The 71,228-nt window shown below is 39.1% G+C and overlaps 6 protein-coding genes across 9 annotated transcripts in view; 4 read left to right on the top strand and 2 right to left on the bottom strand.

Annotated features, from left to right (window-relative positions):
• Positions 1 to 6,226, top strand: part of EMB2769 (Cwf15 / Cwc15 cell cycle control family protein) — an 11,472-nt gene extending 5,246 nt beyond the window's left edge. For both annotated transcript variants that reach the window (XM_077392049.1, XM_077392050.1), the window contains exons 6-8: positions 873 to 966; positions 5,627 to 5,727; positions 5,826 to 6,226. In XM_077392049.1, the coding sequence (XP_077248164.1) occupies positions 873 to 966; positions 5,627 to 5,727; positions 5,826 to 5,949 (319 nt within the window). In that variant the 3' untranslated portion in view covers positions 5,950 to 6,226. The remainder of the gene's footprint in view (positions 1 to 872; positions 967 to 5,626; positions 5,728 to 5,825) is intronic.
• A 1,445-nt stretch (positions 6,227 to 7,671) lies between these two features.
• MIND (septum site-determining protein (MIND)) lies at positions 7,672 to 14,499 on the top strand. 2 transcript variants are annotated; one of them, XM_077392048.1, is made up of 3 exons: positions 7,672 to 8,910; positions 9,127 to 9,224; positions 13,952 to 14,499. In XM_077392048.1, exon 1 carries the CDS (start codon positions 7,764 to 7,766, stop codon positions 8,745 to 8,747), a length of 984 nt encoding a protein of 327 aa, XP_077248163.1. In that variant the 5' UTR covers positions 7,672 to 7,763; the 3' UTR covers positions 8,748 to 8,910; positions 9,127 to 9,224; positions 13,952 to 14,499. The 2 variants fall into 2 exon arrangements, with proteins under 2 accessions (XP_077248163.1, XP_077248162.1); XM_077392047.1 differs by lacking the exon at positions 9,127 to 9,224.
• A 4,852-nt stretch (positions 14,500 to 19,351) lies between these two features.
• On the bottom strand, positions 19,352 to 33,439 carry LOC143887834 (actin-depolymerizing factor-like). Its single transcript, XM_077392046.1, has 3 exons — positions 33,221 to 33,439; positions 28,552 to 28,817; positions 19,352 to 19,956 (listed from the first exon to the last, which is right to left on the bottom strand). The coding sequence occupies exons 1-3, from the start codon at positions 33,236 to 33,238 to the stop codon at positions 19,806 to 19,808; spliced, it is 435 nt and encodes a 144-aa protein (XP_077248161.1). The 5' UTR covers positions 33,239 to 33,439; the 3' UTR covers positions 19,352 to 19,805.
• Positions 33,440 to 36,718: 3,279 nt separating this feature from the next.
• LOC143887833 (beta-carotene 3-hydroxylase 1, chloroplastic-like) lies at positions 36,719 to 42,230 on the bottom strand. 2 transcript variants are annotated; one of them, XM_077392044.1, is made up of 7 exons: positions 41,316 to 42,223; positions 41,173 to 41,232; positions 41,010 to 41,081; positions 40,767 to 40,901; positions 40,327 to 40,452; positions 39,962 to 40,018; positions 36,719 to 39,862 (listed from the first exon to the last, which is right to left on the bottom strand). In XM_077392044.1, the coding sequence occupies exons 1-7, from the start codon at positions 41,727 to 41,729 to the stop codon at positions 39,779 to 39,781; spliced, it is 948 nt and encodes a 315-aa protein (XP_077248159.1). In that variant the 5' UTR covers positions 41,730 to 42,223; the 3' UTR covers positions 36,719 to 39,778. The 2 variants fall into 2 exon arrangements, with proteins under 2 accessions (XP_077248159.1, XP_077248160.1); XM_077392045.1 differs by lacking the exon at positions 40,767 to 40,901 and having other exon boundaries at positions 41,316 to 42,230.
• Positions 42,231 to 45,587: 3,357 nt separating this feature from the next.
• On the top strand, positions 45,588 to 46,951 carry LOC143888724 (uncharacterized). Its single transcript, XM_077393146.1, has 2 exons — positions 45,588 to 46,353; positions 46,437 to 46,951. Exons 1-2 carry the CDS (start codon positions 45,588 to 45,590, stop codon positions 46,949 to 46,951), a joined length of 1,281 nt encoding a protein of 426 aa, XP_077249261.1.
• A 21,841-nt stretch (positions 46,952 to 68,792) lies between these two features.
• On the top strand, positions 68,793 to 69,587 carry LOC143888723 (uncharacterized). The gene is made up of 2 exons (XM_077393145.1): positions 68,793 to 69,190; positions 69,239 to 69,587. Exons 1-2 carry the CDS (start codon positions 68,793 to 68,795, stop codon positions 69,585 to 69,587), a joined length of 747 nt encoding a protein of 248 aa, XP_077249260.1.
• Positions 69,588 to 71,228: the final 1,641 nt, after the last annotated feature.

Raw genomic sequence — 71,228 nt, 5'->3', positions numbered from 1 at the left:
GTTAAGTAAATAAAATGGTTTAGTTTCATATAAGAATCTTACTATTAGGATGTGTAAAACTCAAAATATGCAGTAATTGTGAAGTTATGGTAGCAGTATTCAGAAAATAAATAAATAAAAGAGATCTAGATGCGTCGCTGTGAATCCTGAAGTATTGGAATCCAAGACGTGTCCGACACGGAACTTCACCCATTCAGAAGAATCCATGTAACATAGTTTTCATACCTGTCCTTGAGAATCTAGAACTCTGCTAATGATTTTATATCTTGGTAATTGGCTAGAATGCTGTAGTAAAAGATTGTCAGATGCATAATTTGAATAGACCAAAGTTGCATCTTGGGCTCAGTAAGTTGTGTTCCTCATGGTTGATTTACCATTCAAGGATCCTGAAAGGATTCACCCCCGTCCTTTAAGTTATTGTTTTCTGTTCCATGGTTTAGAAAAGATTGAAAATAGTTGTTGGATTTTTCAACCGCAAGTTTCTTCCAAATGCACGCCTTTTTCATTTGATTTTATGGTATGCATGCTTATTATCTCCGCTTCTATGTCTTGTGGTATTGAATATTCGGTATCATGACCTTTACAATAGCTGCTGTCAGTAGGTCAAATTATTATGTGGATTGGATTTCATTGGACCGTCTATGTCTCCATTGCTTCTGATTCATCTAGTTTTTGTACAATACATTACCATGTTATTACTCTTCAAAAAATTAAAAATTAAAAAAATTAAATGCATTGCCATGTTATTATATCGATAAATGATCTTAAATCAGTTTACTACATTTTTTCTATACTATTTCTAATAAAATTTTTGATGGCAATTTACAAATTGGGTTATTTATTATTTGCTGAAATTGAAAATACTGTGTTAGTGATGATGAGGATGATGATGAGGATGACACATTAGCTTTGATGGCTGAACTGGAACGGATAAGGAAAGAAAGAGCTGAGGAGAAACTTCGTAAGGTCAGCTTACTTGTTTTCTGTGAACTTTGTTAGCCTCTTCTTTTTGGTTTTTTTTTTTTTTTTTGAAAGGTCTTCTTTTTTTGTATGGGCCTTATGTTCCTTCCTATTTGATAGACAAGGAGAAACGTCAGAAGGCCAACTTGTCTTCTGTGAACTTTGATAGTCATTTTTAATTTTTATGCCTTTCTGGAGCGTCCTTATTGTCTCATCTTATGTTTGTAAATTCTGTGTGATGTTATCAGTGAAGAGTGGGACAGTGAAGGTTTTGCTTAGTAGAATTAAAACTTTAAAACTAATATAATAAAGCCAGTTCTGGTGAACTATCATATGAAGTAAAGGTAAAATGTTGCTAATATGTCGGAACTACCCCTGATTTTTTTTATTGGTCGGTCATTAAACCGGTTTCCTAGCATTACTCATATATATAATGAACAAAGACAGGTCACAAGTTGACTAATTCTACAGCTTTGAAACTAAGAACCTAAGTAGGACAGGTGTGTACTATTGGTAAAAGTTGGGGTAAGTGTAGAAGCCCGTGTCTTACTATTTGAGGCTCCTAAATGGAATGTCTAACAAGTGCTGCTAATATAAAAAAGCCAGTTGTGGTGAACCATCATATAAAGTACAGGTAGAAAGTTGCTAATATGTTCAATGTACTCACTGATTTCCTTATGATATTTAGGTACTTTTGGTAATTAGATCTACTGACCCTTTATATATTTCTTACAACATGGACCTGTATTCTCTTGGTTCTTGAACTCCTTCTCATGAGAGGGACTGTTTGATAATTCAGGATGGAGTTGTCCTGTATATGAACTTTTCTTGAATTGCTCTATACCTTGAAAACTGTATCCTGGAATTAGTTTGTCTTCTATTTAGCTGCATTTTTTTCGATCCCACATGTATACACACATGCATGTATGTATATAAACACATAATTTTGTTTATATATAGGAAAATGACAAGGTAATTGGGCATAAGACCGAGCTTGGTACCCGGAAATCAACATTTGTGTACTAAAAACTTACTTTTTGACGATTATTCTGTTTAACTTAAATTGAAGGAGGTGGTTGTTGATGCTGTGGCAAAAACTGATTTGCCCAGTTACCTGGTTGGTCGTAGAACCTGTTTCCCTATTATTACTCATTTTATGTTGAACAAGGACAGGTCACAAGTTGACTAATTCTACAGCTTTGACACTAAGAACCTAAGTAGGACAGGTGTCTACTATTGGTACAACTTTGTGAAGTGTAGAAGCATGTATCTTACCATTTAAGACTCCTAAAGGGAATGTGTGACAAGTGCAACACTGATATTCATGCACACATAGCATACTAGAACCATGAAATTTATTTAAACATGCAATTGAATATCACAAAACAATTTCAGAAGTTTAACACCAAAAATTGACACCTTAAGAGCACCAAAGGCTCCAATGGGGATTGGGTTCTTCATTGCTGTTCTATGAGTGCAGTCCCCTCTAAATAGTTATGCCAAATTAGGCTTGCTGTGCCCAACCTCAAATGAGGCTCAAACAATACCCCAATCAAGGCTTTAAATTTCCATTTCGGTCACCATGGAAGCGGAAACATTTCTGTTTCATGTGGAAATTTCTGTGAAAACTTGTAAAATCATGAAAAGTGTATGGAAACATATGCATATGATTGAATATTAACATGATACTTGGGGAAAAGAGACCACTTCGGCATCACTTTAACATGCATATCAATATTTGTACATAATGCATACACTACATTTAACATGCCATTTTTTTTTTTTGCATACACTACATTTAACATGTAATTCTTTTACATATAATTATGTAATACATACTAGGGATTTGCTATGGACAGTCGCAGAAGGCATTTCGCAGGCCAGCTGTTGCATGAGAGAGCATTCACCTCTCGAATAAGACAAAATCTGTTGAAAAGTGAGCATAGGTGGCTGCTCTCTCATGCAACAGCCAGCCCGCGAAATGCCTTCTGCGATGGTCCCTAGCAAATACCTACATAATAATACAGTATACTCTAATACGCTTTCGGTTTTGTATTCATTTCGGTGGGGATAGAAACAGAAACATTTCGGTTGTTTCTTGTGGTTTCAGTAGACCTCAATATGCAGGATTTGACCTTTCAAGTGACCTAGTTAAAATATGAGGATTTTAGAGATTTAGGCCTCAATGCAATCAATCAAAAGTAGCAATAGGATTTTAAGAAGGCCAAAAGAACAGCTTAAAATTTGAAATATGGTTTCGATTTGTGGTTGGATTTGACAAATTGGGGCACTAGAGCATTTTGGTCTTTTGCTGGTCAATTGGTCAAACAGGTTTGACCGGACCAACTTGTAGTCACGTGGGGCCGGTGGCTAAAATTTTAGCTCAATAGACCAGCCCAGAGGGAAAGGTGGGGCCAGAAAGTACAAAAAATGTCACTTGCTGCAGGGACCTTTTGATGTGTCTGCAGAGAGGGGCCTTTCCCTTTATACTTAATTTTTTTGTTTGGTTTCTTTTGGTCTTGGTTGGAGAAAAAAAGGGGCCGAGAAGATTAGAAGAAGAATTAAGGCTATGAGAATTGATTTTTATGAAGTTTGTGAGTTTTAAAACCAGAAGTTCAAGAAAAAGAGAAGGCAGATTGAAAGAAAGGAGAGAAGTGATAGAGATGTGCCTTGCTTCACGCAAAAATCACTGGTCTCACACCAAGGTGTCATTGATTTCACACCAAGGCATCTACAAAAGGTCACACCCTGAAAGAAAGTGAGGCACACGAAATTTTGGAATTCATTCTATCATTCCGAAAACTTGTACGTGGCTCTCTTTTAAGAGTTGGGAGGTTCTAGTAGTTACATAACTACATGTGGTTGTCTTTTTAAAACAGTGAATAACACGAAACCCCATAATTGTCTTAATGCAATATTTCAAATTTACAATATATTTTATTTTTATAAGGTAACGATTTCATTAAAGCCAATAAACTTATTACCATAATGGGTACTAGGCGCCCCAACAGTGCAACGGTTTACAGCAAGCCCCATAGGACAAATTTACAATATAAATAACTACAACATAAGACACATAAAATTGGACTTCTTTTTATTCTGTTGTGTTTATTTAATTTGTAATATAAATAAACACAACAGAGTAAAAAAGAGGTCCAAACTGACATATACACACAACACAATGGGGACTAGGCGCCCCAACAGTGCAACGGTTACAGCAAGGCCCATAGGACAAATTTACAATATAAACAAGCACAACATAAGACACATAAAATTGGACTTCTATTTATTCTGTTGTGTTTATTTAATTTGCAATATAAATAAACACAACAGAATAAAAAAGAAGTCCAAACTGACATATACACATAAGACATAGAAAAACATTCTACCCCCCAAAAATAAAAATAAAAAACTAAAAATCTAACGATCTCTGACATTCTGAACAATATGTGCTGGATTAGTTTATGATGAACACATCGGTGGTGTAATGTAACATCAAGCTATGCCAACAACAGGGGATCCCGCCTGGATACTGAATCTGAGTGGGTTGGATTTGCACTAGATGTAGTGGTGTGCCGTGAGATCTGTAATGGATCTGTGCTCTGGAGTCTGGATCCATCTCGATCAAAGCTAGGAAATCCATCATCGAACAAAATGGAGGTGATTGCTGTCTATTGGCGCCTCTGTCTTTGATTATATACTTGAAATCCTGTCGGGATGTATATACATGTATGCCTATGTAGATGTATATGTATAAGCGTATATGTGCTGCCACACATACACATGGACACATATATTAATATCTATAACATATATACAATATGCAAGCCCCGCTGCACACATTTATATTTAATGACCTCAAATAAGCTTATCTAAAATCGAGTATAAGTCTATCATTGGGTCGAAGTCGAATGATCTGTTGATAAAATTGGCAAACACAATATAAGAGATTGTCCTTTAACAGATCTGTATCTGGGATAAAATGATCTGTGGATAAAATTGACAAAACACAGGATAAGCTATTATTGTTTAACAAGTCTGTATTGTGGACAGACTTAGTCTCCAACCAAACAGGCCGTTAGTTTTATGTAGTCATTTGTATGGAAAGAGGCTAGAGGTAAGAAGCCTTTTCGCGAGAAAAAATAAAATAAAAAAGTAGGAGCTTCTTTGGACACCCCCTAACAATTAATTTCATATGAGCTTATATGGAGTTTTATTTGCGGAGAGTCTGATTTGCATATAATCTTACATGCAAATAGTGGTTGTAAACTTGTAATACATTTATATATTTTAGTTAATGGCTTCCAAAGTAACCTTAATGTCCCTTTTGCAAATAATATTATTTTCGATTTTGGTGGTATCCAAAGAGGCCCTTAATCATCATGACCCTTTATAACCCTGCCAAACTTATTCTTGATATTGGGTTTAGATTAACAAAGAAAGAAACAAGAACGTGACACCGGAAGTTCACTGATTGCAGTGTTTTAATGCCTAGGGGCATGCCCAATGAGGCTAACCGCTCCAACTCGAGGCATACACCTCAGGTGTTTGACGTGTACGCCTCATCGATGTGTATGATTTGACAAAACTAAACCCCCAAACAAAGGATATGGGGCACAAGCTCATTAGTGGCTATTGTTAACTAAAAGTCTCTTTTATGCTGCAGGAACGGCAACAGCAGGAAGGAGACCTGAAAGCAAAAGAAGCTGACCTCATCCGAGGCAACCCTCTACTTAACAATGCGACTTCTTTCAACGTCAAAAGAAGGTTTATAGAACTCAAAATCCCTTCTCTGGATGAATGACTCTTGCTTATTAATCAATCAAATTCCTGATTTCCGTGTTTCTACATTTCCTATGTTTCAGGTGGGATGATGATGTCGTCTTTAAGAACCAGACTCGTGGCGAAGCCAAAACTCCCAAGCGCTTCATCAACGACACCATAAGGAATGACTTTCATCGCAAATTTCTGCAGAAGTACATGAAATAATTTAGCATCGTACAAAGGAATGGCAATTGTTGTGTAATTGAAACATCCCAATTTCTCATTCTCCAATTGCTTATATATGCATGGAGATCTTGCGTTGACTTTGTTTCTTGCACTAGATCTTTCCAGTTTCCCATCAACTCTTCCCTTCTTTTGTTCATATTTTGCAGTAAGTGTTGTGTATGTGAAACATTCCAAATTATCAATCCCCAATTGCTTATGTATGCATGGAATGTATAAACCTACTTGGGATTTTGTGTTGGCTTTGTTTCTTGCTTCAGATCTTTCCTATTTCCCATGAGCTTTCCTTCTGTTCATATCTTTTTCAAGAATTTGCTTCCGGATAGAAATGGTAACTATAAGCATAAATGAAATGACAAGGTCGAAGACTAACTGTGCTTCTAATAAGGTTATATCACTTTGATTTTCTCTCAGTTTTCCTCAGTTGAGTGATATTTTTGAAATTTTTTTATGGTTGGATCCGTATGGGCATCACCTATTAGCTGAAAACAAGGACTATGGAGATGTTAATGTGATAGTCATGTTCACCGTACAGTTGACATGTTTTTTTGGTGATCATGGACTTCTACGGCTCACTTTATGGGATGATCCGAACCGTTCATTTGTTGGGCTACAACCTAAATCAGTTGTGGCTCAAAAATCATTTCGATCGGATGATCCTAACCTTCCGATCTATAGAGGCTTTCATAATGTGTGGTCCTTCAATTGGAAAACAAAAATGTAGCGTACACATTAGTGAGGAAGTGTGGAGAATGAAAGAAAATGAGAATGGGTCAGTAAATCGTCCTGCCCTATTCTCCGACTTGGAATTCTCAAGGGCCAGAATAGCTTTGATTTGCCTGAATTCTTAGTGCTGTTGAAAGCAATTCTATTCCACCGGCTTCACCTTTGGGGGGTCACAGTCGGTTGTCATAATCCCAAACGAACAGAACAGCGCGCAAGGACAATAACAATGCTATGGTAAGGGTGTTAATGGACCCAGACTGTCTGATGGATCTAAAGAATCCGAATTTTAATATATCAGATATGTTTATGCGTAGGGCTGCAACTCGAGCCGGGTTTTACCCGACCCGCATCGACCTGACCCGAAAATAGCCTAGGTTGAGTTCAGGTTTCATGGGTTTCGGGTCGAGCAGGGTTGAGCATTCAAAAGCCCGTATGAATCTCGGGTCGAGCCGGGTTTGAAGGGGCCCGACCCGACCCGACCCGAGTTACATAAGTTATAGTATGTACATTTTTTTCTATTGTTAGTTAAAAGTTAAAAGTGAAAACCCATGCACCCACTGTTATTGTATGTGAGTGTAATTTCTGCTTCTATGAATTGAGTTGATTCAAGTGTTTGATTCAGCATTGTTTGATTGTAATTACAACATTGTTTGATTACAACATTGTTTGATTCAAGTGTAATGTGAGTGTAAGTTCTGCTTCTATGAGTTGAGTTGCCTTGCCAAATAAGAATTTTCCTTAAAAAATTGCGCCAACGTGAAAAAACCCGACCCGACCCGAACCGACCCGAGATTTATCATGGGTAGGGCCGGGTTTGGGAATCGTGGGTTTTCCGAAAAAAAAACCCGACCCGACCCGAGATATTTCTCGGGTAGGGTTGGGTTCTCTAAAACCCGACCCGCCCGACCCGAGTTGCAGCCCTATTTATGCGTGCAGACATAAGCACGTACTATACTAGTAAGCACCTGCTTTCCCTTCTTCCCCCCAATCATGTTTTCTTCTCAACAGTCATAGAAACTCACTCTCTCTCTCTCTCTCTCTCTCTCTCTCTCTCTATCTGAGCATCAGCAATGGCTTCTCTGCAACTACTCCCCATAAACCCATCCTCTCTCCACACTTCCTCCCCCCTTCTCCCCATCCTCAACCCCCACAAAACCCTAACCCCCAAAAAGCTCAAAAAAACTCTCCCCCCACTCCAATCAGTCATCCAATGGAACAGAAAACCCCAACTAACCGGCGAAACCCCACGAATAATCGTCATTACCTCCGGCAAAGGCGGCGTCGGAAAAACCACAACCACCGCCAACGTCGGCCTCTCCCTCGCCCGTCTCAACTTCTCCGTCGTCGCCATCGACGCCGACGTCGGCCTCCGCAACCTCGACCTCCTTCTCGGCCTCGAAAATCGCGTCAATTACACCGCAATCGAAGTCCTCAATGGCGATTGCCGCCTAGATCAAGCCCTAGTTCGTGACAAACGTTGGTCCAATTTTGAACTCCTATGTATCTCCAAACCTAGATCTAAACTCCCTTTAGGGTTTGGTGGAAAAGCCCTAATTTGGCTTGTTGATGCCCTAAAATCTCGCCCTGAGGGCTCGCCGGATTTCATACTAATAGACTGTCCTGCTGGAATTGACGCCGGATTTATTACGGCGATTACTCCGGCGAATGAGGCGGTGCTTGTTACTACGCCGGATATTACTAGTCTTAGGGATGCTGATAGGGTTACTGGATTGCTGGAGTGTGATGGGATTAAGGATATTAAGATGATTGTGAATAGGGTTAGGACTGATTTGATTAGGGGGGAAGATATGATGTCTGTTTTGGATGTTCAGGAAATGTTGGGTTTGGCGCTTTTGGGTGTGATTCCTGAGGATTCTGAGGTGATTAGGAGTACGAATCGCGGGTACCCGCTTGTTTTGAATAAGCCGCCGACGTTGGCTGGGCTTGCGTTTGAGCAGGCGGCGTGGAGGCTTGTAGAGCAGGATAGTATGAAGGCAGTGATGGTTGAGGAGGAGCCCAAGAAGCGCGGGTTCTTCTCTTTCTTTGGTGGGTAGGAAGGCTTTTTGTGCTGGTGGGTGGTGGTGGATTTCTAAGGATTTCAATGAATTTTCAAGAATGTGGGGTTTGGGTAAGGTGGAAGTATTTTGCTTTGGTTTCTAGCAAGATGAACTGGTTTGATCAAGCAGAAGAGAGGGATCGGTTGTGTACAGTGAGGAGGTACTATTTTCTACTTTCGCGCATTTTGGGCATTCCATTGTTTTTTTTTTTTTTTACTCTTTAATTTTAGGTGGGGTGGTTTTTTGTTTAGTATTTATCCTTGCTACTTGCTTCTGAAGTTAGCACGCTATTATTTCGCTAGAAGATTTTAGCCAGTGTATGGCATTGTAGTGTAAGAGAACAGTTGACTAATAGAATTTTTTTCTTATTCCCTAGTTTGAACTCACACATGGGAGGCTTTTGCTTTCAGTTGCTTTCTTCATTTCGAATGGGTTTTAATGATATTTTGTTTGATTATTTTACTCTACACAAAGGTATGCTTATTTATTTCACTTTTAAAATAATTAACTAGCATTTTTTTAATGGCAAATAATAGCAAATGCTTGTTTTATGCATTGTGATTAAAGGCACTAAGTGCACTCCACGGTGCAAAGTTCCCTTGGATCATATGCGGCATGAGGTTCACACCTAGAATTATATTTATTTTATGCTATATCTATTGTTACATTTTCAGTTTTTTTAGCTTTAAAGCTCATTTCAACTCAATGAAATTAATTGAAATGGACTTAAAATTGCTACTTGTGGACTTAGATGTTTGAGAAACTAATATCTGTCTATGATTGTTCATAATTTCACATTTGAATAATAAAAACAATCAAAAGAGGAAAAAGCAGAAACCTTCCCTATATCAAGCTTGCGTTACATGATAAAGAGGACCACTTTCACTTTGATTCAACAAGAGAGGAGTGCAGTGCTAAAAATAGCTAAATAGCTTGATTGCTGAATTTCAGGATGAAAGATAACAAAAAATAAAATAGTAGAACTTAGGGAACAACAATCACTGATCTTACAAGATGATAATATCTATTCAAGATTTGTCCTAAAGGAGATAATGATTGATGTTGGGAGTTTAGACACGAGGTCAATGGCTATTTGCACATCAATATTGATCCCATGAAACCACTTGCCTGGAATGTTGTGTTAGGGAATTGTGTAGTATGAGTGGGTTGTATTCGTGAAGTTTGAGGACCACTATTTTATGAACAAGTGGTGAATGACTTGTTGGTGTAGATATTGTTTGGGACTTTGGGGCTATATGTTATGTCGAGGAAAATGGATTACTCTATGATTGTCTTTTTAACCGTTTAAGGTCTTTGTTTTGGGTGTCGTGGGCATGGTGTGCCTCTTCCATTTAGATTGTTTTGGGAAAGATTTTGCCATGGCTGCTTTCAGAATGTGAAATATTGGGTCCTTAATAGCTCATGCTGTCAAACATTGCCTTCATCTTGGTTGTTTTTTTGTATGGTTAAGTTGAAAAAGACAATGCACATGCTGGTTGATCTTTCCTCCCAATAAATTCTGTAATTCTTTCTGTCGTTTTCTTATAAGAGGTGGTAGGCTTTGGGGATATTACTGCTATGATAGATTTAAGCAGTTGAATAAGGCTTCCAGGTGGTAAAGAATGGGATGATACCTCTTTGGTTCATGCCTTTTTGGCAGAGAAAAATAGTCAAATATGTTACATGACTATGAGAGCGGGCAATTTTCTCTTTTCCTTGACGGACATTTGTGTGTATACTGTTGAAAATATCTCTCTCTCTCTCTCTCTCTATATATATATATATATATATATATATATATATATATATATATATATATATATATATATATATGAAAGATTAATTGCAGTTTGTAGGAAGTTCAAACTTTGTCATAGTGTGATCATTGTTTGTAGTTGGGTTCCTTGAGATTGGTGGTTGTGAAGTAATGAGTTGAAATGGGAAAAAAATATTCTATTCATCTCTTAGTTTCTCAGTTGTCTACTTGTCTGCAAGGAAAACCTTGGCAGGTTGTTTTAGAGAACTGAATAGAATGGGTGGTTCGAGGGTAGAAACTCAAGAACCAATAGGGTTATCAGGGAGGGTGGTGCATTTTCACAAAAAAATAAAAAAAATAAAAAATGGAGGGTGGTGTGCCTTTGTTGAATTTAGAAACAAAGGCAAAAAATTGTCTCCCTAGCTCGAATGGTTCCCCGTTGAATGCTATTGCCCAAAATGATGTGGGAAGTAGCTTTTGCCATTAAAAAAGACCATAGCATTTTGGGAAGAGGAGGGAAATGATGAAGATTAGTGCACCTGAATGGTAAAGCAGAACCTTCTTCTTAGACCATAACATTTTGAGAAGAGGGAAATGGTGAAAATGAGTGCACCCGAAGAGGTCTTGGAAGAGTTGGATGTTGTATACTTGATATCCGGGGTGAACAATAGTTCAAAATCATCTTGGATTTCAGCATTCGACATGGAGTGTTAAAATAAGTCTCAAATGTCAAAGAAGAGGATTCATGGCCAAAATATGCATATCTAGTGGAAGAGGTAGGGGGGCGTCATGTGAAACAAGCTAAAACAAGTAGTGAAACAAGGGGGAAGGTAGGGTGGAGGAATTGGATCTCGTGGGTGGGTGGGGGTGTTGGTTTCAAAAGTAATTTTTCGGATGAAGATCCTAAGTTGGAATACCATAGGTTTGGGCAAAAAAAATAAAAAGACCCATGTGAATCCAGCAGTGATGAAGCATACCCCAGATATTCTATGCCTTCAGGAGACTAAAGCTAACAGATGGATCCTAAGGGACTTAGGGTGTAGGAATGATTGGGATTTTGTGGCCCTGGATGCAGTGGTCTTAGCGGGAGGGATTTTGGTGTTCTGGAATGCTATGAATTTTACTCTAGTTAAAGATTTTAAGGGAAGGTTTTTGGTGTCAGTAGTTGTTAGAAAGGTGGCAGATAATACGATGTGGACATTCATGGGGATCTGTGGACCTGTTTAGTCAGTCGATAGACCATCCCATCCCTATGGGAAGAATTGGAGGAGATCAGGATGAGGTGGTCTTTTCTGTGGTGTTTAGGCGGAGATTTCAATGTGATTAGGTGTGTCAAGGAGAGGGCTGTTAGTAGCAGAACATCGGCGAGCGTGCTGACTTTTTCAGAATTTATTAACAAACATGAATTTGCCGATCTTCCCCTCTCTGGAACTCAATTCACGAGGTGACCATTTCGGTCTTGCTGCCCTCTTGCTTTTCATTTTCTCTCTTTTGAATGCAATTGTTTACCATTCAAAGAAAGACATCCCACTTTTATGGTTTAATAAGATCAAACACCTCATGGCATATGTGCATGTCTGGAACAATAACGTCCATTCTAAATTGAAAATTTATACAACCAATTATACATATGTTTTTAATAAGGAGATGATAAATTCGCACCCCTTTAACGTGATTTGACGGCAAAAAGCGTTAAAGTCTATTCACGTTACCCTCCCTTTTTACGCTTTTTGACGTCAATTCACGTTAAAGGGTGCGAATAATCCTACAGGGGGTGCGAATTTATCATCTTCCTTTAAATAAATACAAAATGTAAGAAAAAGGCACTCCATTCATTAATTTCAAATTTCATAAAGAAAGTACATCTAGCCCTCCCCAGACCCCGCAATGCCGGGAGCCTCGTGCACTGGGCCGCCTTTATAAAGAAAGTACAATATAATGAATGAGTACAATATAACAACAGAAATATAAAGGATTTTAAATAAATAAAATAATTAATTTTTGAAATGAAAAAAATCCTACTCCATTGATTTGTTGATTAGACAATAATAATTCACATAAAAGAGTTAGAAGCTAAGATGCATAGATATTTTTTTTTAGAAAATATAGTTTTATTTTTGAAGGATTTTGTAATGAAAATAAATAAATAATTAATTTTTTAGAATAAAAATGAATATGACTCAATCAATTGGTAGATTGGGCAAGAATAATTCATATATAATAACATTAGATGCTAACATATATGATTAGTGTTTATTCGAAAATGGTTTTTTCCAATTTTAAAAGCCATAAATCTATGAAAATGACTATTCTTGCACAAGTCCATGTTCAAATGCATTAAATCAATAATTAGTTGATGTATTTGCACTATAATTGAAGAAAAAAAAAACAAAACATAAAATTGGCACTTGCCAAACAAAAATGTGAAAAGCCAAGCTTTACTAGGCTCTTTGATTGAAATTTCGATATATTGGCCGAAGTTTTGTAATTGACATATTAAAGTGGTAGCATTTTTTTCTTAATGTCTGAAACTTTACCGAACTCTATACATGTCAACTTAAGATATCGTGGTGGGTTGAAAACGGAATCATGTCGGTTGTTTCATTCATGTTGGTTACGGCCATAGTTATGGAATCAGAGATTTCGTCTCAGACGGATGAAACATACCGTGTTGGTAACAAAACCGGTATAGTGAAGCGGGGCAAAATATTCTGGTGTTCTCACCGTGATAGATCCAAAATTTTGGAAAAATTCAAGAAATGTTTGTTGGCTAGTTTTCGCATTTACCATTTTATCCTTTTTTTTTTTGCCTAGTTTGTGGCTGTTTAAAGGGCATCCTATGTCTTTTTACCCTCCCATTTCCCAACAAATGGGAGCTTTAAACAAATGCCGTATTTTCCATCACTTATTCAAAACTCATGGCTTCAAATCCTTCAGAAGCTTCAAGAGGTGTTTTTTTTTAAAAAATTTCAATGCTTCTACTTCCAAACCATTCTAATTTTATTTTTTTAATTTTTATATTTAACATTTGGTATATATATTGAACTTGAAATGTGGAGCCAGAGCAGCCGATGAGAGAGTGGTTAGGGGCAATAGTGCCGTAGCCGTAGTTGATGCCATTTGTCTCTACGATTGGCACTAAGGATCCATTGGACACTCTATACAGAGAAAGCAAGTCTTAGGGATGACACGCCCACACGAGGAACTCAATTCTCATTCGAAGTCTAACGAAGGACCTATTTATGCTAAATTTCATATTAATTAGGCTCATGAAGAGCGAATTTCGTGCCTATGGTAGATGTCTTAAGTAGCAAAATGTGCCTTTTTGTTAGATTTTGTTGATATGATGGTTTCTTATATTTTATAAAAAAAATCTTATTTTTTGATTTATTTTTAGTTTTTTAACTTAAAAAAATCTCCGTTCGTACTGAATTTTTTGAAACAGAACACCAAAACAGACGAGATCTGGGCCTTTGCACTTGGTCTATTTGAGGTGCAGTGGGTTTTCCAGAGCAAATGGCAGAACTTATCATGGGGTGGAGATGCACACCTTGGGCTAAGAGGGGCCGTTCTATGTGGACTCTAGTCCTTCTAGCAGTGCTTTGGATGATTTGAAAAGATGAAAGGATCGAGTTTTTGATGCAGTGGCCAGGAGAAGTTACTCCATTCAACAACATATCTTCACTTTCATTGTGCGGCGGACTGGTTTTCTCCCTAAATGTAGAGGGGTGTCTGAATCTTTTTTGTGAAGGTCTTGGGCGAAGATTGGATGGAGTATTTGCATAGAAGCAAACCTTCTCCTGATGGGAGCCTCCTCCTGTCTGAGTGGCCCTAAATTTCCCCGAAATGTTTCCATTTCCATCCCCATCAAAAATGAAATTTTCATGATTTCCTTTTACGTCATTATTTCCCCGAAATTTTGACCGAAATTCCTGAAATTCGACCGAAATGGTCGGAATGACAAAAAAAATTGGAAAGATATTATTATTTGCATTTTATTTTATTCCATTAACGCATAGAATGATATTTTGTAGGCAAAATCAATAACCATATCTTATGCATGGGATGTCAGATCGGCATGGGACCAATATACCTCATAAATCTGTGGTATTGACATAGAGTGGGGTCCTTAGAGGGAGACTGGTTATTGAACTTTCTTATACTTCTTTATATTGTACGTCTTTATTGACTTTACTGTTCTAGACATGCGTGTGATTACGCCATCATGTGATGGTTTCTAAGCATGTACTAGCATTCCCCATTTGTACTGTTAAAAAATTTCATCATTTGCATGTTTTTATGCGTTTCCATCATTTTAGAAGATTTACACCGAAACCGAAATGTATCCGTTTCTGTGACGACCGAAACCAAAAGTTTAAACCTTGGCTCAGGGAACCCAGGGCTTGCAGGTTTGGGTGGTCTAGTTCCATCATCGACTTGCCTTCTGCTGTACTTCCTATAGTCATTTTGAATTTAGCCTTTGTAGGATGTGTTCTCATGTGCTTCCAGATTACGAGGTGCAATTTGAGTCTTTTTGGACTGCAAAAAAGGCACAGATTGCAGTTTGTATGTACACCCGTGAACCCATAGTTTGAGTTTTGCCATGTGTCCAGGGCTAGAACTGGCTTGTATCTTGTTCCAGTAGTTTGTATGTACACCCGTGCACTCATAGTTTGAGTTTTGCCATGTGTCCAGGACTAGAATTGGCTTGTATTTTGTTCCAGTATTTTGTGTTACTTGATCCAAAATGGAGGACAACCCTGATGAATGAACCTTTAAAATATCATTTCCTAGAATTAATCAGCTCATTTGTATTAAGATGGATCAGGAAAAACATTCTTGGGGGATCTAACATGGTCTGTGTGCACCTTCTTTTAGAGGATTTAAAAAGGGCTTATATTATCGACACTAATGTAACGGTTGGATAATTGTTTAGCCCATATACTGGGAGATGATTGTTAGTAAAGATGAAAACGTGGAATTAGATGCTGTGGTAGTTTCTATGAAAAGGCAGTTCTTGGGCCATGAGTGACCCTCTTAAAATATCCCTCCAGTTTGGGTCTCTATACACTATCTTTTGAGTATATTTTGCTAAAGTTACTATTGTATATCAATCTTGGCTTTCTTCTTCCTTGGACATTTGTTGTAATTTCTCCTCTTTCTTGCATTACCACTTGTGTTAAGAAGCCTCTTATCTTATGTAACACTGAAGTTGAGTGATGAATCATTTATTAATACTTGGGGATCACTTAGGGCAGAGACTGAAGCAAAATTAGATGCTGTGGTGGTTTCACAATGTGGCAGTTTTGGTGAAGGATGTGGAGTCAGAGTAGTCAATAATTGTACATGGTGATATTTGACTACCATATTGGAGATTTGAGATGAGCACAATTGAGTAAGCCTGGATTAGTCATCCAGTAGAATTGCCCATCAGATTCAACAGTCCCAATCACAAAACATGTTTGCCGGAGGAAATCTCCTCAGGCAAGAATTTTGAGAGCTATCAACCGTGTATTGGTGACCTTTATTTGGACAGTCGCGGCACCGGTTCACCATTTTTACATTGGTTTGGTGTTCCATTGGTATATATTTACTAAATTCGATTGAGAAAATAATTTTTTATTCGGGTTGGAGTCCCTTTGAAACTGCGCGGGAAGTCCTTTGGAGCCTTAACTCTTTTTGTTATGGTTTGGCAATATGGAAGTAAAGAACAATATAACTAATTTTCAAAAAAAAAAGAACAATATAACTTTCATTGCTTAGAGTAAGAGTGCAGAACATTGGACAGATTGATAATGGAAATAAAGATTGATCTCATCATTTGGCCAAAAAATAGCAAGAAGACGTTCAACTCAAGCGATGCTTACGAATTAGAGGAATGCCACATGGGAAAAAGGATCTAAAAGCTATTACCAAACCCAAATGGGAGGGCTCCTCCTTGTGGTTGGATAAAACTAAATTTTGATGCAAGTTCCAAAGGTAAGCTGAGTTGAGCTAGGGTTGGGTGTTTTTTCATAATTCAAATGGTCAAGTGATAAAGGTTTTCTTTGGGTCAGGGGGTGACTATGATTCTAACGAAGCGGAAGTGCGTGCGGGCATTACTTTGTGGGTTGACGATTTTTCATAATTTCTAGATGGAATGCTTACTTATCGAAGGAGATTCAACAAACATGATATCACGGGTGATGGGTCCGTAAAGACCTGCTGGGATAATTGCCAAGATTTTCCACTTTTGCATAAGATTAATCTTAAGATGCAACACAAATTCAGATCTGCAGATGGGATGGCAGACAAATTTAACAAAGGATTCGGAAGGAAAGGGCACTAGGTTTTCCTCTCAACAGTTTGATTTCTAATTGTATTTGTCATCCTAGTTCCACATGACCTCTGTGGTGAGCTTTTCTCTCAATGATTCAAAACAATTTTTTTTTATTTTGATGGGTAAGCTGGGGTTAGGCAGACCCCTACCAGATATGTTAGATAATAAAGAAAGATAGAGCGAGAAGAAAAAGAAAGCAACCCCAACCACATGCGGAAGGGAAGGGGGAACAAGAGAGCTGCCCCCAAAGATATGGGGGGAGGCTACAAAACAAAAGACAGAAAACAAGCAAAGGCTAACCTAACAGGGGCAAAGGCCAAAAACAAAAGACAAGAGAGCTAAAATAGCCAACGACGAATCTAACAAATAGAAGGACAGCAGAAACAGGGAAGCAAAACAGCAGAGCAAAGCCCAAATAAGCAGCAGCTAAAACAGAAATAGAGAGAGCACGTAAGGAGGGTTCCCAAAACAGCAAAACGAGACCACAAAGAAACCAAAACAAGCAAGGGAAACCCCCTCCACCCTACTCCAAACTATCCAATTTTTAATGGTCGGTTGGATAAGGAAGGAAGAACACAGATTGTTCTTGTATTTATAAATAATGAAGAAAACAAATGAGTAGATAGGGGGGCTCCTTCTTAGTCCAAGTGAAAGAGTCCTAAAAATCTGTATTTTCGAGGAATTATTATAATGACTACGTAAGGAACGAACGCATGAAAACTTAAATTTTCTCTCTCAAAATAAATGCACATACAGCACCCCTAAATTTTCTCTCTCTAGAAGGGGTAGATAAAATCATCATGTGAGTCTTAGGCTCTGTTCACTTGTTTTCCCGGAAAAAGAAAAGAAAAGGTTTCCCGGGATTCTGACGTGGCATTAGGAAAAGAAATCCAGGGAAACTGTGTAGGAAAAGGTTTCCCGCACCTGTTCACGTGCGCATGATCTATGCAGGAAAATGTTTCCCGAGAAACTGCTTGCCCACCTTTTATCACTAGTTTTCTCGGGAAAGCAAATCCGACCAAAATAAGGCTCTGTTCACTTGCGTTCCCGAGAAAGCAAATCCCTGGAAACGAACTCCTTTTTTCTTGACAAGACATAATTCTGGTGTTCACTTGCTTTCCTGAGAAAATAACAAGCCTGGGTGGAATATGTCAAATAATGACATGGAATTGCCAAAAATGACGTGGAAATGTCTCTTTTCTCACTAGTGTGGGAAACCAAATCCCATTATTTTGGTCGGATTTGCATTCCCGGGAAAACTAGTGATAAAAGGTGGGCAAGCAGTTTCTCGGGAAACATTTTCCTGCATAGATCCTGCGCACGTGAACAGGTGCGGGAAACCTTTTCCTACACAGTTTCCCTGGATTTCTTTTCCTAATGCCACGTCAGAATCCCGGGAAACCTTTTCTTTTCTTTTCCCGGGAAAACAAGTGAACAGAGACTAATGGGATTTGGTTTCCCACACTAGTGAGAAAAGAGATATTTCCACGTCATTTTTGGCAATTCCATGTCATTATTTGACATATTCCACCCAGGCTTGTTATTTTCTCAGGAAAGCAAGTGAACACCAGAATTATGTCTTGTCAAGGTCTTGTCAAGAAAAAAGGAGTCTGTTTCCAGGGATTTGCTTTCCCGGGAACGCAAGTGAACAGAGCCTTAGTTCCAAAAATCTCTACTGTATAACATTTTTCCCTTCCAACGAATTTGTGCCTCATTGTATTTTTTTTGACTGCACGACTGTACAACATAATCCAAACCGTTTATTTTTTTGGGCCGTCCTGTAAATCATCTCTCTTGGATAATCCTAACCCTCCTCTATAGATGATTTATGAGGTACAACCTAGCTACCCATCAAATGAATGAGCGGTATGGATCATCCTAAGAAATAGGCCCACTGTACTTTAGCATCATAGCAGGATAGGGGTCTGTTTCATTCTCAATAATACTATGTATTTTGGGTGTAATTGGACAATATGAGTTCATCAACACTTCTAGGACATCATCCTAGATGAGGTCTTTTAATTAAATTTCTTATGCAATTGGGAGCTACACCTTGCAGCAATTCACACACGTTTCCTCATTAGCTTTGCTTATGAAAAATATTCCACCACAATTATCAATGAAACATTGGTAGCATAGCTACCCATTCAAAGAGTGGATGAATTGGCTCTATGACCCAAGCTTTTATTCAAGTAAAAATTGGATGGATGGATCTCTAAGGGCCTGATCGTTTTGGATTTTGAGAATTGATTAATTAAGGCTGACCAATCTTAACAGTCTAGATTTCTAGATCGTCTGGAATGCATCTCTTGGAGAATAAGGATGGTTTGGGAGAAGTTTCATGTATTGCTCATACAACTGAGCATTACATCTTTAACTTCTCTTGTTGGCAACTGAATATTTAAATTCAGCAAAAAAACATTATTTCGATATTTCTGTTTCTGTTTATGCTGGGGCAGGTGCAGACTTGTGTTCAACTGTTCATGGCTTCAAAAACCACATAAATAAGCATCTAAATATTGCGAGTAATGAAAAACTTGTACAACCCACTGATCAAATCAATATATTCTTGGAAATGATACATGCATCATGCCTTACAAGAGTCATATTAGTAATACCAGTTTCCATCACATATTCCTGGAGATTTTTTTTATGAGGAATGACAGATACAAGGGAGCCCTTGCATAAAGAGCTGCAAAAGGGGGCTCGTGATTGGATCCACATCATCATATGTAACTGATTTTTCTTTTTCAACCAATTTTAAAATGTAACTGAAAATGACGTGGATCCAATGAATAGCCCTTTTGCCGCTCTTTATGCAAGGGCTCCCTTGTATCTATCATTGCCGCTCTTTATGAAAAGCCAAATAGACCTGCTGGTAGGTTTAGTTTTGAAAATAAGGAAAATTATTTATAGACGAGCTATTCGCTATCAAATATTCAATGCTGCGTTCTTGACCTGATCAGTTTCATTTATCGGCTCAATTTGCACGGTCTCTGAGCACGTCAAGGTCCATCTCGGTTGGGTCAGTTGCCTGAATCTCATAATGGACTCCATCAAGCTCCCGCCTGAAGCGATCCTTTGACGTTGCATACAACATCTTGGGTCGAATTCGAGATACGTATGGCGACCTGATGCATAAAATCAAAATGATCAATGACGTTGATGGCAGCGAGGAAAATAGAAATAAAAAGCCGCTAGATATAGAAAGAGATCATTTGCATCTGGGTTGTTTCCAAATAAGAGTTCACAAAAGGACTAGGATGCAAGATGTTCTAAAAACATGTCAGGTAAATAATTATGAAACCATAAATCAAGGATATTGCTTCATCATAGTTACCATCACTATATTGTTTTTTTTCTTTCGCTGGTAGAATTTGGATTGAAAGGCCCTACCAGTCCGGTGGACCGGGTGTAATCAGACTCTTTCATTAATAACAAATCCGTTGCTGTTCGGCAAAATACTTCCAAAGGATTGCATTTGCGTAAGCTTGACAGTACAAGAGAATGTTGAGTTCTTGAATTGAATTCAAGAAACTTGATTATAATTTTTTTTTTGAATGGTGACAATTATTTTATTTAAAAAGAAAACGAGAGCTCATAGCCAAGCTGGTAAAAGAGAATAGGCAAATAAAAAGGTAAACCCCCAAATACAGCAACTATTGTCAACATATGAAAATAAACATCTAACAACTTAAGTGATGGAAACAATGAGTTGGATGAAGAGTGAAAGAAAGCTAAGGTGTGTTTATGGAAAATGGGATAGGCAGCCAATTAAGGATCTGTTCTAAAGATTTCTATTTCCCACTTATGCAGGTTGCTATTACGGAAATAAACCCACCAGTATACAATGTCCACACACAACTATAAATCAAGAGCTCTGTACCCCAAGATCAATAGCAAACCAACAAACCCGCATTTAGACAGAATAAAAAGAGTTTTTGTATTCTTTTTGGTTGGAAAGTAACGGATTTCATTCCACAGTGAAGCAAGAATTACAAACCAGGGACAAGATGTCCCCAAACCTAGGTTCATGTAGCACAAACCCCCCACAAAATAACAAAGATATGAATGAAAGAACAAGACCAAAGTAAACAGAAAAAAAATTCAAAAGCTCCCTCTCTCTCTCTCTCTCTATATATATATATATATATATATATATATATATATATATATATATATATATATATATATATACAGAGAGAGAGAGAGAGAGAGAGAGAGAGAGAGAGAGAGAGAGAGAGAGAGAGAGAGAGAGCATTGGGTTATCCAATGCCCTCAATTGGCATATATGCAGGGTAACATCGACCGATGCCAAGTTCACACCATCCTTTGCCAATCAGTCAGCATACTTATTGGCGGGTCTTAAGGCACATAATGTGCACGAATTTCCCCAACAACGTTTTCTAGCTTCCAAGGTCCAATGATCTTGTTAGATGCCGAAGCTAACGCATTTGAAGAATCACCCTCGATGATGAGAGGGCCCAAATTGTGCTTTTCATACTATCTTAAACCAAAAGGCAACGATCTAGCCTCGGCTTTGTTAGCATCACAAACACCAGCAAGGCCCGAATATGTCATAACTCCACCCATATTATTACGGATAAGACCTCCAATGGCTGCACGGCCCGGATTTCCCAATGAACTACCATCAAAGTTTAACTTGACCCAACCCACTGGAGGAGCCTCTCACTTAGGAGAATTATTTATTATTTATTATTAACAGAATAAAAACTCTTAACAATAAGAGAGAAGTCATTAGGATGTAGATGTGTCTAAAATTAAGATTTAGAGTCCATTTATCTAACTAAGACACACCCAAGATTAACACCAAACCAATAAACCCACATTTAAATAAAGAATAAAAAGAGTGTTAAGAGAAACTAAGACACCCGATAATAGTGACAATTTGTTGCCACTTCATTGTCCCAACATCCCTTATGCAAAAAGTCGTTGCACACATCACACCACATGACCTTTTGAGCAACCGCTAAACATTGAAAAGATTTAATTTTTGTTTTAGATAATGTGACCATTGGTCAATGGTCAACTTTTTTATCTTCTTGTCTTTTATATTTATTTATTTGAAATGGCTTTATATTTATTTATTTAGGGAAATGATATCTGTGCCAAGTGTTTTGATAAACATGTGCTCCACTTGTTTGCCGTGTAGTATTTAAAGGGATGTCAGAGGATATTACGGTTCTCAAAAAGCTCTTTAAACCCTTTAAATACTACACGACAAACAAGTGGAGCGCATGTTTATCGAAACACTTGGCGCAGATATCATTTCCCTTTATTTATTCCTTTCTTATATATTATTTATTTAATCCCTAGGCCAGCCATATGGAATGGACATGAGGCTTCACATATGTGAAGGCTTTGGAGTGAGGAGGAAAGATGAAAGGTCTTATTCAAAGCCACTTAAGTTTATAGATTTCTCCAAAGTAATGTGGGACTTACTAAAAAACACACTCAATAACGCCTTCTGTAGCTTTTTTGCACTGCATCTTCTTTCTTTTTCCTCTTAGCAATGTAGGACTAAAATTTTGAAAATACACTAACAACCACCCACTATTTTCAAGCAAGGTTTCAGGTTTCGGTTTCGGTTTCCGTATGTTGTTCCGTCATGATGGAAATGAAAGCATGACAGTTTCGGATGGAAATTTTTCGGGAAACCCTATAAAAATTACGAAAGCGTATAAAAATCATGTGCAAATGATGTACGCTTAAGATGAAACTACATGGAAATGAAAACATGTAGGTTTCATATGGAAATTTTGCTGGAAATCCCATAAAAATTACGAAAGCATATAAAAACATACGCAAATGATGTACACTTGGATGAAACTACAGTAAGTGCTAGAACAAGCACACATATAGACTCACATAAGCAAAAAAATAAAAATAAACTACCCATAATTGTATAATAAGGTAAAAAAATCTCAAAATCGCCATTGACTTCAACTCCCTTTGCATCAGGCGGCGTGAAATCATCTCCCATTCTTCCTCCAATAATTTGGAAAGACCTGTCCTTACAATCTCTTTGCATAGACACTAAATGAGGGGCAGATTCGAGGACGTACCTGAAACCTCAACCAAATGATCGACACCTTGAGCTTTAGCTCCTATCCACTCTATGAGCGTTACCTCCCTCATTTTCTAATACGTCTCTTTCCAATATTCGACCCCTGAATTTTTCTTTTCTTTTCCAATCCCTCGGGTTATTGATGACCTTGTCCTATTTGTTCTACTCTAAAAGAAAACTCCCACTACCAAAGCCCTTTTCTTTTACAAAAACTCGTCTGTATCCCTGCAAGCATTATTGACTCCGGAGAAATTGCTAGTTGGCCCCCTTTTGTTAGTCTTCCGCCATGTGTCTCCGAGCTTTTCTCGTCCTTCCGCTCTTGGCAACCAGTTGTATCACTCACGACACTCAATCATCCTTGACCGAATTCAATTTTTGAATTTCGGACTTCCTCATGGGTCCCACAACTGTCAGACCTACCCTGGGCTTCCCAATGAAATTCTTCCACCTCATCGTTTTCCTCCTTGGCCTTCATACCAACATCCTTTGTTTGTGATTTCCATGGCAAATAGAATCCCTGGCCACCAACACTGCCCACCGAAGAAAAATGCCTTGGAGTGGCCAGACAATCGGTCATCCTTTCTCATTACCGTTCTAAGGTAGCAGAAAAGATGCCAAATTTCTGAATTGGAAACCCTATTCAATGTTAACGAGTTCGACTTTTACTTTCATTAATTTCTATAATCCTACCGAGGCATTCCCCCAATTTTTCAAGTCTTTATGTTCCAAGCATGGACTAAGATTTTAGAGGATAAAATCCAGTAGTTCTAATTCGATTTTTCAGCATTAGCTACCCATTTTTTCCAATTCATAGAATGCAAGAAGAGCTCCACTCACCTTCCTTTTGAGGGCCTAGGTGGCTTCCATGATCAAAACAAACAAGTACAACCTTGTCACCTTCCAGATTAATCACATCTATAATTGAAGGGTCAGTTTTGACTATTTCTAAAGTTTTTGAAAGAGCATGTCCCATTAGATTTTTCGCACCAAAGATTTATTCAAGAAGAACCTTCTCTTTAACGCTGCATCCTCATCTACCACAACCTTCCAAGCTTCGTCAAATTTGAATTTCATACCTTTTTTCTCCTAGAAACCATTGAGTCATGCAACATAGCACTAAAAAAAGACAATGGTTTTAAATTTCGATTTCGGTACCAGTTTCGGACCTCACCGAAACAGAAATTTTGAAATTTCGGCCGAAATCTCACGAGATGTTAAAAACAATATTTTATTTGTTACAAAATTTCAAATTTTGGTAATTTCGGTCAAAATTTCGAGAAATAATATTTCAAAATTTCGGAAAATTTAGGCAGAAATCCGACGAAATGTTACAAAAATCGAGATTTGTGGTCGAATTTCCTAAAATTTTGGACGAAATTTCTGAAAAAAAATTTGGTCGAAATAATGTAACATTTCGGGTATGTGTCATTTCGGGTGACATTTTGGATTTCAGTTGAAATTTAAAACCATGAAAAAAGACAGAGAGCCGTCTGCCCTAACTTTGTTACTGTGGACCAGTTGAGGTTGGGAATGAACCCATCATTCGACTTCCTTGCCTGATTTTGTACCTGGGATTGGTTGTTCCTTGGAGGAAAGGGTGTCCTACCCTTTTGTGTGTCCCTCCTTTCATCCCTTTTCTCATTTCTCCGATATGAAAAACACTTCAACAAAAATTTCCGAACAACCTGCAGCTCCAGTCCCTGCCGATTTGCTCCATTACTTGCCTTCTTTGCTGATACTTATTTATCCCATCCATCCTTTTTCCTAGACAATGATCATTGGGGCCTGTGGATTTCATTATTTGCTATCTTCTCGCCTGCCACTCGATACGATCAAGGTTTCAAATTTCAGCTTCGGCTTCGGTTTCGGTTAGCAGCGAAACATAAACATTTCGGTTTCAGTAAGAAATCACGGCCAAAATCCAGGTAAGATCCTTCACCACTGGTTTCTCTTCTTTTTATTTTTTTGAAATGACAAGATAAATATTAATAGAAGAGACTGAACGGATCTTGGGTAGAATACAAGACCATAGGAATTAAACAAGGGGAGAAGGCAAAAAGAGCAATATAATCACAGAGGAAGATAATCGAATATCTCCAAGGACGCCGGATTAACCTCTTCCATGGCTAAACGATCTGCCTCACAATTTGTCGAACGACCAACATGTTGAAACCGGACATTGTGACCATCCACATGATTATGGATCTCATCGATCAAGTCTACAAATCTCCATGGGTACCGCATGCTACAATCCAACCATCTAATGGTGTTGAGAGAATCTCCCTCAATAATCAATCTATCCAACAAGCTAGCATAAACAATCCTCATGCCCCGGAGCCCCGTTCTAACCTCAGCCTCAATAGAATCCTTAACCCCAAGGGGTTCCAAGAATGCCCATTTGGTTTCACCCTCCTCATCTCTAAGCAAGCCTCCCACCCAAGCCGGGCCCAGATTTCCCATACTATACTCCTCAAAATATAGCTCAAGCCATCCAGGTCAACGGAACCCAAGAAGGTGCGATCAGACCCTCTCTTTCTACCTCAAAACATCTCCTTCCAGCATCTATTGAGGTCATAACTAGAATGGAACTTGAAAGGAAAGACAGCTCTCACCTAGGAGACAACGATGGAGAGATAAAGAGGGTTGAGGGGCATCTAGCATATGGAAGTAGAAAGATTTTACAGTGAAGAGACCTTATGTGCTCCAGATCCAAACCCTTTTGTCGCTCTCAGATTTGATAATGTAAGCAGACTTTATTGTATGAATGAAGACAGCAAGTTTATCCACCTCTTTCTCAAAGAAATTTCTTCTAAATATAATGTTCCAAGCAATGAGACCTTCAAACCTTTCAAAGCAATTTGAACCGTTCCTTCTTTGTCAACCATCACTGCAAATAAATCAGTGAACAAATCCTTGAGCGGAGCCCTTAGAATACCATTTATCCAACCTGAATCTAACTCTTCCCTTCGTGGACTCTGAATACGGTGCCCTCCAAGAATTTTTGCTTAGTCCTCAAGATATCTCTTCATAGGGTTAAGGCCGAACTTCTATACTTGTCATCAGAGATCCAATTCCCGCTAATTGACACGTATTTGCTTTCTATCACTTTTGTCCAAAGCTGCTCCCTTTCTTCCCCGAATCTCCACAAGCACTTGCCCAAAAGCGCAGTATTTTTTTTGAAAAGTGACAAGTTCCATTGCTATTAAATGGTATTGGGGACCAGGAATCCCGTCCTGATTGCAAAATTTCAATGGAAGATGGACCGGGAATACCAGTGACCAGATTTAGTAAAGAAAAAAAATACAATAACATCTTGATTTCTTCCCTCCACCGATCCACGAAGGATGTCTTCTTCCACAAAATCCCAGCACTGCCCTATCCCAGTGATGCTCAACTAGGAGGAGCATTTTTCCAGCTCCTCCATTAGGTGTTGGAGATGGGAAGTCGGCAAGCCCATGACAAGTTCCATTGCTATTAATCAGTCTTAAATTCCTAATTCCCAAATCACCTGATTTGATAGGCTTGCACACGTCCTTCCAACACACCAGGTGAATCTTTTTCTCATCTGATCCTCCCCATAGGAAGTTTCTCTGAATCTGCTCAATTCTCTTAACTACAGAGATGGGACATCGCAGTAGAGAACTGATATACAGGTATATTTGCCAGAATTCCTTTAACAAGGATGATTCTGTCCCCCAAAGAAACTAGGTTTCTTCTCCACTCTTTCCACTATCGCATCACCAGCCTTCTTTCTTGGACGACCCTCCTTCAGGAGGAGACCAAGTGGGAAGAGTACTATCCACAGTGCACCCAGTAAACTTGCTAAACTATATCTCTTTGCTTCATCAATGTAAATCTAATTAGCCAACTTTCTCTTTTGAATGTCACAGATGCCCATTGACAGACATCCTTTTTGTTTTTCCACATAGGAATCTAACCATATAATCCACTGTAACTTACAAATAAATAATGCAAATGCTTCAGAAAGAAGCAAAATTTATAAATTTTAACTAAGACCTTTATACTTTATCATAATTGGAGGGAGCTTGAACTGGATGTTTAGACATAATGAATATGCATCATTGTTGTTTCTAACATTACACCGCTTCAATTAATGCAAATAAGTGAGACCCAACATGAACATCCATGACTTTCTCCTATATTCTAGCCAGAGAATTTATTCATTCAATACTCATTCCACTTGGAGAGAGTGATATGAGTGTAATTATCCATAAAAATACATTGTGTGAACATAGACAAGCATATATTTATGGGAAAAAGATGTCTTGGCGCTAGTGGTGTTAATTCCTACTGAGAAACACAATTCTAAAAATAGTGTTTCACTCTTATGCTATAGGGTACAAAAACATGAGGGCATACACACATTGCGACTATGTATGGTACACAGCCTTTTGAAGCAGATCTTGCAAGTATCCACTGCTAACATTGTAACAATAGTAGAGAGATAAACGACAAAAGTTTTGACTGGAACATGAACAAAGAAGGGTAAAACCTAAGAGGGGGAACTCGTAGCTATTAATTGACCTCCTGAAAAGTAAATCAAAACTTCATCTATCTTATATACGTAGGTTCAAAATACCTTATAACTCTAGTTTAATTATGATTATTGGTATAGGATCAATTTTAGCCCTTCGCTCAACCTAAATAAAGCCCACTTTCGATTTTAGAGAAGTCCAAAATAAGAAATAGAAAGTGTCTTACAGGTTGCTGTCCTAAAAACACTATTCACATTTGCACTGTACAGGGGCCCCCAAAACGCCCACCAAAACCTTCTGAAACTTTACCTAAAAGTTAAATAAAAATCACTAAAAATCTACATAAATCATAGTGACCCCGGTTATCCATTTTCGTGACAAAAGGAGATCTTTAGGGCCCAGTATTAATGTAAGCATGATGTTTCTATTCTCCTCTTGCCTACTTTTGGAGCGCATTCGCTTCCCTTCTTCTCTTGAATCATCTTTTGCTGAATTAATAATGGGCTAATTCATGAACTTTGTTTGCATTAGAAATTTCATTAGTAAGACTTAGGATTCGATCCATACATCTCAAAGTTTTTTACTTGTTTCTAACAAAGTTAGTATTCAAATAACAAATCCTGACACTTCATAAACCAATACAAATATCAGGCACCATCAGTTGGAGGATTCCTAGCGTTACAAGGTATAGAAGAGATGTCGTATAAAGGTTGCCTTGCTAGGGCGTATCAAGTAAATAATTCAATAAAAAATACATGCAACGATCAACAAATCTCAAAGTTCTTACTTGTTTTTAATAGAGTTAGTATTCAAATAAGAAATCTTCATACTTTAAAAACCAATACAAATATCAGGCACCATCAGTTGGAGCATTCCTAGGTTAATTTCTTTTACAAAGTATAGAAGAGATGTCTTGTAAAGGTTGTTTCTGTTACAAAGTATAGAAGAGATGTCTTGTAAAGGTTGTCATGCTAGGCCGTATCAACTAAATATTTCAATAACAAATACAAACACGGGCATGTTGGCACTTAAGACATCAAGTTTCTAATTCTTGAGACACAACGCACATGATAGAACTCAAAAGTTAAATTTAACATAACAACTCCAAAATTCAAATGTTAAGGTTGTGGCATAAACCTCACCAGGCAATAAAGAAAATCTTGCTTTTTTGGCAATTCTCCTTGGTGACAAAGTCAAAATCATAGATGGCATATCGGCAGTCATTTTCTGGTAGGGCAGCCACAAAATCATCATAGCTCTCAGCTGGGCTTCCCGTCTTCTCCACAATAACCTCCTTTCGCTTCTCATCGATTTTGAAGATCACATACCGATGTAGTTTTTTCCTCTGTAGCTCCAAAAATGTATGCTTGCATTGGTCAGCAACGCCCATCCCCGAAGATGCATTTGACTGAAATTGAAGGTCCAGTTAACAAATAAATAATTTCAATCAATGAATGCCCTGAATAATACAAGGTACATAACAATCAAAAGCTCTAACAGTATAACAAAGAATGGGCCTGGGTATGAAGCCCCAATGACAATTATGGTATGAAGCCCCTTACTGTTTGGTGAGATATCATGTGCATGAAACATAGTTTTAGTCAGGGAATTCGGTACGGAGTATAATCGGGGGACAGAATTGCTTTTTGGTTATCTTCCTGGTGTGCATCCTCTTCTTTGAAGGACCTATTTCCTGCTCTTTTTGTTGTTGCTTCTAATAAAAAAAGGCATTGGTGAAAGACTGCTTTGAAAGAGGGGAGATAGGGTCATTTGGAAACCTGGTTTCGGAAGAAACATCTTTGATAGAGAACTTCCCATGGTGAATAGTTTGTTTGAGATTCTTGAAGGCTGTTTTATTCGTCGGTCTGGTGAGGACAAGAGAGATTGGATCTGGGAATTTATTGGGGTATTTACTGTCAAATCGTTCTGCAATCATCTGGTTCGTGGTTCTGCTTCCCCTATTGAAGCAAAAGTGTGGAAGATGCAAGCTCCTCCAAGGGTCTGCATTTTTAGCTAGGCTGCTATCCGAGAAAGAATTCAAACGGCGGACTTCTTGAAAAAACAAAACATGATTATAGTGGATCGTTGTGCTTTGTGTTTAGAGGCAGGGACCACATTTTCATCCACTGCAGGTATGGAGTGGTATTCTAGCCAGGTTCGGGATATCTTGGGGTTTTTCCCTCTAAGCCATCCGATCTGTATGAAAGCTAGTCGTGGATCCCTTGGAAGAAGAAAGGAAAAGTTCTTTGGTATCTCTGTCTTTCAGCTACCCTATGGGTCCTTTGGAAGGAAAGGAATGCTAGAGTATTTGAGGGTGTTGCCAAGTCGCCTTATTTCCTTTTCATTCGAGTTTTAGTGCTCACTATAGCTTGAGCAAGGAGCCGCCCCTTATTTCGTTTTGCCTCAGCCTTCGACCTTTGGGAAGGCTAGAGATTGATCTGCTTTAGCTTGGAGCATAGAAGCTCAATTGTTCAAATTTGGCAACCCCCTGCGAATGAGATGTGGAAATTGAACTTTGATGGATCTAGTTTGGGGAATCCGGGTCCAGCTAGTATTGGGGGGGGGGGGGTGTTCTAAGGGACCAAATGGGAGATGTTTTATGGCAATTTTCAGGGCCTATAGGAGTAGTTGATGCCAGTGAAGCTGAAGTCAGAGTGGTCCATCAAGGGATTATCCGTCTGGAAAAGGTAGACCTTAATCGGGTGATTGTGGAGAGGGATTCCTTGAATACTACTAAGTGGCTTAGAGGTTCTCCTGTTCCCCCATGGAGGTTCGTTCGTTTCTTTGACGAAATCCTTGATAAAATTGAAGGATCCTCAATAACCTTCAATCATGTCAAGAGATCGGTAAACAAAGTAGCGGATGGTTTGGCTAGAGAGGGAGTAGATAGGCTTGCTTTGGAGTGGTTTGATTTCTAGCCCCCTTAATTTTGGTCTGCTTTTTGGTTCTTGTTCTTTTCCTCTTTCTTGGCACTTCTTTTCCCTTGTATCTATTCGGGTTGACCTCCTTGGCCACCCTTTCTCTCTTTTAATAAATTTTTGCTAAAATAAAAAAAAAAAAAATTTGGGCCTTGGTACACGAGGACTCCAAGTCACCAGATAAGGAATTGTCAGGCTTAAGATGCACATCATTCACATTCTTACACTAAAGGCAGAATTCTTTACAAGATGGACTACAAAAAAATTTAATTCTATCACAAAATGGTAAAACCCCTAATTTAACAACGACAGCCTTCACGAACACTCCATAGAATGCTTCTTAAAAACTGGAAATGCTATGTGACCTGCAGAAATTGATGGCGAGGGAAATCAACATCCCAAAAAATTACCAAAATGAAAAGGAAAAGAAGAAAAAAAAGTTAAGAAAGGCTACAATTATTTTGTAAATCAGAAATACTAAACTACAAAATCTGTAACATAAGAGACCAGCAGTCGTGAAAGGATTGTTAAAAGGAAAATGTTCGACAGTCCACAGGGGCTTAACCCTGCCTGCTAAATTGGTATGGGTTTAATTGCTCCCCCAAGTAGGAACTACCAGACCAAAGCCTCCACCATTTACCAGATTACTAAGAAGCTCCTTTTCCAAAAATTCAAAATGCACTTCAACAGAAAATCTGATACATGAGAATCCAAGAACATACGACTGGGGAAAACCATAACCTCATAGAAACAACTAGTATCACCAAGAAGACAAAGCAAACACACCACTTAAATTCTTTGAAGGTTGTAATACCGGTGGGATACATTCCTGTTCCCTGTTTTGGGGACGACTTGTCCCCTTCTTGGTAGCTTTCGATGTTAATAAAGGTCAATTTAAAAAAAAAAAATAAAGAAAAAAATTCTTTGAAGATTGAACCACAGGGTATTCATCTGCAACTGGATGCCAGGTGTACATACCGTTGCCAGAGCGGGAAGCGAAGCCTCTCAGGAAGGTGGAAAGCAGGAAGCGTGAAGGGGCAAAGAATTTTTTTTCATAGTTAAATATTTAAAAAAATTTTAAAAATAAAAAATTACTAAAAAATATAAGAAATAATTATATGAACCAAATATTAAAAAAAGGGAGATGATATTTTCACTCCCCCTACATTACATGCAAGCTCCCCTTATAAAGTGATTTGACGTCAAAAAGCGTTAAAGTTGCCCACTTTTCACGTCAAATCACACTATAAGGGGAGCGTGCGCGTAATGCAGGGGGAGTGAAAATATCATCGCCCTAAAAAAATACTTTTATTAAAAGATCCAACATTTACTTAAAGGAAAATCACTATCACCTGAAATGCACGTGTTGACCAGTGCCTGACAAGAAGAAAAAATTTTAGAAACCAAATTATGAGATTTTTTTACCGGACTTTTGAGATTTAATAATGTTTGGACATGATAGAATTTATGAATTTTTAAAATTGGAAAAATACTCCATCGTTTGGAAGTTAAGATTTTGACCCGACACGTTTTTTTCGAATTTTGTACAAGAACTGGAAAGTTTACGTTTTATCCTTTTAGATTTGGGTCTTGAAACTATTTTTAGTAGATTCAAATGGGGGTTATTCCCTTATTTACATGTAAATCTTAAGTACTAAAATGACTTTACACGTAAATACTAAGAAGAGGAAGAAACGAGGACTAGCAAGATACAAGGAGGGTAGATAGGAAACGTGCTTCCCATAGAGTGGACTATGCGTTTCCCATACAGTGGGAATCGAATTTCCCTTAGAGTGGGAATCGTGTTTCCCACGTTTCCGAAACGGGATTCTCAAAATCAGAGAATCGAGAAGATTCCCGTTTCCGAATCGATTTTGGGGAATCGAGATTCCCCATTCTGAGCACCCGCTTCCTTGGTACATACTACATACATTCTAAAAACCAACTGAGAGAAAGAAGAAATTTCACAGTAAAAAAAATCAAGATGCCAGAGAGCTCAAAATAAACTGTCATAAAAGGATCTTTATCTTCAATCTCTTCAATCAGTAGAGCAAAAGTTGGAAGACCAAGCATTTGCAAGAATGCAACTGAAACTAAAAGTCAATTAAAAGATTCAAGCGCAAAGCAGTCCACAGCAAAATAAAAGACAGAAGGTCGTACATTGTCGAAAACCAAATATAGAACTTAAATCTACCATAGCTAAAAACAGATCAAGACGTCTGAGAGCATGAAACAAACAGTAAAAAGCGAAAAAAGAAGAAGAAAAGAAAATGGACCACATGCTCGAAAATTGAACATCAACAAAAACCCAATGACACTTAAAAGTGTCCTAGGATTGACGCTCAAATCAATCGACCACAGTCGAAGTCCACACAGATAAACACTACTAAAAATTAAAAACCCATATGAAAAGAACTCAATTCCATCACTGAAAATAGTATATCAGACAAAATCACATTAAAGCTATCAGAGAATGTGAGAGAAACAATGATACAAGCATTAGAATGAAAAACAATTCTCTTCAACAAATGTAGTAATAACAAACCATTCTCAAGAACCAAAATTCCAGGGAAAATAGATTCTGTCATAAATAATGTACCCAAAAAAATCCACTAAAAATAGCAGAGAGCTTGAAATAAACAATCATCAATTCTATTGACGAATGCATGTTTTCAAAGATTATATAAATAGAACTTGTAAGGTTCCTTCTAAACCAAGCTTACTTAGCAGAATGAAAAACAATCATACAGTAAAAATAAATAAAAAACTAAAAACCCCTTCAATCAATTCAATGAAAGCCAGAAGACGAAATATTCTAATCAATGAAATGGGTTGTTGGGGAAGGGGTTGATATTGAAATAACAGACAATGAAATGAAGAACGGAGAACTTACTGATCTAATGAAAGACATTGTGTTTGAGTAGCGATTTCAGGGATTTTAGGGTTAGAAGAGAAATGGGTTGTTGGGGGAAGAGGTGATATGAAAAATTAATGATGGATTGAAGGAAAGAGGGGAAAATAAGGGACGTGCAAATCACACTCACAGCTTTTTTGTGTTTTGGCCTTTTGCTTTAAGGAGGAGAAAAGGAAAAGTAGTGGTTGCTTTCGGTTTTGGATTCTCTGTTAGTGAACAAGAATCTATTCTGTAGGATCAGGTATGAAAGTTGGGGGAAATGATATTTATGCCCCCACTTTCCTAAATTTTCACCTCTTTAATTTTGTCTTTTTCCTGAAAGGGGGATGATATTTCCACTACCTTTATTGGTCTTTTCTTGAAAAATGACATTATTTTAACTGGATTTGTTAGCCAATTTCGCGGGAAGCCATTTCACGGCTGACTATAGGATGAGAGAACAGCCACACAGGCTCACTTTTTGGCAGATTTTGTCCTACTCATTTAACTCATGTGAGGTGGCTTCTCTCTAGTGCAAAAGTCAGCTCCATTTCCACAAATAAAATTGCCTTGCAAATCCCTATTTTGAGAAAAAGTTAAACAAAAGTACGCGTTCATTGCAAAAGGCAGTTCGCGGATGGGCTGTTGCATGTGAGAGCAGCCATATAGGCTCAATTTTGAAGAGATTTTGTCTTCATTCACGAGGTAGCTGTTGTCACGTGCAAAAGCCCATCCGCGAAATGCCTTCTGCCACTCGGACGCTAGCAAATCCCACAAAAGTACAGTCATTATCTAAAACTGGAAAATGGGATGAAAATATCAATTCCCAAAAAGTAACTTTATTTTCCAGAAAAGACAAACAAAAGGGTGTGTGTGTGTGTGAGAGAGAGAGCATTCAATATGTGAAAGTATTTTAAGGGGACTGATAGCAGCATGACCATGTCTTGATAATGGGGCAAACTCACCTCATGATTTGATCACGCAATCTTAGTATTACAATTGGTGCATCTATAAATCACATATAGATAGATTAGTGTAGGCAAACCACAACAAGTCAAGGCTGTCCTCTGATTGAGCTTAAATGGCATTAGTCTTTGTATGATCATGGAACTAGGGCAGATCACAGAAGGAAAGTACCATATGGCCCAGTTGATAGGATCCTAACTGTTCATTTGTGAGATTTTATATGGTGTAAGGCCTTACAACAATACGGTACCCCTACCGCCTTTGATATTTGACCCAACAGCAGCTCACTTTTTGAGCTTTCTGAGGAGCTGCTGTTGGATCAAATGTCAAGGGTGGTACTTCCACCGTACAAAGGCCTTATTGTTGTAAGGCCTTGCACCATATAATTTCTCTTCATTTGTTGGGCTACAACGTAAATAGGTTATGCCCTAAAAAATCTTTTCCATATGATGATCCTAACCCTCCTATCTATAGAGTGATTGTACATTATGGAAACCTCTATAGATCGTAGGATCAGGATTATCCTATGGAAATGATGTTGGAAAAAATTGGTGTAGTGGTTGAGAAGAAGATAAGAAGATCCTTCAAGGCGCGTAAACACTTTCCTTAAGACGATATTCACCCCACCAGTAGTGTGCACAAGGGACCACGAACTTGCCTCCAAGATACAATGAAGCCCGGTTCCAAACCGATTGCTTGATGACGTTCTGCACTGAACGGAACTAAGCCTGAATCACCCTTGAATTTTTCAAGTATTTGAATCACAATTGTCTGTTTCTGCAGAAAACAGAACACTTGAAGAGGATTTCTAAAAACAATAAAACAGAACTTTGTGGGGAATTAAAGAGAGTGTAATAGAGGGAGAAATGTATCTGGAATTAGTAGTTTTTTGTGTGCCAAAGTAGAAATCCGAATTCTATATAGAATGGGCATTTTCTACTGTTTTTACAGAGTCTATGATGATTCTTCTGTAAGAAACACACTCCTACAGTGCACCTTTCCATAGCGGGTTTGTTTCTGACCGTTAGATCGTGTCCCATCGCGACTCTATGGTCCAGATCAATCCTAGGGTGACTGTTAGCTTGGGTAAAAACTCCTCCAACCCCGTAACCGCTAGATCGCCCATCCACGGTGCAGATCGCACCCTTTGGGCTCTTGTCAGTTGTGTAGAATGGACACAATCCAACGGTCATCATCCATTAGCCGTTGCACTACGATCCGACGGTTCAGATCGCACCTGCTCGAACACTAGCCGTTGGAGCACTAGGCCCGCTGGGCCAACCATTTGGCCCGAATTCAAGGCCCAACCCGATCGAACCATTTGGTCAATCCACATGACCGATCCAACTCGATCTTGATCCAACTACTCGGATCAAATCTGGAAAAATTTAAGGCTCCAATCGCTCCTCCCTATGATGCGACGTGAGCCTAAAAAAGAGCCACTATACGCTCTATAGCCCATTGCTCACGTGTGCGCGGATGGTGCTTCCTGCGGTTCCACCCATGGCTAAGACCCATTCCAACTATCATAATCCACTAGTCGTTTCACTAAGATCTCACAGTTTGGATCGCACCCGCTCAAACACTAGCCCTTGGAGCACTAGGCTCGCTGGGCCAATTGTTGGGCCTGAACTCAAGGCCCAACCCGACCAAACCATTCGGTCTATTCACATGACCGATCCAACTCGATCTTGATCCAACGGCTCGGATCAAATCTGAAAAAATTTAAGGCTCCAATCGCTCTTGACCAAACCATTCGGTCTATCCACATGACCGATCCAACTCGATCTTGATCCAACGGCTCAGATTAAATCTGAAAAAATTTAAGGCTTCAATCGCTCCTCGCTACGATGCGGCGTGCGCCTAAAAAAGCGCCACTATGCGCTCCTTGCTCCAACGGTCATCATCCACTAGCCGTTACACTACGATCCGGCGGTTTGAATCGCACCCGCTCGAACATTAGCCGTTGGAGCACTAGGCCCGCTGGGCCAACTGTTGGGCCCGAACTTAAGGCCCAACCCGACCAAACCATTCGGTCTATCCACATGACCGATCCAACTCGATCTTGATCCAACGGCTCGGATCAAATCTGAAAAAATTTAAGGCTCCAATCGCTCATCGCTACGATGCGGCTTGCGCCTAAAAAAAGAGCCACTATGCGCCCTATAGCCCATAGCCCATTGGCCCCGCGTGCATGGATGGTGTGTCCCGTGGTTCCACCCATGGCTAAGATCCATTGAGCAAAACAAAGCAGAGAAAGAGTTAGGCTTAGTAAAGCTATATAAGCCTAACTCTTTCTTTCTTCACTTCTCATGTGAGACTACCTTTTTCCCATCACTTCTACACTCTCTTGTAAAAAGCAACTTTTTCAAAGAAAAGTTTTTCTTTTCCAAAACACACTTAGAAAACCTTTTACAAATACCGTCTTTTGACCAAAAGGTATGATTATGAAAATCAAAATCTAACAAATGATTAGAGGGGTACAACTTATTATGTTAGTGGCCCAATGTATGAACGGGTTTTTTTTTTTGACAAGAAAGCTGGGGTTAGGCAAGACCCCTACCAGAAATCAATAAAAACAAAGGAGAATACATTATCCAGGGCCCAAGAGCCACAAAAAGGAAAACAAACTACAAATCAATAGTAAAGAATAATATGAAAATAAACCCCAACCACCAGGGGCAAGAGCAGGCAAATCCACCCAAAACAGATTCAAAACGAATCAAGATAACAGGATTCTTCGGAGGCCAACGAAATCAGCCCAATCTAGGATAGACTTGACCCTTTTCATCTTCTGCGATCAAGTCCAGCAACTCGGGCGACGCAAGGAATGGAACAATATCAAAGCCTTTAATAGGGCAATGGGTCTTGGACAGGTAATCAGCTGCTGCATTTCCTTCCCTCCAGATATGGGAAATTTTCCATCTAGAGAGCTTGGCCAGCAAGGATTTGATATTACTTACAGTGGTAATACTTTTCCAAGGGATGGTTGATTTGCCTTGTAATACTTCCACAGCAAAGAGAGAGTCTGATTCGATCCAAATATTCGAAATGCCAATTTCAAAAGCCAGACAAATACCTGCTTCGATGGCCTGTAATTCAAGCCCGAAAATCTCTGCTTTGGAAACCTCAGTAGAGAACATGGATAGAAGGCAGCCATCATCGCTTCTGATTAGTCACCCAATTGCGGCACCATTTTCTTCCAATGAAGCATCTAAATTAATCTTAAACTGGCCTGCGTGAGGTTTAGACCAGGAGCAGGATTTGTCATTGATAACCCGGGGGGAGAATTTGTACCCAATGGTTGCAGCAACACGAATATTCCCTTCAGAAAGGAGGTCATGGCAGTGTGTAGAACTATTAATTTTAAATCTGACTTCCTCTAGAATATTTCTAAGAATGAAGGTCTTATGATGCTTCTTGTTTTCAAAGATCCTGAGATTTCGCTCTCTCCAAATGTGATAGATAGTGGCTTGGAAGCTGATTCTCATAGCTTGGTCTAATTGACCTTTGCCTCCAAAATGCAGTCTAAGCTACTCTTCCTCAAGCACTAGACTATGAAGAGGCCTTCGCCTCCACCCAGCTCTCCACAAAATAGAATGCCAAATCCAAGCAGGATATCCACACCGGAAGAATAAATGATCAGTAGATTCAACAGCATGCAAGCAAAGGGGTCAGGACTTGTCATGAACAATTGAAACAAGGAAAGTTTTGTCCCTGGTGAGTAATCTACCCTGAATTGCTTTCCAAGCAACAATAGAGTGCCTTGGGATGTTCTCTTTGAACCGGATGGATTTGGTCCACGAAAAGACAGTAGATTGACGACGAATAATATCCCAAGCACTCCTTAGCGTGAAATTACCATCAGCATTAGGCTTCCAAATAACATCATTTCGCCCTGAGTTTGAAAAAACGCCATTGTTTAGGAATTTTCTTTCCTCCCGAAGAGAATCTTTTAAGATAATAGGATTCCATTAGCCCTGGAAATGAATTTGGGAGAGGATTTTAAGATCAGCAAGCAAGGGATCAGTAGATTGCTTTGAGAAGTTCCGCTCCAGCCTACCATCAGGGTGCCAAAGCTGAGACCATAGATCTATCTCAGCTTCGTCACCAATGACATAACACATGTGATTTGCAGCAAACTCCCTGGCTTTAAAAATACTCCGAATGGACCATGAGGGTCTAGATGGCATTCTAGTGGTCCAAATATTTCTATCTTTAAGAATCTTCTTGTAGAACCATCGTGCCCAAAGAGAATTTTGCCTTTTGAGCAGATTCCAAAATTTTTTGTTTGCAGGGCCTGATTAACATCTTTGATATTTCTCAGACCCAGCCCGCCTTCAGATTTAGGCCTACATACATGATCCCAAGCCACAGTATGGATAGTTTTCCTATTCTCATTTCCCCCCATACATAGTTTCTAAGACATTGAGCAATCAAATCAAGGGTGCTTGCAGGGATGTTGAAGGAGGAAGACCAAAACACTTGGTAAGCCATCAGGGTTGATCTAACAAGCTCCACTCTACCAGCCATAGATAATGTCTTTGCGGACCAACTCTGAATTTTCTTCCTAACCTTAGCCACCAGAGGTTGACAGTCCAAATTAGAGAGCCTAGAGGAGAACAGGGGCTGCCCGAGGTACCGAATAGGTAGGGAACCTTCCTTGAATCCAAATATGTCAAGAATGGAGTTTCTGATCTGAGAGGAGGAATTCAAAAAGAAGATTTCACATTTATCCTTGTTGGCTTCTAGCCCTGTAATGTTAGTAAATTTCCTGAGGCACTTCAGCAAACTACTAGCAGACATAATATCAGCAGAGGCCAAAATCATTAGATCATCGGCGAAAAGAAGATGAGAAATAGTAAGATTACCTTGGGAGAATGGAGAGGAGAATTGCTTGGTTTTTAATGCCTTTTCCAAAATGAGGGACAACATTTCCATTACACAGCCAAACAAAAGAGGGGAGAGAGGGTCCCCTTGCCTAAGACCATTGGATGAAAAGAATTTCCCTTTAGGGATACCATTGATAAGAACTGAGAAAGAAGGGGCAGATATGCAGGCCCGAATCCAATTGATCCAAGTCTGATTAAAACCTTGCTTGGCCATGAAACGGTTGGACTATACCTTCATGCACCATATAAAATATCCAGAGCCCTGTCCTATCTCCCTTGCGACTGAGATTAGAAGCAGCCGCAAAACTTAATACTGTAATTTAATGTTCAGAGCATTTTCTAATAAAAAGGGAAAAAAAAAAACACTGCCCACACGGCTGACTGACTTGATTTGGAGACATGTTTTAACTGATCTGCCAATAAAGTCTTGGCAATTAGCCTACTATTTCTCCATAATGATCCCAGTAACAAAACTCTAAGCACAAAAAAGGGAGGGAGAGAAATGAAATTTGAAGCAACCTGAGAAGAGGATTGATGATAAAAAATTCCCATTAAATCTCTTTTTTTTCTTGTTTTTTTTCACTATCAGATATAGCATAGTTATATCATACATACATATTCCATATCTTTCCTTATTTTTTCAATAAAATGAAAGGCATTAACACACCCCATATTCTTTCTATTTTCTCAAATGGGGTTATCAGTTGCTTGAACTGTTAGAGAGCTTGATTCTCTTACTAATCTCCTTCTCCAACTCTTCAATGCCACCTACCTCTTCTAATTCCTGCAACCCAACATAAAAACAATAATTTCATGGTTTCATAACAAACCCATTTCTCTATTCTGAAGCAGAATTACAAGAAAAATAAATAAAGAAATTCACCTTTGGTCCCAAGAACAACCCATATGGCACTCCATTAAATTTGTCTAAATGATGCATCTATATTGGGAACAAAAAACAAGAAACCATGTTAAAAATAATGCCAGCAAAGGAAAGAATGATAAACTGAAGGGCGCCCCGGCAAAAACAAGCTAGAAGGACACCCCAATTGGTCCATTGCCACTAAGTGGGCACAGGAAACTATGAAATGCCTGAGCAATAAATGCCCTTTATTGATTTTCTGCCCACTTTGAGAGATGGAGCAATGAGGGAGCCCTTCTAGCCTTTTGCTCTCTCATGCAACAGCTAGCGGTGAAATGCCTTTCAGCGAAAGTCCCTAGCAAATCCAAAATAATATATATATTTACTTGGTGAGCAGCGGCAACCCTTCTTAAATAAGGAACGTTGGCTATGGGGCCCACTGGAAATCTACGGTGGACAAGGCCGTCGTGGACGAACATGTAAGCCATGCCAAACACTGTAATTCCTAGACCCTGCAAATTCATGGAGGAAAGAAATTCCACATTAATTTCAAGTAGGCTGATAAATGGCTTAGATCATTGAACAACGTGAACATTATAAAAAAGTGTAATTTCTTTTTTAAAAAATCACTTGGGCCCACTCTGTTGAATTTATCACCTCCCTAATAATAATGGAAAATAAATAAAAATGGATCCTCTGAAATTTTGCCTTACGGGAAAAAAAACCAGACTACCCTCAACTAAGTAGGCTCATTAAGGTGGAGTGAGTCAACTCGTCAGAGTCGAATCAGCAATAGAAGGAGAATGAGAGAGAAAGAGATACTCACAGCACCAAAACAGAGGCCGGGGACGAGGCCTCTGTTGAAGAAACCGTAAGAGAGGAGAGCGATGGCCGGAACGGCATTAATGATGGCAAAAACGTCATTCAGCTCGAACGGACCATCTCTCGGCCGGTGGTGTGACTATCAAATCCAGAGGAGTGCAGACGTTAAGGCCCAATCACCTCACAGGCGCAACTTAGCATCATTACTAAAACAACACGGACACTATATGAATGAGAATAAAAATACCTCATGCATCTGCCACAGCGAGGCATGCCAAAGAGCTCTGTGAGCCCACCGGGCCCAAAATTCCATCCCCACCTGAAAAAAAATGATACAGACACTCACTCTATCAGAGACAAAATTACCCAAACACCCCTGATTTCAACTCAGAATTACAAAAGATACTTACAGCAGCCCCCACAGATAGTGCAAATGTACCGAACATTTCGGAAACTGGAATCTCTCCTCCCTACCAATAAAACAAAAATTTTTTAAAAATAATAATGAAAATTTAAAGAAATTTATAAGAAAAAAAGGAAAACAAATAGAAACCTCAAATTGGCATGAGAATCTGTAATAAACGGCAGCGATGGCCATGGAACTGATCCCAAAGCTAGACATGATCGCGGCCACAAGATAAGTGAACCGCTCAGATTTCTTCCTTGCCATTCTCTCTGCCACACGAACGGTCATGATCTGCTTCGTACTGGAACTTAGATTTTCATTCTTTTCTTCTTCTTCTTCTTCTTCAATTAGATTCACCTGTTTTTCGTTATGCATCGCGAAGCAAGCATTCAAGTTATTTCCCCTCCTCATCATCGGGAAAATCCCATCCGTCCGTTGGATTGACTTGAAAAAAATGTAACATTCGCCGGCAAAGAATGACTTGGGTTTCGGACTGAGGAGAGGATTTGGTCCGAAACTGCAGCCTTTGAAATTTGCAGAGGAAAAAATTCTGGTAGCCATGAGCTTGATTTCCGAACCTCAGATACGGAGTTACAAAAGAAAAGAATCTCTCTCTCTCTTTCTCTCTCTCTCTCTATAGAATCCGGGTCTATAGAATGAAATAAAATCAAATCTACTTTCCTAATCTGTAAACCTCTTCTAATCTACTTGCCTAATCCACCACCACAATGATCCGACGGTAATATCTCAACCTAATCCAGCGGTGAGATCTCATATATTCTAACACACACACTCTCTCTCTCTATAGAATCCGGGTGTATCTGAAAACGTTAAATGCATGTTCCTGACGTTAGTTTTTAAATTCCCTTGCCTAGTAAAATGTCACGTAGAGAATGTCGCCGGTAGTAATGTTGACGTGTATATTTACCTAACATGTAGGTGTGACCATTGATCTTGTAATCCATTACAAGGCAAAGATCATAACTGGGACGGAACAGATATCATCTCATCCGTTTGATGATAGAACTACAAAAATCAATGGTTTAGCATTTTATGATGCATAGAGGGTCAACATTTTTTTTGATTGGCAAGAGGGTCAACATTAATCGGATTAAGGTTATAATTATATCCATGGTGGGATTTGTCAACGTCGGCCAGCCCAAATTGTAGCTGTTAGGAAAGAGGCTAACAATCACTCTTTTTATAGCAATTTTCCGTTATGTCAATTGGTGTATTCTGGTTCAGTTCCCTTCCCTATTGAAAAAAGAAATTAAGAAGAACAGAGGGTTAGTTGGAGGAAACCCAAGCGTCCAATAACAACACAAGTGTTGCCCTTTTATTCATTGCTTCGACTCTTTTAAGTGCGTGTTTGGCGTACCGTTTAAAACACCGTTTGGCGTTTGAAACACAGTTTTGGGGCCAAACAGCCGTTTGGGAGTGTTTGGGTGCGCAGCCACCGTTTGAAATGTCGTTTGAAACACCGTTTTGAACTCTCAAAACGGCGTTTTGCAAACGGAGGGAGGGAGGTCCGTTTGCAAAACACCGTTTTGAACGGAGATTTTGGGCTGTGGATTTTTACGTGTTTGCCCTCACCAAAACCCATTTTTCTAGAATCACGAAAGAAAATAAAAGGGGAGAAATCTCGATACTATTTTTAGCTTCTATGCATAATTAGGTTTTCCTCTTACAAACTTACCTTTCTCTCGTCTCATTGCCTCTTCTCTCCATCTGTGCAAAGCAAATCATCACCAAAAGAGACAAGGTATACACCTCTCTCTCTCCGACTCTGTTTTTTTTTTTTTTTTTTTTGAATATGGAGTGGGTCTCTCTCTCTCTCTCTCTCTCTCTCTCTCTCTCTCTCTCTCTCTCTCTCTCTCTCTCTCTCTCTCTCTCTCTCTCTCTCTCTCTCTCTCTCTCTCTCTCTCTCTCTCTCTCTCTCTCTCTCTCTCTCTCTCTCCAGTCTCTGTTTTATTTTTAGCATGACGAATGCTCTGTTTTATTTTTCCCACCATTTGACCGGTCTCTCTCTCTCTCTCTCTCTCTCTCTCTCTCTCTATTTTAAGCTATGGCCGTATGGACAGTTTGGATCATCATATAGTTTGGTCCATACATTATTTTTTGAAAAATAAGGGGTGATAAGAGTTTACACCGTATAAAATCTCTTTCCTTTCTTTGTTGATTTTTATTCACCTATTGTACTATGAAGTCTTTGGCTTTATTGACTTCTTACAATAAAATAGTAAACAAATATCTGAATGAATCTTGGGAAAAGTACAAAAGATCTAAAAAGGAACTTGTGAGTCATTGCAACCCAAAAATATGAATCATTACTTTGATATAAAATTGTATTTACTTATTTTTTGGTGCCTTGTCATACTTGTGTTTTAGACATTTTAGTAGAGATTTTATGTTATCCATATTTGTATGTGTGGTGAGCATTCGATGTGATCCCTCTCCCATGTGCTTCTAGGGTATATGCTTCTAAAATTGCGTATTTTTATTTGGTAGGTGAGTTAGCGTTTGATCTCACTCCTACTAGATTATTAATTAATAGATAATATAAAGAGAAATGATATCCAACCTCTATGCTTTGATAATAACACTCGCAGTTTGTTAAACCTTTTGTAATTGTTTTTTTTATAGTTTTTTAAGAATTGTAATATCTTCTAAGAGGTAATAAGGGTGTTTGTTTAGGATTTTTTATTGGAGTTTTCTTTTCAATAAAAAATGAATGAGGCTGCTAGCAAAATGGGATTTTGTGTGGAAAATAAAGACGAAACCCTATGTTGTGACACATGCTCAAGAAGACAAGGAAGTGAGTTTGAAACCCCAAGAAATGCAAAAAAAAAAAAAAAAAGACACTGGAAATGACGAAAGCTTTGGTCAATTTCCCTTTTGTCATTCCGACCAAAATCCCATTCTGGAAGTGTTTTCCAAAATGAATTTTCCAACATTTGGTTAGCTCATTTTTTGTGACACATGCTCAATATTTTCCACGCTTTGAATTTTTTAGATGGAAAGTGATCAAGCAAAAAAAATCTTCCCATACTACAAAAGGGAAGGCAAATGGAAAATAGATTATTAAGAAAGCTCAATGGGACACTGATAGCTATTATGCTTGGATTGACATATGTAAGGACTTAGGTAGGAGGGGATTTAGACCTGGTTCACACTTGAGTAAGGAAGGGTGGGCGCTAGCAACTGATGGTTTTAATGAGAAGACGGGCAAGGGATTCACTAAGGAACAAATGAAAAATCATTGGGACTCGACTAAAAAGGAGTGGCAGTTGTGGCATTATTTGTTGACTAGTGCAATTGGTTTGGGTTTTGATCATGCGAAGCATTGCATAGATGCATCAGACGATTGGTGGGATACTCAAATTAAGGTAATCAATAAACTTAAACTTAATTTATTTTTATTATAAGTTTTTTTTTTTATTTCAGTAAAATGATAATGTTTCTTTTTTTGTTTTGTGTAGAGAAATAAAAAGTATGCGTGCTTTAGGAGTCGAGCCTTGGAAACGTGCTGGGATCTTGAGGAGCTGTTCTTAGATGTTTCTGCAACTGGAAGACTTGCATTTTCTCCTTCTGCAAGCCAAGTTGATACACAACATAGGAAACCATCCACCCTATTTGATATAGAGGAAGAGGGAGATGAAGATGTAGGCACACCAGTATCTTCAAATGAGCCTATTTATGGTGAAGATGAGACGGAACCAGTTGTAGTAGCAAGGAAGAGAGAGCCTAATGTAAAAGAAAAGTTACAAAAAGAAGATCGGTAGCAAATCATATTTCCAAAACCATAGAGCGTCTCGCGACTGCAGTGGAAAGCAGGAGCACGACTACATCTGTTCGTATGGAGAAGTTTGATGCTGACATGACTGAAATCGTGAGGCAAGTAGCCTTGTTGCCAGGTTATGAGAGGGGGTCACTAAATTTTTATGCTGCTTGCAAATTGTTCAAGGTGAAAGAGAATCGTGCATTGTGGGTGGCTATGGGAGATGACAAAACAAATTTTGGCTGTCTACATTATGAGTTGGGAGTCCCATTGCAATCGTCATTCGATGATGACGATGTTTACTATCCCCAGCCCATCGATTAGTTTTCTATCTGTTGGTTGTGAACTTTTGTTACTTGGATGTTGACAAGTGAAGTTATTTTTTATCTTGTGATTGATGGTTGTGAACTTCTGATAGTTTTTTGGCTATTGCAACTTGTTGGTTGTTACTTTTATTTTGAACTGGTTGGTTTTTATATGTTAATTGAACAACTTTTTGGCTATACCTTTTTCATTCGTTGATAATTTATTTTGAACTGTTTTTACACTATAGATGCCTGGAGCATACCGGTAACATCTTCCCTTAGTGTGCCATACGGGATTTGAATATGCTAGTTGTTGGTTTTTGATTTGCAGAGAATATGGATTCAGGAGATGGGTCAGATGCATCAATTGAATCAATTGACAGTGACAGAGATTATGATGATGAAGATTTGATGGCCATGGTTGTTGAAGGTGTGCAAGATGCAATTAGGTATTATTCTATGTATTTTTGCAAGACACCATGCCGAACAAGTAAATACACTGGGCATAAATTTATCATGGACCTATTAGATGGTGCACCAAATCGATGCTATAAGCAACTTCGTACGGAGAAACATGTATTTAGGAATTTGTGCAATTTATTCAAAACAAGATATGGGTTAACACCAACGAAAGCAATGTCTATTGAGGAGATAATGGCAATGTTTCTGATGACATTAGGACATGGCGTTTCTAATAGGTATATGCAGGAGCGGTTCCAACATTCTGGAGAGACAATTAGCCGGCAATTTCATAAAATCTTAACTTGTGCAATGCGATTTTCGTCTGATATGATTAAGCCAGAGCCTAATTACAATGATATTATTCCTGCATACATCCAAAATAGGGCAAAATTTTATCCATACTTCAAAGATTGTATTGGAGCTATTGATGGCACCCACATTCCAGTGATTGTGCCTCAAACAGAGCAAATTCCATATCGAGAAAGGAAATGTTACACCTCAACAAATGTCATGGCATGCTGTGACTTTGACATGTGCTTCACCTTTACATGGGCAGGATGTGAAGGTGCTGCTCATGATACAAGGATTTTTTCAGAGGCACTGCGTATGCCGGATCTTAATTTTTCTCACCCAAGGGGAGGTAAGTATACAAATAATACTGTAAATTTAATATATTATAATATATAATATCTTGCATAATTTTGTTTTCAAATTTTGATGTAGTTAAATATTATGTGGTTGATGCTGGCTACCCCAATATGAAGGGGTACTTGGCCCCGTACAAGGGAGAAAGGTCACATGTTCCAGCTTTTCGACATGGTACTCAACCAATAAGTGGTTCAAATGAGAAATTTATTCAAGCACACGCCTCTCTTAAGAACATTATAGAGAGCACATTTCGTATAAGGAGAAATAGATGGGCCTTGCTATCCCGAATGCCTAAATTCGATTTAAAGACCCAGATACAACTAATTGTAGCATCAATGTCACTGTACAACTACATCAGAAAGCATGCAAGTCGTGATGAGGAGTTCGATAAAGCTGACCATGATGATACATATATGCCTATTGTTGATGTTGGTTTGGGTTATGATCATGCTATGGATCAGAATGACACATTTGACTATGCACATGATGATGCTTTCATGGGTCGGTTCGAGACCGCATTCGTGATGAATTATGTGATATTTAAATTACTCATTGTGCCACTTTTTAAATTTATTTTTGGTGAACAATAGTATAACTATTTATGGCAATGATGTTTAATTTTAATTGTGTTTGAATGAGATCCTAATGACCTTTTAATATTGGGCCTAATGAGAGAGTAGTTGAGTTACATTGAGGCCAACCAAACAATGCCCTTTTTGGTCATTTTACCACTAAACCTCCATTTTGGGGCATTTGCCGTTTAAAACACCGTTTTGATCTGGCCAACCAAACATGAAAACGCCGTTTTGCAAAACGGCGTTTCAAACGCCATTTCAAACGGTATGCCAAACACACCCTAAATAGAGTTTGATTGTAACGGTTACATCCCAAAAAATAGGTAAAAGCTAACAGACTATCCAATAAGAAAAAAGAAGACTACTAAGCAGCTAAACTGAATACGAAATAAAAAGGAAAGGATAAAATTTAACTTATTTGCAAGCTATTGGACGAAAAAAAGAATCCTAAGCTATCCTAACCCAACGGTTTATTTGACATGTAACATATTCTTTTTAGGGAATTGCCAGCGTCCATCGCAAAAGGGTTTTGCGGCTGGTCTGTCGCATGTCAGACCACCCACTTTGTGAATGGAGACAGCAGACCCGCCGGTGAAATACCTTTTGCTGTGGACCCTAGTAAATCCCCCCTTTGTTTTTAATAGCTGTTGATTGGTGTATTATGTCATGAGGTATGCAATGGCTAACTAAGTCGGCAATTTGCACTGCGATAAATGTGTGAAGCGCGCATGGGCGAAAGAAAAGATGTTCGGAAGTGATATATTGGCCCCCCCTTTAGTCCCCGCCCGCCCTACCCTCGTCTAGTGTGTTTCTGACTATTCTTTTTGCACTAAGAAGGGGTGGCCCTTGGGGAAAAGAGGGAGTTATATTATTTCCCAAAAGATGCTTGCGAAGTGATACATTTGCCCCTCTTTTTACTTGGGACAGCCCCTAGTGTATTTATTAGTTGTGGCTTATGACTACTCTTTTACACTAGAGGGGCTGTCCCAAGTAAAAAAAAGAGCGTGAATGTATCTGAAAACAATAAAATTGAAAAATAAATATTAGTGTGTAAGAGTGAATATGACTGATTAGTAAATGAAATATAAGATAGCCAATAAATAAAGTAAACGAGATAATCAGATATATGGACTTTAAATAAATGAAAGCATGAATAAATGGAATGAAATAAATAAGAGGGATCAAGTACTTTCCTGATGCGTGTGATTTGTTGATCCGAGTATTGATCGTGGATCCGACGAAAGCAGATGTGAAGTAGGTGAAGGTGGACCGCGTAGGCTCTGTGTGAAGATCGAGTTAGACTTGGGTGATTGTTGAGTTGCCCCAAATTGAAATTGTAGGAGAAAGATAAAAAATGGTAAAGTGGAAGATTTGCAAGAGATTGAGCGGAGATGGCAATTACACCCGGGAAAACGGGGATCTGCCCCGCCCGGGGCGGGGATTCCCCGTTTTGGGCGAGGATGGAGTCGGGGATGTGGATTTTAAAAATTCCCCGGAGCGGAGACGGGGCGGGGATGGCTCTGGGCCCGCCCCGCCCCATTTTAATACCTTACATTAGCCCATTATCAGTACATAATATGTATTTTCAAAGAAATTTATGTTTTTAAAATTCCAAATATGCCCTTTGGCGTTTGTCTTTTAGTTCGTGGGGGATGGGATTCCCCCATCCCCGAAGCGGGGCAGGGGCGGGGATATTTCGTTGAGGCGGGGACGGGGAATGCAACATCCAGCCCGCCCCGCCCCATTGCCAGCCCAAGAGATGAGGGAGAATAAGAGGAGCCTTGGTCCTTTTGTAGAAAATAAGAGAAGTGGTGCTTTGGGAAGAGAGAAAAGAAGAATCCTTGAGAGAAGAGTTTTTTTAGTCCTCTTGTAAAAAACAAAGGAAAAGGGAGAATGGTCTGGTGTTGTAGAAGAGGAGAGAGTGTATATGTGTAAGAGAGTGCTTTGTTTTGCCCTTTCGTAAAGAGAGAGGGAGGAGAGTCGGAGATAGATGTTTGGGACTGGCATTAATCAAGGAAAAATATTCCCTTTGTCTTGATTTGTATAGATTTGGAAAAGAAAAGATATAGAATGATTACTTGCTAAAATAGAAGAGAGAGAGAGTAAAAGAGGGAGAGAGAAAGGAACAGACGGGTTGACTTTCTAAAAATATGGGATACATAGTTAGTAGCATGGTTTTAAATTTCGACCGAAATCCGGACTGAAATTTCGGATTTTGGTGGAGACCGACACTGAAATGCATCAAAACCGAAACGGTCATTTATTTCAGCCGAAATTTCGGTTTTTCCGAATTTGACCCAAAAAATATGTTTTTTTAATATTTCACTGAAATTTCGACTGAAATTACCAAAATTTGTACAGAAATTACCGAAATTTAATATTGAATAAAATATTAGTTTCGGGTCAAGTACCAGATTTCAACCGAAATTTTGAAATTTTACGGTCCGAAACCGAAATTTTAAACCTTGGTTAGTAGTGGGAAAGGAAAAATGAAAGTGTGTGTTGGCTTGTGAAGATTAAGGGAAACTTTTTTGAATTTTACTTAAAAAGTATGTTAAGTCGGTAAAGAAAATAAAAGTATTAAATTATATTTGATATGTGATATAATCTTTGATTTTTATATAAAAGAAATTATTTTTAAAATTAGGTGTTTACAGTATTATTTCCCAAATGTTCTGAGTCTTCAAATTAATTTTTGTGGGACCAACGTGAGTTTGGTGTGGGTCCACCACGTGGTGGAATGGCAATGCATGAGCTCCGATTTTGGAGTGTTGTGTGGACGCTCCTCTCTTAATCCAATAGTTAATAAACTGTTGGTTGGATGTATGTGCATGTGAGTCTCAATAAACGTCAAAAATCAAATTCCGAAGAAAAATTCTAAGAAGAAAGCCACTTGTACCCTTCTTTCTAAAAAGAAGAGATCTTTCATTGGTCCATCCTCAAAAATCATTTCGATCAACCTATCTCTCGGTTTCTGATATCTTATTGGTTAGATCTTATTCAGAGCTATTAGAATCTAACTTTAAGTGGGTCACAAAAATTGGATAGTATGTGGTAGTGTTGGACCAATTATATCAATCCCTTATTTATTTTTTGTTTGGTTGGTAAGTTAGGATTGAACTTCCTAACCTCTTGGCTGTGGAACAAGGCGTCTTACCAGTTGAGCTACAGGCTCAACCCTAAGCAACACAAGGAATCCGTAAGAGGTCACCCATTCTAATACTATCGCCCAAGCACGTTTAGGTTCAGAGTTTTGATGGGATCCAATGTATTTGTGCTGGTATAATCGCACTCATCAATCTCCTATTTATGATTAATTAATCTAAACTTTTAAATAAAAAAAACTTGTATACAAAGAAATTGATCTAAACCGTATTAGGGCATCTATCTTTTAGGGTTGTTAATACCTAAATTGGTCAGGGCTTAGGAGAAGAGCCATGACAAAAGAAAAAAAATTAATAGGGAGAGAGAGAAATAGAATCAACTTGAGACATTGTTCGTTTGAAAGGAGGGGCATATAGTCTTGATTAGAAATTTTAAATGATGTGATAAATTATCCTTCATAAAATACGCTTCATTTACAATATTAATTAAGCGTAAATTAATTACCACCCTGTAGACACCCCATTTTGACCGGACCCAAGTTCGCTATGCTTGGCGTGTAGACACCCCATTTTGCTCTGCCTTAAGAAATTAGGGTTTTTCCATCGGTTTTCCAATGTCCTTCCTTCCCGCGTCCGTTTGTTACATTTCTAAATATTTTTGGTCGTTTCCGTCATGTTTCGTATTTTTCCGTTGAGTATTGAGAAGGGTTATTCATGAGAATCCGAGCAAAAGAGAATGTGGGACCCGCTGGTGTGGGACCCGTTTGTGTGGGACCCGCTAGTGTGGGACCCGTTTGTGTGGGACCCGCTAGTGTGGGACCCGTTTGTGTGGGACCCGCTGATGTGGGACCCGCTGGTGTGGGACCCGCTGATGTGGGACCCGCTTGTGCGGAACCCACAAAGTGGGACTCACCATTAGCATGACTTAACTTTCTCTACCATTTCCACTAACTTCATTTTTCCCTTTAAAATAACATCATTATCTCCATTACCATTATATATTCCATTATTCCCACCACCATTCCCACCATTACCATTATATATTCCATTATCCCCACCACCATTCCCACCATTACCATTATATATTCCATTATTCCCACCACCATTCCCACCATTACCATTATATATTCCATTATTCTCCACCACACCCACCATTCTCATTATTTATTTCCACCTCTCCACTAAGTTTTTCACTATATAAAGAGAGGTGATGAGAAGGAAAAAGAGGAGAGAAAAAAAAAAGGAGAGAAGGAAGAGGGAAAAAAAAAAGAAGAGAAAAAAAAAGAGGAGAAGGAAAAAAAAAAGAAGAGAGGGAGAGAAAATAAGAGAGAAAGAGAGAGAGGAAAATATAAAAACAAAGAAGGAAGCGGAGCGGATCGCACGTCGGCCGGATTTTTGGATTTCTTCGGCTCTTGGATTCGGCGAGGAACTCATCACAGGTAAGTACACTGTTTTCGGAATTTTTTAGAATTATTTGGTATATTTTCGGATTTTTGCATGATTTTTAACAAAGAAAACTAAAAGATATACTAAACAGATTCCACAAATAATGAAATTTTGTGGGAAAATAATATGATAATGATACATTCTACCATGAATTTGTGAGAATTTTTGGATTTTGTTTGGTATATTATTTTATGCATTCTTTGAAAATTATCAGATTTTGGGAGAATTGTTACTGATGTCAAATCACAGATACAATTCTCCAAATTTTTACAGTAGTCTTAAATTCTATACTTCTTGCTTCTGTAAAATGTTCAAGTGATTTTGATCTTGTTTCATATGAGCTGTAGTGTTAATTCATAATCTGGTTTGAAATTTAAAAAATCCGAAACTGATAGTAAATAGTTTTCTAAATTCATGGAAATCTTACAGCATGCTATTTTCACTTATATCTTACTAATGTAGAAATTTCATGGAATTTAGATTTCTATTTCTAGTAGTTTCTGTGTTATTTTTGCAATCTGGTCTTATTGTTGTTAAATCAAAATTAAATATGAGCTTAATGTACAAATCCACAAAATTCATCCCGTAAGCTGCATGGATACCCATCTTACTGCTGTAGAAATTTTGATTCATTTCGAATTCGTTTGCTACAGTTTTACTTGTAAAAACACTCATATGTTTAAAATTGATAAAATCCATTGAAAATCCGAAATTAATTGAAAATCATCTGAAAATTTCTAAAGAACCTTAAATCTCTGTCACATGTTAACTCATTAATCCATTGAAACAGAAATCTTAGGGTCTTTAGATTTCCCTCGAAAAATGGCCAGTGCATCCATAATCGTATCCCAATTGCAACCAATCTTTGATAATTTAGATATTTAAGCTATAACATGTTATTGGCTCCGAGGTTACTGTCCACGGAAATCCTGAGATCTGCCAGGCAATAAGATGCTATAACCTAAGTATTAAATTGCGCAAGGAAAGAGCGCACGATTCCCTCCCTTGGATGCCATTCTGGGCCGAAATTGGTGTACCCATAGGAGGCATGCTTTGCCTCATATAAAAGTCTTTGACTCATTTGTTTGTGTGATGTTGTTGTCAGTGAGTCTTTGACTTGTGTTTCCATCTCTTTTAGGGAGTCTTTGACTCGTCTATCCTTTAGTTGTTATCAGTGGAGTCTTTGACTCATTTTTCCACCGCTATTAGAGAGTCATTGACTCATTTGCTCATTTGTACCCTTCTTTAATATTTTTAGTTAGGAGTTTCTCCTTTAGAGTTGTTGATTACTTCGCTTTAATTAGAGGCTAACTCAGTCTTATTAGAGCTTTGCTTGCTTGGGATCTTGGATCGTTTTCTCTCTTCTTGGGACGCTATCTTTCTTGTTATGGTTCGTCTCTTTGAGACGTTAGTTGTTTGTTCGGGGTTTCCCCTTTTGGATTTAGGGCTTTGCCCTAGTTTGTGGTTGTTCTTGCGTGTTCCCTTTAAGATTGAAAACATCTAAAGGTCCTGAGCATTGGAAAAGCTTTAAAATCCAAAAACATTAGAAATTTAAAACTCAAAAACATTTGAAAACTTTAAAAATATCAAAAACATTTGAAAATATAAAAAAACCTTAAAAAATCTGAAGTGTGAGTGTTTCTTTTAGAAGCGTAGTTTGAGAGTTCGTTTTCGAACTACGTTGGCTTGATCCTCTTCCGAGGTACGTAGTGCAGCTTGGGATTTACATCCCAAGTCCAGCCAAACCTTTTTTGTAAATAATATCAAAAACTTTCTTCAAAAACCTTTAAAATCTTATTTTCAAAAGATCTTCCTCTAGAGTTAGGAGTTTCTCCTAGATAGAGAGTTTTAGAGTTAGGATTTTTCTTTTGATAGGTTGTTTGATTGTTTGTTTGTTGTGTGCTTGTTTTTAGAGTTAGGGGTCTGTCCTAGAGTTATAGGAGCGCCTCCGTCCGGTCAGTCGGCGATCCATATCGCCGAGTGATGACTAGAGTAGGATACGCTAGTCCACCCTTGGTTTTCCTTAGGAAATACAGCCTAGTCACACATAGGTTGTAAGAACCACCTGCATTAGCTTAGGGCTAATCTGCATTTAGTTAGGGCATATAGGGTGTCATAAAATCCACAATTCACTGAAATTTAAATAATCGTACAAGAAACTTTAATAACCGGTTCGGTCTTTTAGATCGAGTCTAGGATAGAAGTCTAGGTGTCTTAGGCATCCTAGCTTAGAATAGGCGCGAAGAACTACGTTGCCTTGATTCTCGTGGAGGCGGAGATACGTAGGCTTCTTTGGATGAATACCAGACCATCTGAGGACTCGGGCTAATCACTTTTAAAACTGTTGAAACAATCAAATCACTTAGGATTTTCCATGAAATTAGAATTTTAGGAGAACTTTCACTTAGATTGAATCCAAACCAATTAAGAAATCAAGATACACATTTAGGATTCACATTGAAATTAGATCATAGGATGCATGTCACATAGATAGCACATTAACAAGAGAGTTGAATGAGCCATTAAAAATGAATTTAAAAAGAGTTAACTTTTGGAATTGAAGACCGATTATCGGGCAGGAATGGTGCATGTGGTGGATAAATCCCCATACCTTCCATTCTTGTAACCAGGTAGCGAGTCTAGATTTCTGGTTAATTATGGGTCCTAGATCACACATCTAGGTGGCGACTCTGTCAGTCTCTTTTGTGTGGAATTCGGATTGCCTTAGTGATCCCAAGTTCACATAAAAGACGAATTAAAATCAATAATGAAAGGCACACGCCAATCGCGTGGGTACGAGAGACCAAGGGATAGTGCGTGGCGGCTCGCGCCACCACCCCTCTCGCGGGATCGGGTCCCACAGACTGGCGACTCTGCTGGGGACCACCTAACTTCATTACAATTCCAAAGGATTACTCATTTGAATCTATTTCAACTGGCTCATGAAAACTCTATCTCTTTTATGCTTGTTAGATTAGTTTGTATGCTTTATTTTCTCATCACATTTACTCAAACTTAATCTAACAAAACCTGAAGGCATCATAGATTGCGCGAACTTATTGCACACACTTACATCACTTTCATCTAAACCCCTGCATCTCACATGCACACACGTCCTATTTTAGGAACCCGGAGTGTTATCTAGCATGGTTGACTGGGATTTCATCACCTGGTGCCTCTGTGCTAGAGAAGCATTCCACCCTTAGCCTAGTACCTTTATGGTACGTAAACGGATCTCTTGTTCACGTACTGATACACCGGACACTGGTACAGTATATCGAACATGGATTCGCGCTAAGGGAACTCTTGGCCTTACCCCTAGATTAACCCACACATGCATGTAGTATACGAACACATGTGCATCACGTGTGTGAGCCTAGTTTAGGATATCTTACCCAATTGTGTGTGTGAGCCTAGTTTAGGATATCCTACCCATTTGTGTCTAGATTAGGCTGTAGTCCATCTTCCAATGGCTACGATCGGTCCTAGGTACACAAACAAAGTCATGAGTCGAGATCCTCTCTCCACTCCGCTAGATTAGGGTTAGGGTTGATGCCTTCAGGTAACACTGATAAAATGTGCGAAGATTAAAAAAACTTTTCCTTTGGGGTTAGGATGTAAATCCCATTCATTTCCAAAGATCTCATAGGATTAGTCATTCATGATCCATCCGTTGAAAGCAATCTTATGCTATCTCATCTCATCTTGATCTAATCATATTGATCTACAGTTGTTGATATCCATCATTCAGATTTTAGATCTGGCCCTGGACTCTACTTTTGTCATTCTTATGGCCATGGTCTATTATCTGAGCCATTGATTTTTCATTGATCAATGTTTACCTATCATATATCTTTTACCTTTGGATCATATCGAAATCATTGATGGAAAAGTTTGATCTTACCTGTATTCTTTGAGTGCATGATCGTTGCTGAGATCGAAACTTATTCTGATTAGGGATGTTTATCGTTCCTGACTCTTTCATTCCCAAAAGAAGAACGGTTATACCCAAAGAACATCTTAAGGAATAGATTGAGGATTCTTTCCAAATTAACATACCCGTTGATGTATTTCAAGATTACTCTTTTCTCTATTTGTTTAGAATTTTTATCCCATGACTATTGAGATAGTGTGATTGCTTCTAAGTCAAAAGTCTGTGTTCAACAAAAAGCCCTTCTTCCAAAAGACTGACCATTTCTGAATTCATTCGATACATCAGTCTATTGCTTTACCCACATTGTCAGCATAAGCCTTTTGTTGCCCCATTTAACCTAGACCTTGTGGAGTTGCCTTTTCTGGGATTCCTACTTCGGGATCGAACTTTATAATTATCATTATCATGAAGAAAGGTGTATCACCTATAAACTTTCAGTGCCGGTTCACTACCTTTGAAGAAGTGTCCTGTGTCTTTAGATTTGTCTTTCATTAAGTGTACATCAACTTTCTTCTCTCGAACTTGGAAAAGTTCAGTTATGTTGATGTTAAAAAAAGAAAAGAAAATGTGTCATGTCAATCAGTCTTTCTCGTTCAGAGTCGGTGTTTAGCTTTTTGATTAAATTCAATGTAGAGCCTACTGAGGCGCGTTCAAAGTCATCTATGTACTTCAAAGTATTTCAATTCAATAAAGCATTTGAGTCTGTATCTTCAATTTTTTATGATTCACTCTTGGATTAAATGTTTAAAACAACTACAAGACCCCCTTCTCGGATGAGAATGCAGACGAAATTCCCCTCGAGATTTGAAAGATGGTCAAACAAGAGGAAGAGCGTCGAGCATAGCTACTTGAAGAAGAAATCGAAGCCATTGATAGTGGTATCGAAATTCGAAACTCGGGAGAAATGGATTGGAAAAACTTTATCTCCTAAGGAGCGCAAAGAATTGATAAACCTGTTTAGAGGGGTTTGAGGTAGTCTTGCTTGATCCTATAAGGATAAACCAGGGGAATGCCCTGTCGTTGAGCAAAGCAAGACTTCATCTGCTTTAGACATCCAGTTGAAGAGTAAAATTTTAAAGAGATAAGCATCAGACATCCTGTGGAGCTGATGAAATACTGAGAGAAGATTTTCGGACAAGGAGTGGTGGAATCTTGAGCATAAATCCAAGATCTTTGAGATGAGAGTGGAGCACAGTGGTTGAAGTTTTGCCTGACATGCCGTCAGACTCCTAGAAAATTTTTTAAGCCTTTGAACCTTAAGCAAAAGAGCTTGTACATCAAATACATCAGGAGGCCATCATTGGACGTTTGAGCCTTAATAGCCAAAATCCAACGTTTTAAAATCCTTTTGAGAACCCTTTGGGCCAACAATTTAAAGCCAATGTTTCTTTTCAAACACATTATAAACCCGGGGCATTTATGCACCCGAACTACGTCGGACCTGATCCCCATTTCTTCAGGGGTACGTAGGCAACTTGATTAATTCAGGTTCGGTCAAACCTTGGGATAAAATCCCTTTTCAAAATTTTGAAGCTAAATGCTAAACCATTCTTTGAAAAATCCTTCAGCGAACTACGCGGACCTGATCCTCCATTTTTGGGGTACGTAGGTAGTCTGGCTAGACCAGATTCGGTCCAAATCCTTAGAACCTTAGGTATTCAACCCTTTTGAACCCGAGCCCACCTAGAAAGTTCTTCTGGTGAAACAAGTAAAGGTTCGAGGCGAATGAAAAGAAAAACAGAAAGAAAAGAATGAGAGTCTGAAGATCCGCTAGGTTGAAAACCCGAAAGGGCGGCCTAGAGAAAGGTGAAAGTCGTTTTTCTTGCTAAGTCAACAAGCAAAATGATTGACTTATCAGAAGGTAAGGGTAGTGGTATGCTGGATTGAAAACTTGAAGAGACAATCTAGTCAGAGGCAAATACTTCCCATGAAAAGTTGAGTTGAATAGAAGCAGAAGGAGTTCCTCAGTTACGTAGAATTCCCAAGTTTGAGTACAAGCAAAAATTGAGATAAGTAGTCTTTTAGACTGAAAGCTTGGAAAGCAAAAGTTGAGATAAGTGGTCTTTTAGACTGAAAACTTGGAAGACATTAATTTTGACTTCTTCCGAAAAGACAAATCAAGGAGACCGAGAAGCAACCTCTATAGGGCAGGATCCTGGAATCCGAATAGTGTCAGCAAGGCTTACTTTGACACCTTTTTAAACTATGGGCATTAAAACCGAGCAATCCGAAGGGGTATAACCATGACGGATGTCCTGATAGAGGAAACTAGAGCCTTTTGGCATGGTTTTTGAGACTACTCTAAGAGTGGCTGACCTTACCATTTAAAAATAACACATTTGATTTAAGAGTGAATCAAAATTTAGTCAAGTCCCATGAATATTGTAAGTCTTCTTTGAAAGAGTCCTCAGGAGTCTGTTCCTTGTTTCTCATTGTTTTCTTTTAGAATCAAAAGTGTTTGGCACTGGAGAGAATGGGTGTACACCTTCCGAAATGTAAAGAAAAATCTAGAGTAGATCCTGGTTTAAGAATCAAAGAAGGGCAAGAGATTTGTTATTCAGACCTGCCTGAAACATCAAAGCCTCAAGCACTGAGCAAAATGAAGAACTCTTACGTTCAGCCTTTGTGAAGGTGGTCTTACCATTATACCAAAGAAAGAACCCATGCAAACTCAAATTTTTCCTACTTACCTTGGTTCTGCTTTCTTAAAATCTTGTCATGGAAGCACATCATACTAGGGGCATCTTTTATGACTTGCGTCATAAAAGATATTACACAATGATAACTGGGATATCTATTCTTAGCAAATAGAAACCAGAGAAGCTTGAACATACTCTTTGAGTTGAATTCCTTGATCAAATTGTTTCTTTTGGAGTCAAAGTTTCATAAACTTCAATTCCCAACGGGGTATATAATCTACTCCTGCATCCTTCAAACCTCATTAGAATGCTTTTCATCTGTTAAAGAGAGTCAGCACCTAAAAATCTCATCAATCTACTTGAGTTTTGCTTTCAGCAAAGATCATGCACTCCCATTTATTCTCGGCAGGAGATTGCTATGCTATCAATGAACTCGATATAAGATCGATGAATATTTTTGTGTTGATTTGAGACTCTTTGAGTAGTTGAGACCCTTTGAGTGTTACAGACTCTTCGGGTAGTTGAGACTCTTTGAGTATAAATATTTTGTGTTGATTTGAGACTCTTTGAGTAGTTGAGACCCTTCGAGTGTTACAGACTCTTCGGGTAGTTGAGACTCTTTGAGTATAAATGTTTTGTGTTGATTTGAGACTCTTTGAGTAGTTGAGACCCTTCGAGTGTTACAGACTCTTCGGGTAGTTGAGACTCTTTGAGTATAAATATTTTGTGTTGATTTGAGACTCTTTGAGTAGTTGAGACCCTTCGAGTGTTACATACTCTTCGGGTAGTTGAGACTCTTTGAGTATAAATATTTTGTGTTGATTTGAGACTCTTTGAGTAGTTGAGACCCTTCGAGTGTTACAGACTCTTCGGGTAGTTGAGACTCTTTGAGTATAAATGTTTTTGTGTTGATTTGAGACTCTTTGAGTAGTTGAGACCCTTTGAGTGTTACAGACTCTTCGGGTAGTTGAGACTCCTTGAGTATAAATGTTTTGTGTTGGTTTGAGACTCTTTGAGTAGTTGGGACCCTTTGAGTGTTACAGACTCTTCGGGTAGTTGAGACTCTTTGAGTATAAATAGTTTTTGATGTATTTGAGACTCTTTGAGTAGTTGAGACCCTTTGAGTGTTACAGACTCTTCGGGTAGTTGAGACTCTTTGAGTATAAATAGTTTTTGATGTATTTGAGACTCTTTGAGTAGTTGAGACCCTTTGAGTGTTACAGACTCTTCGGGTAGTTGAGGCTCTTTGAGTATAAAAGTTTCTTTGATGTGTTTGAGACTCTTTGAGTAGTTGAGACCCTTTGAGTGTTACAGACTCTTCGGGTAGTTGAGGCTCTTTGAGTATAAAGGTTTCTCTATGTAGTTGAGACTCTTTCAAGTATAAAGGTTTTTCGTGTGCGTTTGAGACTCTTTGAGTAGTTGAGACCCTTTGAGTGTTAGAGACTCTTCGGGTAGTTAGGGCTCTTTGAGTATAAAGATTTCTGTATTGTTTTGAAACTCTCAGAGTGTTACAGACTCTTTGAGTGATTGTTTTGAGACTCTCAGAGTGTTACAGACTCTTTGGGTGATTGTTTTGAAACTCCCAGAGTGTTACCGACTCTTTGAGTGATTGTTTCACATTTGTTCGGGTGATTGATTTATATTTGCATTGATAATGGTCTACATTCTCTAAAAATAATTTCATTGTGTTAGTTTTCTTAAAGCTTTGTTGTTAAAAAGAGTGTGTTTGTGTTTGCTTTAATAGAGCCCTTGCGTATTTGTTTTAGATAGTTGAGTCATGAGTATTAGGGAGAGACTATCTCTTTGAGATGTCTTAGTTGCCGAGTTAAGAGTTAGTGAGAGGCTATCTCTCTATTGTTGGTAGAGTTTTATCTTTGTGAATATCATTTTAAAGCTGAAAAAAAACCAAAAATTTGTTTTGCTTTTGGGTCAGTCAAAATGTGTCGTCTGTTCAGCTTTGCCATTCGCGTGTTACACACGCTCTGCCAAAGAGGGGCATCTGTAGACACCCCATTTTGACCGGACCCAAGTTCGCTATGCTTGGCGTGTAGACACCCCATTTTGCTCTGCCTTAAGAAATTAGGGTTTTTCCATCGGTTTTCCAATGTCCTTCCTTCCCGCGTCCGTTTGTTACATTTCTAAATATTTTTGGTCGTTTCCGTCATGTTTCGTATTTTTCCGTTGAGTATTGAGAAGGGTTATTCATGAGAATCCGAGCAAAAGAGAATGTGGGACCCGCTGGTGTGGGACCCGTTTGTGTGGGACCCGCTAGTGTGGGACCCGTTTGTGTGGGACCCGTTTGTGTGGGACCCGCTAGTGTGGGACCCGTTTGTGTGGGACCCGCTGATGTGGGACCCGCTGGTGTGGGACCCGCTGATGTGGGACCCGCTTGTGCGGAACCCACAAAGTGGGACTCACCATTAGCATGACTTAACTTTCTCTACCATTTCCACTAACTTCATTTTTCCCTTTAAAATAACATCATTATCTCCATTACCATTATATATTCCATTATTCCCACCACCATTCCCACCATTACCATTATATATTCCATTATCCCCACCACCATTCCCACCATTACCATTATATATTCCATTATTCCCACCACCATTCCCACCATTACCATTATATATTCCATTATTCTCCACCACACCCACCATTCTCATTATTTATTTCCACCTCTCCACTAAGTTTTTCACTATATAAAGAGAGGTGATGAGAAGGAAAAAGAGGAGAGAAAAAAAAAAGGAGAGAAGGAAGAGGGAAAAAAAAAAGAAGAGAAAAAAAAAGAGGAGAAGGAAAAAAAAAAGAAGAGAGGGAGAGAAAATAAGAGAGAAAGAGAGAGAGGAAAATATAAAAACAAAGAAGGAAGCGGAGCGGATCGCACGTCGGCCGGATTTTTGGATTTCTTCGGCTCTTGGATTCGGCGAGGAACTCATCACAGGTAAGTACACTGTTTTCGGAATTTTTTAGAATTATTTGGTATATTTTCGGATTTTTGCATGATTTTTAACAAAGAAAACTAAAAGATATACTAAACAGATTCCACAAATAATGAAATTTTGTGGGAAAATAATATGATAATGATACATTCTACCATGAATTTGTGAGAATTTTTGGATTTTGTTTGGTATATTATTTTATGCATTCTTTGAAAATTATCAGATTTTGGGAGAATTGTTACTGATGTCAAATCACAGATACAATTCTCCAAATTTTTACAGTAGTCTTAAATTCTATACTTCTTGCTTCTGTAAAATGTTCAAGTGATTTTGATCTTGTTTCATATGAGCTGTAGTGTTAATTCATAATCTGGTTTGAAATTTAAAAAATCCGAAACTGATAGTAAATAGTTTTCTAAATTCATGGAAATCTTACAGCATGCTATTTTCACTTATATCTTACTAATGTAGAAATTTCATGGAATTTAGATTTCTATTTCTAGTAGTTTCTGTGTTATTTTTGCAATCTGGTCTTATTGTTGTTAAATCAAAATTAAATATGAGCTTAATGTACAAATCCACAAAATTCATCCCGTAAGCTGCATGGATACCCATCTTACTGCTGTAGAAATTTTGATTCATTTCGAATTCGTTTGCTACAGTTTTACTTGTAAAAACACTCATATGTTTAAAATTGATAAAATCCATTGAAAATCCGAAATTAATTGAAAATCATCTGAAAATTTCTAAAGAACCTTAAATCTCTGTCACATGTTAACTCATTAATCCATTGAAACAGAAATCTTAGGGTCTTTAGATTTCCCTCGAAAAATGGCCAGTGCATCCATAATCGTATCCCAATTGCAACCAATCTTTGATAATTTAGATATTTAAGCTATAACATGTTATTGGCTCCGAGGTTACTGTCCACGGAAATCCTGAGATCTGCCAGGCAATAAGATGCTATAACCTAAGTATTAAATTGCGCAAGGAAAGAGCGCACGATTCCCTCCCTTGGATGCCATTCTGGGCCGAAATTGGTGTACCCATAGGAGGCATGCTTTGCCTCATATAAAAGTCTTTGACTCATTTGTTTGTGTGATGTTGTTGTCAGTGAGTCTTTGACTTGTGTTTCCATCTCTTTTAGGGAGTCTTTGACTCGTCTATCCTTTAGTTGTTATCAGTGGAGTCTTTGACTCATTTTTCCACCGCTATTAGAGAGTCATTGACTCATTTGCTCATTTGTACCCTTCTTTAATATTTTTAGTTAGGAGTTTCTCCTTTAGAGTTGTTGATTACTTCGCTTTAATTAGAGGCTAGCTCAGTCTTATTAGAGCTTTGCTTGCTTGGGATCTTGGATCGTTTTCTCTCTTCTTGGGACGCTATCTTTCTTGTTATGGTTCGTCTCTTTGAGACGTTAGTTGTTTGTTCGGGGTTTCCCCTTTTGGATTTAGGGCTTTGCCCTAGTTTGTGGTTGTTCTTGCGTGTTCCCTTTAAGATTGAAAACATCTGTGGGACATGATCCCGCGAGAGGGGTGGGGCGCGAGCCGCCGCGCGCTCTCCTTTGGTCTCTCGTTCCCACGCGATTGGCGTGTGCATTTTAATATTGATTTGAATTCGTCTTTCCTGTGGACTTGGGATCACTAAGGCAATCCGAATTCCACACGAAAGAGACTGACAGAGTCGCCACCTAGATGTGGGATCTAGGACCCATAATTAACCAGAAATCTAGACTCGCTACCTGGTTACGAGAATGGAAGGTATGGGGAGTTATCCACCACATGCACCATTCTTGTCCGATAATCGGTCTTCGATTCCAAAAGCTAACTCTTTTAAATTTATTTTAAATGGCTCATTCAACTCTATGTTAATGTGCGAACTAAGTGACATGCATCCTAGAATCTAATTTCAATGTGAATCCTAGATGTGTATCTTGATTTATTAATTTGTCTGGATTCATTCTAAGTGAAAGTTCTCCTAGAATTCTAATTTCATGGAAAACCCTAACTGATTTGATTAAGTATTTACAAGAAAATTAATATACAAAACACCACAATTTGTTGTGGTGCCGACTCGCGGGTGGTATGCCGTCAGACATCCAAGCTGCCTACGTACCCAAGCCTCACTGGGATCAGAGTCGACGTAGTTCGGTGCACCTAAGCTAAGCTACATATGCCTAACTCAACTAGGACACCGACTTAGACGGATTTGACTGTTTCAACAGTTTTAAGAGGAATTATTTAATTCAAGTTGAGGATTTTATTATCTTAGGATTTCATCTAAGATGCTATATGATTCTTATCTGAATGCAAGTTGTCCCTTAGACTAATGCAGGTTTGCCTACATCCTAGTTTACTAGGCTTGTCCTAGGGAAAGATCGGGTGACTAGTGTAACTAGACCTATGGTACGGTTGCTATACATAGCAAGCGTCCGTGATGAGGCTGGACTCCTAACTCTAGGACTCCCTAAAACTTAGGACACGACACAACACTAGTGTTCCTAAATTGGGCTCTAATGGTTCTTAGATTGGAAACCATAATCCAATGGTTCCGGAAGACTCGAGACAAATCAATTCAAATTCTTGAAGTTAATTAATTTCAGATTTCCTGGATTTTCGATTTATGGACACTTGAGGATTACCAATGGTTCTAGGGTTCACCAATTTCGGCCCAGAATAGCATCCAAGGAAGGGAATCGTGCGTTCTTTCCTTGCGCAATTTAATACTTAGGTTATAACATCTTATTGCCTGGCATATCTCAGGATTTCCGTGGACAGTAACCTCGGAGCCAACAACATGCTATAGCTTAAGTATTCAAATTGTCAAAGATCGGTTGCAATTGGGATACGATTATGGATGCACTGACCATTTTTCCAGGGAATTCTAATGATCCTAAGATTTCTGTTTCAATGGATTAAGGAGTTAATGTGTGACAGAGATTTAAGGTTCTTTAGAAATATTCAGATGATTTTCAATTAATTTCGGATTTTCAATGAATTTTATCAATTTTAAACATATGAGTGATTTTACAAGTGAAATTGTAGCAAACGAATTCGAAATGAGTTGAAATTTCTACAGCAGCAAGATATGATGAAATGTAGCTTACGGAAAGAGTTTTACAGATTTTTACATTAAGCTCATATTTAATTTCGATTTAACAATTGATTGACCAGATTGCACAAATAACACAGAAACCACTAGAAATATGAATCTAAATTCAATGAAATTTCTACATTAATAAGATATAAGTAAAAATAACATACTGAGAAATTTTCATGAATATTGGAAACCATTTACTATCAGTTTCAGATTTTTTAATTTTCAGACCAGATTATGAATTAACCCTACATCCCATATGAAAACAGATCCAAATCACTTGAAACTTTTACAGTAACTAGAAATGTGAGATTGAAGACTACTGTAAAAATTTTAAGAATTTTAGTTGTGATCTGATGTCAGTAACAATTCCTCCAAAAGCTGGTAAATTTCAAAGAAAGCATAAAATAATATACCAAACAAATTCTCAAAATTCTCAAAATTTCATTGTAGAATGTACTGGTATCATATTAGTTTCCCACGAAATTTCATTAATTTTGGAATTCATTTAGTATATATTTTATTTTCGAAACACTCATGGAGATCATGATTTTGAGCATACATATTTAATTTTCAACTAAATCCAATTAAATACTAAAAATCATGCAAATATACCAAATAATTCTAGAAAAATCTAAAAATTAAGTACCTACCTGTGATCGAAATCCTCGCCGAATCCGAGAGCCGAAAAATTCGAAAATCGCACCGCCGCTTGATCCGCTTCCGCTTTCTTTCTCTTTTTCTTTGTTTTATTTTCTTTTATTTTTTTGTTTCCCTCACTGTTGATAGAGGAAGTGATTGGAAGAAGGATTTTTATGAGATGAGCCACCTTGGTCCTCTTTTCTTCTCTCATCCCCTCTTCCTCTCCTCTCTTTATATAGTGAAAAACTTAGTGGGAGAAGATGGAGAGGTGGAAAATAAAAAATGAGAATGGTGGGTATGGTGGAGAATATATAATGGTAATGGTGGGAATGATGGTGGGAATAATGGAATATATAATGGAATAGTGGGAATGGTGGTGGGAATAATGGAATAGATAATGGAATAGTGGGAATGGTGGTGGGAATAATGGAATAGATAATGAGAATGGTGGGAATGGTGATGGAAATAATGGAATATATAATGGGATGGTGGGAATGGTGGTGGGAATAATGGAATATATAATGGAATGGTGGGAATGGTGGTGGGAATCATGGAATATATAATGGTAATGGAGATAATGGTGTTATTTTAAAAGGGAAAAATAAAGTTAGTGGAAATGGTAGAGAAAGTTAAGTCATGCTAATGGTGAGTCCCACTTTGGGGGTTCCGCACAAGCGGGTCCCACATCAGCGGGTCCTACACAAGCGGGTCCCACATCAGCGGGTCCCACACAAACGGGTACAAATTCTCCCTAGTTTAGATTTTTCTGAATAATCCTTCTCAACATTTAGCGGGAAAATGCGAAACACGACGGAAATGACCAAAAATATTTAGAAATGTAACAAACGGATGCGGGAAAGAAAGACATTGGAAAACCGACGGAAAACAAACCCTAATTTCTTTATCGATTAAGGTAGAGCAAAATGGGGTGTCTACAACATCTAAAGGTCCTGAGCATTGGAAAAGCTTTAAAATCCAAAAACATTAGAAATTTAAAACTCAAAAACATTTGAAAACTTTAAAAATATCAAAAACATTTGAAAATATAAAAAAACCTTAAAAAATCTGAAGTGTGAGTGTTTCTTTTAGAAGCGTAGTTTGAGAGTTCGTTTTCGAACTACGTTGGCTTGATCCTCTTCCGAGGTACGTAGTGCAGCTTGGGATTTACATCCCAAGTCCAGCCAAACCTTTTTTGTAAATAATATCAAAAACTTTCTTCAAAAACCTTTAAAATCTTATTTTCAAAAGATCTTCCTCTAGAGTTAGGAGTTTCTCCTAGATAGAGAGTTTTAGAGTTAGGATTTTTCTTTTGATAGGTTGTTTGATTGTTTGTTTGTTGTGTGCTTGTTTTTAGAGTTAGGGGTCTGTCCTAGAGTTATAGGAGCGCCTCCGTCCGGTCAGTCGGCGATCCATATCGCCGAGTGATGACTAGAGTAGGATACGCTAGTCCACCCTTGGTTTTCCTTAGGAAATACAGCCTAGTCACACATAGGTTGTAAGAACCACCTGCATTAGCTTAGGGCTAATCTGCATTTAGTTAGGGCATATAGGGTGTCATAAAATCCACAATTCACTGAAATTTAAATAATCGTACAAGAAACTTTAATAACCGGTTCGGTCTTTTAGATCGAGTCTAGGATAGAAGTCTAGGTGTCTTAGGCATCCTAGCTTAGAATAGGCGCGAAGAACTACGTTGCCTTGATTCTCGTGGAGGCGGGGATACGTAGGCTTCTTTGGATGAATACCAGACCATCTGAGGACTCGGGCTAATCACTTTTAAAACTGTTGAAACAATCAAATCACTTAGGATTTTCCATGAAATTAGAATTTTAGGAGAACTTTCACTTAGATTGAATCCAAACCAATTAAGAAATCAAGATACACATTTAGGATTCACATTGAAATTAGATCATAGGATGCATGTCACATAGATAGCACATTAACAAGAGAGTTGAATGAGCCATTAAAAATGAATTTAAAAAGAGTTAACTTTTGGAATTGAAGACCGATTATCGGGCAGGAATGGTGCATGTGGTGGATAAATCCCCATACCTTCCATTCTTGTAACCAGGTAGCGAGTCTAGATTTCTGGTTAATTATGGGTCCTAGATCACACATCTAGGTGGCGACTCTGTCAGTCTCTTTTGTGTGGAATTCGGATTGCCTTAGTGATCCCAAGTTCACATAAAAGACGAATTAAAATCAATAATGAAAGGCACACGCCAATCGCGTGGGTACGAGAGACCAAGGGATAGTGCGTGGCGGCTCGCGCCACCACCCCTCTCGCGGGATCGGGTCCCACACACCCTCCAATTGGATCTGGGATACCGTCCTCTCCCCTATAGTCGCCAGAAAAATCTAGTTTAGACCTATTGCGGGAATTTTAACCGGGTAGAACTCACTCCTAAAAACTAGTCGTTAGAGGGAGGGTGCCCATTCCCTTATAACCCATCCCCATCAATTTCACTTATCAGATGTGGGACTATTTGCTTTTGAGTGGAACCCCAACAAGACCATTTGGATCAATCAAACTATGTGTGTTCATTGACACGCCCTTAGTACCCGGAAAAATCTAAGTTTTACAATCATTCCTAAGCGCTTGTTTGGATCTATGACAAAGTAAATTGTGGAAAAGAATTTTCTTAGAAAGTTTTTTATGAGTTTTTCCCTAAATTTGTTTTTATGCTTTGGTCAACATTTAATTCAGTTGTTCGGGGGTGGAGAAATCCCGTCAAAGAAAGATCGGGGACGTAAGGGTCATCCTTACCACTTCTCTTCGAAGCCATCAACACCTCTCGTCTCTTCCATCTGATCGTTCCACAGGGAGGAACTGCTTCATATTGCTCAAGACCTCCAAGTAGATTTACTAGCGTTTTTTTAGTTTGGGGTTTTCATGGTAGAGGAAGGAGATGATGGGGTTTTCACATGGGTTTTTTTTTTTTCAGTTTTACACATGTTTTTTTATTTTTTGCTTTCTACACATTTCTTCATTTACACATGGGTTTTCTTTCCTTTGAGAACTCCTGCAAGTGAAAAAAGGAAGGAGATATGATGGAACGAGTGACGGGGTTTGATGAGGTATGGAAAGCAACGACCAATTGGCTGTCGACACATGGCCCTTAAAGGACCTACCACGGACACCTGTCCTGGGGTAGGTAATCCAACCACCCCAGGCCTCCCTCTATTAAAGACCTCTCAAGGCTCAAAGCAAAGGGCAATAACTTCAAAAACTACCATTCTAAAAGTTTTGGCTCTGCACTTCTGCTCATACTTACTTGAGTGTCGAAGGGCCCGTCCAGAGCAACAACTCCGGGTTGGTCTTCTGACCTCGTGCGCTCTTGTGCAGGATTCAATGCCTTCACTTCAGCTCCTCAGGTCTGCTAGCCCAGCTCACACGTCACTGCCGTATCTGTTACCAATTTTAGGCCTAACAGATTGGCGCCGTCCGTGGGACTCTGAACTAAAAGCTGTTCAAATCCTCTATACAAAATGGCAGGGCGAAAGAGTGTTCGGGTACCAACTGCCCAAACTACCCGAGCTGTAGTACCTCGCGGTGTTCAAAGAGACCGAATCGCCTCGCAGGTAGTAGCTCCCTCTGCAACAGCAGAGCAGAGTCTGGCCCATTCGGAACACCTCAATCCCACTCCCACTCCGGATCAAGTTCAAGCTCTCTTTCAACAGATGACTGCTCTTGTCAGTCAATACCAACATCTGATCCAAGCGCCTCCCCAGCATCCCCCAGAGGCCCCACGACCTGTACAGGAAAGATCGAGTGCCCACAGGGGAGAGCCAGCGCGCCTCAGTGGAGACCGGACCCACCACTTCACAAGGCGAGTCCATCGTTCCAGAACCAGACATGCCCATACAGAGCCTCAACACCGCCGGAGGTCACGATCTCGCTCCGCGCAAAAGCACTAAGCCAAGGAAGACCGTGCGCCGCGGGAAAGATCCCGGCATCGTCGAAGGAGTCCGGAAAGCCATTTCGGTTCTGCTCTGAGCTCTTCAGTAGAGAATGACAGATCAGTGGGCCGAGCAGACCAGAGGGCTAATCCAATGCTACGGAGGATAAAAGAGATAGACCACCGTATAGAAGAGCTGGCAAAGGATCAAGGCCGGCCCGCTGCAAAGACGTTCTCAAGCAGACCACCATTCACCGACAATGTTATGAACGCGCCGGCACCCAGAGGGTTCAAAATGCCGACGATTCCTCAATATGACGGAACCATCGACCCTGTAGACCACCTGGAGACGTTAAGGACTATGATGCTCCTCCACGGCGCCGCTGACGGGTTCCTCTGCAGAGCATTCCTGACCACGCTGACCGGTGCAACCCGGGACTGGTATTCAAGGATCAAGCCGAACTCCATCAGCAACTTTGAGGACGATCTGATCCGCCATTTCATGAGCAGCCTGAGGCCGAGGAAAACAACAGCATCCCTAATGGCCTTACGGTAGGAGGATAATGAACGTCTGAGAACATTCGTCAGCCGTTTCAACAGGGAGGCTCTCCAAGTGCCAAATTTGGATCCTTCAGCCGCCATGAACGAGCTCCTCGCAGGCGCCAGATCCAACGATTTCCGCCGATCAGTTGCTCGCCAAAACCCGTACTCACTGGCGGATCTGATTGCCGGAGCCGAGGAATACATCGTCGTGGAAGAGACTCTGGCAGCCTTAGACTCGAATCGGAGGAGAACCTCTGAAGAGAAGAACCCTACCAAGCAGTGTAGGGACGATAAGGCCTCCCGAAGAGAGAGGTCCCCCCAGAGGAGGGAAGAAAACTTTACCCCTCTCAACACTTCCCGGAGATACATACTGGCTGCGATCAGAGGAGAAGAATTCGTAAGGTGACCGACCAGGATGATCTCCAAGGGAAACAAGAGAGACAAGTCGAAGTATTGTCGGTTCCACAGGGACCACGGGCATGACACAGATGAGTGTTGTAAGCTCAAGGAAGAAATCGAGCTGCTGATCGGTCAAGGATACTTGAAAAAATATGTCAAAGATGATGGCCACAGAAGAGAGCACAGGGAGATGAGTCTTCAGGGCCAGAGCCCTCGACGGTCACAGCCGCCCCCTACTCGGAATCGATCTCCCCCACCATCAAGTCCACAGCCGGAGGTGCGCTGATCCCAGCTCAAGGGGGTCATCAACACAATTATGGGCGGACCGGCCGCCGGGGGTACATCATCTGTTGCTCGAAAAGCCTACGCACGCCGGGTCAATGCCGTGCCGCCGAAGAAATGAAAGTCTTGCTGGCTTTCAGAGGTTCTGTCCTTTATGAAGTCACTGCCATGACCAAATTGCCTTTTCAGGTTTTCGATTTGGCGGACCGTATGCCTTAATTTTTGCCTAAGCCGCCCTTTCAGGTTTTCAGCTTAGCGGGCGAATGACCCTAACTTTTGCCTAGACCGCCCTTGCGGGTTTTCAGTCTAGCGGGTCTAAGACTCCATTATTTTTTTATTTTCTTTCTGTTTCTCTACAAACCTGGGCCTAAGTACACCAGAAGGACTTTTAGGTAGGCTTGGGTTCAAACAGGTTAACATTTGGTAAGTTTTCATGTATTTGACCGAATCTGGCCCTCCAGACTGCCTACGTATCCCCAAAGAAATGGGAATCAGGTCCGCGTAGTTCGCCCATTTGGGTTTCAAAAATTATTTATTTTGTTCTTTCTTTCCTTTTTTTTAAGGATTTGAAAGGTTTGAAGGATTTGACCGAACCCGAATTGATCAGGCTACCTACGTACCCTGTAAAGAGGGATCAGGTCATGACGTAGTTCAGGTTCAATATCTTTTATGACGCAAGTCATAAAAGATGCCCCTGGTTTAAGTTTATCAAAGAAAGAATGTTTTTGTTTTTAGGCTCAAAGTGTTTGCAAATGATTTTTGACTTTGAGGTTGTTGGCTTTTAAGCTCTGATCGATCAAAGACGACCTCCTGGTGTATTTAAGCATAATACTTCTTTAGTTGGTCCAGGTTTGTAGGTTCTGTTAATTTTTCTCCATTTTCATTGAGGAGTCTTACGGCTTTTCCGGGCAGGACTTCATCAACAATATAAGGACCAGACCAATTTGGTCTGAACTTCCCTCTGGGATCAAACACCGGTGCTCGGTAAGACTTTAAGACGAGATCTCCTGGCTTCAGCTCTCGGACCTTGACTTTCTTGTTGAATGCCCTTTCGATTCTTCTCTGATACCCTTGGATGTGATATAAGGCTCTCAACCTCTTTTCATCAATCATCTGTAATTCTTGATGTCTGGCTCTTGCCCACTCAGACTCTGACATATTCGCTTCCATCATAACTCTTAGGGACGGGATTCTCACTTCAACAGGGAGGACTGCTTCCATTCCATACACTAGAGAGTATGGAGTTACACCTGTAGAGGATCTGATCGATGTCCTGTAAGCCCATAAAGCAAAAGGAAGCTTGTTCGACCAGTCCTTATAAGTCTCGGTCATCTTACTGATTATGACCTTGATATTCTTATCCGCT

This window comes from Tasmannia lanceolata, unplaced genomic scaffold (assembly GCF_043159265.1).
Source record: "Tasmannia lanceolata isolate RefF3 unplaced genomic scaffold, GAP_Taslan_0.1 ptg000012l, whole genome shotgun sequence".
NCBI classification, from domain to species: Eukaryota; Viridiplantae; Streptophyta; class Magnoliopsida; order Canellales; family Winteraceae; genus Tasmannia; species Tasmannia lanceolata.
This window is presented reverse-complemented; position numbering and strand designations above follow the sequence as displayed.

Coding starts and splice junctions, on each gene's coding strand:
- LOC143888724 (XM_077393146.1), top strand. CDS start 45,588: ATGGATTCAGGAGATGGGTCAGATGCATCAATTGAATCAATTGACAGT. Junction 46,354..46,436: donor TTTTTCTCACCCAAGGGGAG/GTAAGTATACAA, acceptor ATTTTGATGTAG/TTAAATATTATGTGGTTGAT.
- LOC143887834 (XM_077392046.1), bottom strand. Junction 19,957..28,551: donor AAGATTTTCTTTATTGCCTG/GTGAGGTTTATG, acceptor TTTATGCATCAG/GTCGCCATACGTATCTCGAA.
- MIND (XM_077392047.1), top strand. CDS start 7,764: ATGGCTTCTCTGCAACTACTCCCCATAAACCCATCCTCTCTCCACACT.
- LOC143888723 (XM_077393145.1), top strand. CDS start 68,793: ATGCTACGGAGGATAAAAGAGATAGACCACCGTATAGAAGAGCTGGCA. Junction 69,191..69,238: donor GCATCCCTAATGGCCTTACG/GTAGGAGGATAA, acceptor CCGTTTCAACAG/GGAGGCTCTCCAAGTGCCAA.
- LOC143887833 (XM_077392044.1), bottom strand. CDS start 41,729: ATGGCTACCAGAATTTTTTCCTCTGCAAATTTCAAAGGCTGCAGTTTC. Junction 41,233..41,315: donor GATTCTCATGCCAATTTGAG/GTTTCTATTTGT, acceptor TTTTATTGGTAG/GGAGGAGAGATTCCAGTTTC. Junction 40,019..40,326: donor GGGTTGCCGCTGCTCACCAA/GTAAATATATAT, acceptor TTCCCAATATAG/ATGCATCATTTAGACAAATT.